A 72,089-nucleotide genomic window follows, 5' to 3' on the forward strand; every position below is an offset into this window, starting at 1 on the left:
CAGATAAAATTCTCTGTACCGATTAACAAACTCTGCCCAGGTCATTTGATTCATCGTAGGTTGAATTATACGTCGAAACCAATCTTTTGCTGGTCCTTTCATTGACATTTCAACTAACAAGATTGACTGTCTCTCGTCAGCCTGTAAACGTCTAGCATTACGCTCAACTTCCTCAAGAAAATCCAATGCATCGCCTGAACCATCAAATTCTGTTGGTTTGAGCCGCATATAAGCCAAAACACTGTCTCTATCGACATTTGCACCAACACGCTGTTGTTGTTGCAATAGTTGCTCCCTATGCATAGCCTGATTCTCCACTTGGTTAGCCTGCATAGCTGCAACTCCAGCTAAGAACTGATTAAAGTCGAAGCCTGGCGCGTTAGGTTGTTGTGGTATCCCAGGAGCCTGAACTGGTTCCTGTTCCTCCACAGCTTGACCTCTAGCTCTACCTCTAGGTCTACCACGCCCACGGCCTCTACCTGCTACGTTGGCCGGTTCATGTTGCCCTATATGCACAGACGACTCATCATGAGCCTCTTCAGGTGCATCTCGTATCATCGCAGCTCGACCACGAGTTTGCCTTTGGTCAGCCATCCTAACCAAATCAAACCACACTGCAATCAAATGAAGAACAACAAATACAAATCCAACATGAACACATATAACCATCTCAATGGTCACACCTCACGTGCTCATGCGTATCACAATATATAACTCATATCCAACACATTCTAAATTCACAACCTAAGGAAAAGCTGAATATTTCACAATTAAATGATGACATATCAAGGACATGACTCAAATCCTATTGCTGCAGTAGTTCCTTAGACTCTACTATTCGAGTATCGGCAATGTTACTGTAGACATTCCAGTTCTACAACATTGCTCTGATACCAACTTTGTCACGACCCGATTTCCGCTTAGAAACTCGTGTCGAGACCGGCGCTAGGGAATGGGAATGGTTGTTCCGAAACCCGTAGCAAGCCTAGGAAAAAAAGTAAAAACTTTTCGCGTTTTGAAAACATAAAAGGTTTCAATTTCTTTTCGCAAGTATTTGAAAACCTTCAATTAAACGTGTAATCAAAACCATGCCATCGCATTTTTGGACTCAGGGTAATACATGTATACTGCACACACCTTGACACAACCCTGCCCAAAAACAATGCCAGCGGTGCAAACCAGTTATCATGTCAAGTACTGGTTTAAGCATGCCACTTAATTAATCACAAGCTTTTATTAAAACCAGGTTTCTTATAAACAACTGGCAAAAGCCCTTTTTATAAAAACATGCCTTTGTCCCAAAATGATACTCACAGTAGTTTCATATCAGAGTTTAAGCATTTACAATTGAACTACTGTTCGGAGCTAGAACTACTCTGCAGCTCTAGAGTGACCTTTATTTAGTTACAACTTCCAGAGAAAGAATTGGAAGTCTTGTCACGTCAAAATATCATTTACCTGTGAAAAGGGAAATCAACGGGGGTCAAATATGAGTGAATTCACATAGTTACTCAAGCATATTAATAAAAGCAGAAATCGCATGTAAACACACTTTGTGCAGCCAAATAACCGATCCAAATGAAACCCTAAGAGAAACCCCATTTGGTTAACTGTGATTAATGTCACAGTTCGTGCTCTCTTGTTTAACACAGGATGAAATGTGAACTCACATTGTCACAATCATCTTATCTCTGTGTAAGGTTTGCTGGGCCGTAAATTAAATTACTGGCTCCCCAGGATAACCTGTTAGGTCTTGGCCGCTTTGCAAGCATCTGGCCAAAGAACCCAACTAGTATGCAATGCAATGTTTTATTAATACCGGTGATCACACAGTTCTATTGTTGCCCAATAGATAGCACGTTCCAGTGGATCTATATATTGGTTTCAAATCGACTCTATGCAATGCAATTTCAAACACATTTTTAGTTATAAATGTTTTGGCATCAATATTCAAAAGTAAATATGCGAACTCACAAAACCGTTATCCACAAAACAGTTCTCGTTCACCCTCTACTCTCCTGGTCCAGTAGCTTGCTTGCTCGTTGGATCTAGTTAGAAAACAATTGTTAAATACAATTGAAACAAGAATTCTAACTTAAAGAGTAGACTTTCTATTGACATTACTAACATGTAACATATCTATTCTATACTCATATTCGATATCAACTCATAGTCCTCTTAACTATTAACCACTTTGATTAATAGAGGACCCAATTAAAACATCTCTATGTTTTAATTAATCGAACTCCCTTAATTGTCCTAGTTCTTTTAATCCTTTAAACGTCCAGGTTTAAGGTTTAAAGTCCATTTAAATCATCCATAGTTCGACGATTACTTCCGTCGAAAGTTAGGGCAAAAAGCCCCAAAACACTCCCCCCTTCGAGCCATGGCAGCACGATCGTGCAACCCTGTGCACGGTCGTGCTGCCTGGTGCACGTTCGTGCACCTTGGGTGCACGTTCGTGCACCCAGGCTAGTGCACGATCGTGCACTTGGTGCACGGTCGTGCACCATGGCTGGTGCACGTTCGTGCACTATAAGTGCACGTTCGTGCACCAGTCGTGCACAGCCCCGGGAAACTCGATTTCCCGGGCTTTCCGACGTGCTAAAACGCCACTTTTCGATCCTAAACACATATACAAACACCAATCTATCCATTTCCGCTATCGGAACGTAAAATCATTACGTATACGTTCGATTCGGTACGGTAACCGTTATATATTCGAATATAATCCATTTTCTATATAACCAAATTCAAAATAACGGTTATAACTTCGATTATTAATGGATTACCGAAGAAATTTGAGTTAGAAACGAGAAATTGGATCGAAACCGTCGAACCTACCGTCGCGTGCCGTCGTCGCCGTTCTCTGAAGCTTAAAACCTAATATTTTAGGTTTCTGCAGCTAATGAAACATTCATTCAAATGAATGTTATATATATAGTTTGGCTAAAAGCCAAACTAGTCCCTAGGTATTCACGCGTTACTTTAACCCAAATTCTTAAATACTCGTCTGTAACTAAAACGGACAACGAACTCCAAATTTTATGAAATTTTAACCACGAATTCCATAATTCGTAATTAGAATAAAAACATAATTCTTATTCTCACGGGACTTATATTTTATTTTTAATAAATCATTAAAGATTTATTAGGGCTAAATTAGACCCACTTAATAAAATTTCTATCTCCAAATTCTATAAAATTTTAGGGGTAACTTTCTAAAAATATTTCGTGAATATTGACTCCAAAAATATTCACACGGAACTTATAAATTATCCTATTTTAATTTATAAGCATTTCTTAATTCCCGTTAGTTAAAATATAAATATCCAATTTTTATATTTTAACTTCTATAACTATTTTATATTTCCGGAGATACTATAAATTAAATTTATCCTTAAATTTAATTTACGTTCTCCCGGTCCTATAAATTATTCCTTAAATTTAATTTACGTTCTCCCGGTCCTATAAATTATTCCTTAAATGGAATAATTTAATCCTTTAATTTTACGGGGTATTACATTCTCCCCACCTTATTAAAATTCGTCCTCGAATTTCAATAAGAACTACGTACCTTGTAAAAACAGGTAAGGATATCGCCGACGCATATCCGCCTCCGTCTCCCACGTACACTCCTCTACAGAATGATTTCTCCACATCACTTTCACCATAGGAATCTCCTTAGTACGAAGTTTCCGTAGTTGAGTATCTACTATCTCAACAGGCTGCTCTTCATAAGAAAGTTCTTCATTAACCTCTACAGTTTGTGGTTGAATCACATGAGAAGGATCTGCGATATATTTTCGCAGCATCGATATGTGAAACACCGGATGAACTTGTGACATATCTGGCGGTAAATCTAATTTATATGCTACCGCTCCGATGCGCTCTATAATCTCATAAGGTCCCACATACCTTGGAGATAACTTGCCTCTCTTTCCAAAACGAATAACACCCTTCATTGGTGATACTTTCAGAAAGACATAGTCACCAACTTGAAATTCTATCTCTTTTCTCTTTGAATCTGCATAACTTTTCTGGCGACTAAAAGCAGTTTCCAATCGCTGCTTAATTAATGGTACCTTTTCTGAGGTAATTTGGATAATCTCTGCTCCTGTCAATTTTCTTTCTCCTACTTTGCAGCGTTTGTAAACGTTTGGCTTAAATCGCTAAAAAGGGGAAACGTTTGGATTTTGTTTCGTAACGTTTGTAAACGTTTGGCTTAAATTGCTAAAAATATGAAACGCTAGGATTTGTTTTGTAACGTTTGTAATGGTTTGGCTTAAATTGCTAAAGTTGGGAAACATTTGGATTTGTTTCATAACCTTTGTAAACGTTTGGCTTATATCGCTAAAAAGGTGAAACATTTGGATTTGTTTCGTAACGTTTGTATATGTTTGGCTTAAATCGCTAAAAAGGTGAAACATTTGAATTTATTTCGTAAGGTTTATAAACGTTTGACTTCAATTTTTAAAAAGGGAAAACGTTTGGATTTGTTTCGTAACGAATGTAAACGTTTGGCATAAATCGCTCAAAAGGTGAAATGTTTGGATTTATTTTGATTATTTGTAACCGTCCGACTTATATCGCTGAAAAGGTGAAAGTTTTTGATTTATTTCGCACGTTTGTATACGTTCGGCTCAAATTGCTAAAAAGATGAAACACTTGGATTTGTTTCGTACCTTTTTTAAACGTTTGGCTTAAATTGCTAAAAAGGTGAAACGCTTGGTTTTGTTTTGTAACATTTGTAAAGGTTTGACTTAAATCACTAAAAATGTGAACCTTTTGGATTGGTTTCGTAACGTTTTAAACGTTTTGTTTTGTTTCGTAACGTTTGTAAACGTTTGGCTTAAATCGCTAAAAAGGTGAAACGTTTGAATTTGTTTTGTAACGTTTGTAAACATTTGGCTTAAATTGCTAAAAAGGTGAAACATTTGGATTTGTTTCATAACCTTTGTAAACGTTTGACTTAAGTCGCTAAAAAGGGGAAACGTTTGTATTTTTTCCTTAACGTTTGTAAACGTCTTGCTTAAATTGCTAAAAAGGTGAAACGGTTGGATTTGTTTCATGACATTTTAAATGTTTGGCTTAAAGTTCGAAAAAGTTAAAACATTGGATTTGTTTCGTAACGTTTGTAAACGTTTGGCTTACATGGCTAAAAAGGTGAACGTTTGGATTTGTTTCGTAACGTTTGTTAACGTTTGGCTTCAGTTGCTAAAAAGGTGAAACGCTTGGATTTGTTTCGTAAAGTTTGTAAACGTTTGGCTTAAATTGCTAAAAAGTTGAAATGCTTGGATTTGTTTCGTTACGTTTGTAAACGTTTGGCTTAAATTGCTAAAAAGGTGAAACACTTGGTTTTTGTTTCGTAACGTTTGTAAATGTTTGGATTAAATTGCTAAAATTGTGAAACGTTTGGATGTGTTTTGCAGCGTTTGTAAACGTTTGGCTTCATTCGCTAAAACGGTGAAACGTTTAGATTTGTTTCATAACGTTAATAAACCTTTGTCATACATCGCTAATACGGCGAAACGTTTGGATTTGTTTCGTAACGTTTGAAACGTTTGGCTTAAATTACTAAAAAGGGGAAATGTTTGGATTTGTTATGCAACGTTTGGAAACGTTCGGCTTAAATTGCTAAAAAGGTGAAACATTTGGTTTTGTTTCGTAACGTTTGTAAATGTTTGGCTTAAATCGCTAAAAAGGGGAAACGTTTGGATTTTGTTTCGTAACGTTTGTAAACGTTTGGCTTAAATTGCTAAAAATATGAAACGCTAGGATTTGTTTTGTAACGTTTGTAATGGTTTGGCTTAAATTGCTAAAGTTGGGAAACATTTGGATTTGTTTCATAACCTTTGTAAACGTTTGGCTTATATCGCTAAAAAGGTGAAACATTTGGATTTGTTTCGTAACGTTTGTATATGTTTGGCTTAAATCGCTAAAAAGGTGAAACATTTGAATTTATTTCGTAAGGTTTATAAACGTTTGACTTCAATTTTTAAAAAGGGAAAACGTTTGGATTTGTTTCGTAACGAATGTAAACGTTTGGCATAAATCGCTCAAAAGGTGAAATGTTTGGATTTATTTTGATTATTTGTAACCGTCCGACTTATATCGCTGAAAAGGTGAAAGTTTTTGATTTATTTCGCACGTTTGTATACGTTCGGCTCAAATTGCTAAAAAGATGAAACACTTGGATTTGTTTCGTAACTTTTTTAAACGTTTGGCTTAAATTGCTAAAAAGGTGAAACGCTTGGTTTTGTTTTGTAACATTTGTAAAAGTTTGACTTAAATCACTAAAAATGTGAACCTTTTGGATTGGTTTCGTAACGTTTTAAACGTTTTGTTTTGTTTCGTAACGTTTGTAAACGTTTGGCTTAAATCGCTAAAAAGGTGAAACGTTTGAATTTGTTTTGTAACGTTTGTAAACATTTGGCTTAAATTGCTAAAAAGGTGAAACATTTGGATTTGTTTCATAACCTTTGTAAACGTTTGACTTAAGTCGCTAAAAAGGGGAAACGTTTGTATTTTTTCCTTAGCGTTTGTAAACGTCTTGCTTAAATTGCTAAAAAGGTGAAACGGTTGGATTTGTTTCATGACATTTTAAATGTTTGGCTTAAAGTTCGAAAAAGTTAAAACATTGGATTTGTTTCGTAACGTTTGTAAACGTTTGGCTTACATGGCTAAAAAGGTGAACGTTTGGATTTGTTTCGTAACGTTTGTTAACGTTTGGCTTAAGTTGCTAAAAAGGTGAAACGCTTGGATTTGTTTCGTAAAGTTTGTAAACGTTTGGCTTAAATTGCTAAAAAGTTGAAATGCTTGGATTTGTTTCGTTACGTTTGTAAACGTTTCGCTTAAATTACTGAAAAGGTGAAACACTTGGTTTTTGTTTCGTAACGTTTGTAAATGTTTGGATTAAATTGCTAAAATTGTGAAACGTTTGGATGTGTTTTGCAGCGTTTGTAAACGTTTGGCTTCATTCGCTAAAACGGTGAAACGTTTAGATTTGTTTCATAACGTTAATAAACCTTTGTCATACATCGCTAATACGGCGAAACGTTTGGATTTGTTTCGTAACGTTTGAAACGTTTGGCCTAAATTACTAAAAAGGGGAAATGTTTGGATTTGTTATGCAACGTTTGGAAAGGTTCGGCTTAAATTGCTAAAAAGGTGAAACATTTGGTTTTGTTTCGTAACGTTTGTAAACGTTTGGCTTAAATCGCTAAAAAGGGGAAACGTTTGGATTTTGTTTCGTAACGTTTGTAAACGTTTGGCTTAAATTGCTAAAAATATGAAACGCTAGGATTTGTTTTGTAACGTTTGTAATGGTTTGGCTTAAATTGCTAAAGTTGGGAAACATTTGTATTTGTTTCATAACCTTTGTAAACGTTTGGCTTATATCGCTAAAAAGGTGAAACGTTTGGATTTGTTTCGTAACGTTTGTATATGTTTGGCTTAAATCGCTAAAAAGGTGAAACGTTTGAATTTATTTCGTAACGTTTATAGACGTTTGACTTCAATTTCTAAAAAGGGAAAACGTTTGGATTTGTTTCGTAACGAATGTAAACGTTTGGCATAAATCGCTCAAAAGGTGAAATGTTTGGATTTATTTCGTATTATTTGTAAACGTCCGACTTATATCGCTGAAAAGGTGAAATGTTTTGATTTATTTCGTACGTTTGTGTACGTTCGGCTCAAATTACTAAAAAGATGAAACACTTGGATTTGTTTCGTAACTTTTGTAAACGTTTGGCTTAAATTGCTAAAAAGGTGAAACGCTTGGTTTTGTTTTGTAACATTTGTAAAGGTTTGACTTAAATCACTAAAAATGTGAACCTTTTGGATTGGTTTCGTAACGTTTTAAACGTTTGGTTTTGTTTCGTAACGTTTGTAAACGTTTGGCTTAAATCGCTAAAAAGGTGAAACGTTTGAATTTGTTTTGTAACGTTTGTAAACATTTGGATTTGTTTCATAACCTTTGTAAACGTTTGACTTAAGTCGCTAAAAAGGGGAAACGTTTGTATTTTTTCCGTAACGTTTGTAAACGTCTTGCTTAAATTGCTAAAAAGGTTAAACGGTTTGATTTGTTTCATGACATTTTAAATGTTTGGCTTAAAGTTCGAAAAAGTTAAAACATTGGATTTGTTTCGTAACGTTTGTAAACGTTTGGCTTACATGGCTAAAAAGGTGAACGTTTGGATTTGTTTCGTAACGTTTGTTAACGTTTGGCTTAAGTTGCTAAAAAGGTGAAACGCTTGGATTTGTTTCGTAAAGTTTGTAAACGTTTGGCTTAAATTGCTAAAAAGGTGAAATGCTTGGATTTGTTTCGTTACGTTTGTAAACGTTTGGCTTAAATTGCTAAAAAGCTGAAACACTTGGTTTTTGTTTCGTAACGTTTGTAAATGTTTGGATTAAATTGCTAAAATTGTGAAACGTTTGGATGTGTTTTGCAGCGTTTGTAAACGTTTGGCTTCATTCGCTAAAACGGTGAAACGTTTAGATTTGTTTCATAACGTTAATAAACCTTTGTCATACATCGCTAATACGGCGAAACGTTTGGATTTGTTTCGTAACGTTTGAAACGTTTGGCTTAAATTACTAAAAAGGGGAAATGTTTGGATTTGTTATGCAACGTTTGGAAACGTTCTGCTTAAATTGCTAAAAAGGTGAAACATTTGGTTTTGTTTCGTAATGTTTGTAAACGTTTGGCTTAAATCGCTAAAAAGGGGAAACGTTTGGATTTTGTTTCGTAACGTTTGTAAACGTTTGGCTTAAATTGCTAAAAATATGAAACGCTAGGATTTGTTTTGTAACGTTTGTAATGGTTTGGCTTAAATTGCTAAAGTTGGGAAACATTTGGATTTGTTTCATAACCTTTGTAAACGTTTGGCTTATATCGCTAAAAAGGTGAAACGTTTGGATTTGTTTCGTAACGTTTGTATATGTTTGGCTTAAATCGCTAAAAAGGTGAAACGTTTGAATTTATTTCGTTACGTTTATAAACGTTTGACTTCAATTTCTAAAAAGGGAAAACGTTTGGATTTGTTTCGTAACGAATGTAAACGTTTGGCATAAATCGCTAAAAAGGTGAAATGTTTGGATTTATTTCGTATTATTTGTAAACGTCCGACTTATATCGCTGAAAAGGTGAAATGTTTTGATTTATTTCGTACGTTTGTGTACGTTCGGCTCAAATTGCTAAAAAGATGAAACACTTGGATTTGTTTCGTAACTTTTGTAAACGTTTGGCTTAAATTGCTAAAAAGGTGAAACGCTTGGTTTTGTTTTGTAACATTTGTAAAGGTTTGACTTAAATCACTAAAAATGTGAACCTTTTGGATTGGTTTCGTAACGTTTTAAACGTTTGGTTTTGTTTCGTAACGTTTGTAAACGTTTGGCTTAAATCGCTAAAAAGGTGAAACGTTTGAATTTGTTTTGTAACGTTTGTAAACATTTGGCTTAAATTGCTAAAAAGGTGAAACATTTGGATTTGTTTCATAACCTTTGTAAACGTTTGACTTAAGTCGCTAAAAAGGGGAAACGTTTGTATTATTTCTGTAACGTTTGTAAACGTCTTGCTTAAATTGCTAAAAAGGTGAAACGGTTGGATTTGTTTCATGACATTTAAAATGTTTGGCTTAAAGTTCGAAAAAGTTAAAACATTGGATTTGTTTCGTAACGTCTGTAAACGTTTGGCTTACATGGCTAAAAAGGTGAACGTTTGGATTTGTTTCGTAACGTTTGTTAACGTTTGGCTTAAGTTGCTAAAAAGGTGAAACGCTTGGATTTGTTTCGTAAAGTTTGTAAACGTTTGGCTTAAATTGCTAAAAAGTTGAAATGCTTGGATTAGTTTCGTTACGTTTGTAAATGTTTTGCTTAAATTGCTAAAAAGGTGAAACACTTAGTTTTTGTTTCGTAACATTTGTAAATGTTTGGATTAAATTGCTAAAATTGTGAAACATTTGGATGTGTTTTGCAGCGTTTGTAAACGTTTGGCTTCATTCGCTAAAACGGTGAAACGTTTAGATTTGTTTCATAACGTTAATAAACCTTTGTCATACATCGCTAATACGGCGAAACGTTTGGATTTGTTTCGTAACGTTTGAAACGTTTGGCTTAAATTACTAAAAAGGGGAAATGTTTGGATTTGTTATGCAACGTTTGGAAACGTTCGGCTTAAATTGCTAAAAAGGTGAAACATTTGGTTTTGTTTCGTAACGTTTGTAAACGTTTGGCTTAAATCGCTAAAAAGGGGAAACGTTTGGATTTTGTTTCGTAACGTTTGTAAACGTTTGGCTTAAATTGCTAAAAATATGAAACGCTAGGATTTGTTTTGTAACGTTTGTAATGGTTTGGCTTAAATTGCTAAAGTTGGGAAACATTTGGATTTGTTTCATAACCTTTGTAAACGTTTGGCTTATATCGCTAAAAAGGTGAAATGTTTGGATTTGTTTCGTAACGTTTGTATATGTTTGGCTTAAATCGCTAAAAAGGTGAAACGTTTGAATTTATTTTGTTACGTTTATAAACGTTTGACTTCAATTTCTAAAAAGGGAAAACGTTTGGATTTGTTTCGTAACGAATGTAAACGTTTGGCATAAATCGCTCAAAAGGTGAAATGTTTGGATTTATTTCGTATTATTTGTAAACGTCCGACTTATATCGCTGAAAAGGTGAAATGTTTTGATTTATTTCGTACGTTTGTGTACGTTCGGCTCAAATTGCTAAAAAGATGAAACACTTGGATTTGTTTCGTAACTTTTGTAAACGTTTGGCTTAAATTGCTAAAAAGGTGAAACGCTTGGTTTTGTTTTGTAACATTTGTAAAGGTTTAACTTAAATCACTAAAAATGTGAACCTTTTGGATTGGTTTCGTAACGTTTTAAACGTTTGGTTTTGTTTCGTAACGTTTGTAAACGTTTGGCTTAAATCGCTAAAAAGGTGAAACGTTTGAATTTGTTTTGTAACGTTTGTAAACATTTGGCTTAAATTGCTAAAAAGGTGAAACATTTGGATTTGTTTCATAACCTTTGTAAACGTTTGACTTATGTCGCTAAAAAGGGGAAACGTTTGTATTTTTTCCGTAACGTTTGTAAACGTCTTGCTTAAATTGCTTAAAAGGTTAAACGGTTTGATTTGTTTCATGACATTTTAAATGTTTGGCTTAAAGTTCGAAAAAGTTAAAACATTGGATTTGTTTCGTAACGTTTGTAAACGTTTGGCTTACATGGCTAAAAAGGTGAACGTTTGGATTTGTTTCGTAACGTTTGCTAACGTTTGGCTTAAGTTGCTAAAAAGGTGAAATGCTTGGATTTGTTTCGTAAAGTTTGTAAACGTTTGGCTTAAATTGCTAAAAAGTTGAAATGCTTGGATTTGTTTCGTTACGTTTGTAAACGTTTGGCTTAAATTGCTAAAAAGGTGAAACACTTGGTTTTTGTTTCGTAACGTTTGTAAATGTTTGGATTAAATTGCTAAAATTGTGAAACGTTTGGATGTGTTTTGCAGCGTTTGTAAACGTTTGGCTTCATTCGCTAAAACGGTGAAACGTTTAGATTTGTTTCATAACGTTAATAAACCTTTGTCATACATCGCTAATACGGCGAAACGTTCGGATTTGTTTCGTAACGTTTGAAACGTTTGGCTTAAATTACTAAAAAGGGGAAATGTTTGGATTTGTTATGCAACGTTTGGAAACGTTCGGCTTAAATTGCTAAAAAGGTGAAACATTTGGTTTTGTTTCGTAACGTTTGTAAACGTTTGGCTTAAATCGCTAAAAAGGGGAAACGTTTGGATTTTGTTTCGTAACGTTTGTAAACGTTTGGCTTAAATTGCCAAAAATATGGAACGCTAGGATTTGTTTTGTAACGTTTGTAATGGTTTGGCTTAAATTGCTAAAGTTGGGAAACATTTGGATTTGTTTCATAACCTTTGTAAACGTTTGGCTTATATCGCTAAAAAGGTGAAACGTTTGGATTTGTTTCGTAACGTTTGTATATGTTTGGCTTAAATCGCTAAAAAGGTGAAACGTTTGAATTTATTTCGTAACGTTTATAGACGTTTGACTTCAATTTCTAAAAAGGGAAAACGTTTGGATTTGTTTCGTAACGAATGTGAACGTTTGGCATAAATCGCTCAAAAGGTGAAATGTTTGGATTTATTTCGTATTATTTGTAACCGTCCGACTTATATCGCTGAAAAGGTGAAATGTTTTGATTTATTTCGTACGTTTGTGTACGTTCGGCTCAAATTGCTAAAAAGATGAAACACTTGGATTTGTTTCGTAACTTTTGTAAACGTTTGGCTTAAATTGCTAAAAAGGTGAAACGCTTGGTTTTGTTTTGTAACATTTGTAAAGGTTTGACTTAAATCACTAAAAATGTGAACCTTTTGGATTGGTTTCGTAACGTTTTAAACGTTTGGTTTTGTTTCGTAACGTTTGTAAACGTTTGGCTTAAATCGCTAAAAAGGTGAAACGTTTGAATTTGTTTTGTAACGTTTGTAAACATTTGGCTTAAATTACTAAAAAGGTGAAACATTTGGATTTGTTTCATAACCTTTGTAAACGTTTGACTTAAGTCGCTAAAAAGGGGAAACGTTTGTATTTTTTCCGTAACGTTTGTAAACGTCTTGCTTAAATTGCTAAAAAGGTGAAACGGTTGGATTTGTTTCATGACATTTTAAATGTTTGGCTTAAAGTTCGAAAAAGTTAAAAAATTGGATTTGTTTCGTAACGTTTGTAAACGTTTGGCTTACATGGCTAAAAAGGTGAACGTTTGGATTTATTTCGTAACGTTTGTTAACGTTTGGCTTAAGTTGCTAAAATAGTGAAACGCTTGGATTTGTTTCGTAAAGTTTGTAAACGTAGGCTTAAATTGCTAAAAAGTTGAAATGCTTGGATTTGTTTCGTTACGTTTGTAAACGTTTGGCTTAAATTGCTAAAAAGGTTAAACACTTGGTTTTTGTTTCGTAACGTTTGTAAATGTTTGGATTAAATTGCTAAAATTGTGAAACGTTTGGATGTGTTTTGCAGCGTTTGTAAACGTTTGGCTTCATTCGCTAAAACGGTGAAACGTTTAGATTTGTTTCATAACGTTAATAAACCTTTGTCATACATCGCTAATACGGCGAAACGTTTGGATTTGTTTCGTAACGTTTGAAACGTTTGGCTTAAATTACTAAAAAGGGGAAATGTTTGGATTTGTTATGCAACGTTTGGAAACGTTCGGCTTCAATTGCTAAAAAGGTGAAACATTTGGTTTTGTTTCGTAACGTTTGTAAACGTTTGGCTTAAATCGCTAAAAAGGGGAAACGTTTGGATTTTGTTTCGTAGCGTTTGTAAACGTTTGGATTAAATTGCTAAAAATATGAAACGCTAGGATTTGTTTTGTAACGTTTGTAATGGTTTGGCTTAAATTGCTAAAGTTGGGAAATATTTGGATTTGTATCATAACCTTTGTAAACGTTTGGCTTATATCGCTAAGAAGGTGAAACGTTTGGATTTGTTTCGTAACGTTTGTGTATGTTTGGCTTAAATCGCTAAAAAGGTGAAAAGTTTGAATTTATTTCGTAACGTTTATAAACGTTTGACTTCAATTTCTAAAAAGGGAAAACGTTTGGATTTGTTTCGTAACGAATGTAAACATTTGGCATAAATCGCTCAAAAGGTGAAATGTTTGGATTTATTTCGTATTATTTGTAACCGTCCGACTTATATCGCTGAAAAGGTGAAATGTTTTGATTTATTTTGTACGTTTGAATACGTTCGGCTCAAATTGCTAAAAAGATGAAACACTTGGATTTGTTTCGTAACTTTTGTAAACGTTTGGCTTAAATTGCTAAAAAGGTGAAACGCTTGGTTTTGTTTTGTAACATTTGTAAAGGTTTGACTTAAATCACTAAAAATGTGAACCTTTTGGATTGGTTTCGTAACGTTTTAAACGTTTGGTTTTGTTTCGTAACGTTTGTAAATGTTTGGCTTAAATCGCTAAAAAGGTGAAACGTTTGAATTTGTTTTGTAACGTTTGTAAACATTTGGCTTAAATTGCTAAAAAGGTGAAACATTTGGATTTGTTTCATAACCTTTGTAAACGTTTGACTTAAGTCGCTAAAAAGGGGAAACGTTTGTATTTTTTCCGTAAAGTTTGTAAACGTCTTGCTTAAATTGCTAAAAAGGTGAAACAGTTGGATTTGTTTCATGACATTTTAAATGTTTGGCTTAAAGTTCGAAAAAGTTAAAACATTGGATTTGTTTCGTAACGTTTGTAAACGTTTGGCTTACATGGCTAGAAAGGTGAACGTTTGGATTTGTTTCGTAACGTTTGTTAACGTTTGGCTTAAGTTGCTAAAAAGGTGAAACGCTTGGATTTGTTTCGTAAAGTTTGTAAACGTTTGGTTTAAATTTCTAAAAAGTTGAAATGCTTGGATTTGTTTCGTTACGTTTGTAAATGTTTGGCTTAAATTGCTAAAAAGGTGAAACACTTGGTTTTTGTTTCGTAACGTTTGTAAATGTTTGGATTAAATTGCTAAAATTGTGAAACGTTTGGATGTGTTTTGCAGCGTTTGTAAACGTTTGGCTTCATTCGCTAAAATGGTGAAACGTTTAGATTTGTTTCATAACGTTAATAAACCTTTGTCATACATCGCTAATACGGCGAAATGTTTGGATTTGTTTCGTAACGTTTGAAACGTTTGGCTTAAATTACTAAAAAGGGGAAATGTTTGGATTTGTTATGCAACGTTTGGAAACGTTCGGCTTAAATTGCTAAAAAGGTGAAACATTTGGTTTTGTTTCGTAACGTTTGTAAACGTTTGGCTTAAATCGCTAAAAAGGGGAAACGTTTGGATTTTGTTTCGTAACGTTTGTAAACGTTTGGCTTAAATTGCCAAAAATATGGAACGCTAGGATTTGTTTTGTAACGTTTGTAATGGTTTGGCTTAAATTGCTAAAGTTGGGAAACATTTGGATTTGTTTCATAACCTTTGTAAACGTTTGGCTTATATCGCTAAAAAGGTGAAACGTTTGGATTTGTTTTGTAATGTTTGTATATGTTTGGCTTAAATCGCTAAAAAGGTGAAACGTTTGAATTTATTTCGTAACGTTTATAGACGTTTGACTTCAATTTCTAAAAAGGGAAAACGTTTGGATTTGTTTCGTAACGAATGTAAACGTTTGGCATAAATCGCTCAAAAGGTGAAATGTTTGGATTTAATTCGTATTATTTGTAACCGTCCGACTTATATCGCTGAAAAGGTGAAATGTTTTGATTTATTTCGTACGTCTGTATACGTTCTGCTCAAATTGCTAAAAAGATGAAACACTTGGATTTGTTTCGTAACTTTTGTAAACGTTTGGCTTAAATTGCTAAAAAGGTGAAACGCTTGGTTTTGTTTTGTAACATTTGTAAAGGTTTGACTTAAATCACTAAAAATGTGAACCTTTTGGATTGGTTTCGTAACGTTTTAAACGTTTGGCTAAAATCGCTAAAAGGGTGAAACGTTTGAATTTGTTTTGTAACGTTTGTAAACATTTGGCTTAAATTGCTAAAAAGGTGAAACATTTGGATTTGTTTCATAACCTTTGTAAACGTTTGACTTAAGTCGCTAAAAAGGGGAAACATTTGTATTTTTTCCGTAACGTTTGTAAACGTCTTGCTTAAATTGCTAAAAAGGTGAAACGGTTGGATTTGTTTCATGACATTTTAAATGTTTGGCTTAAAGTTCGAAAAAGTTAAAACATTGGATTTGTTTCATAACGTTTGTAAACGTTTGGCTTACATGGCTAAAAAGGTGAACGTTTGGATTTGTTTCGTAACGTTTGTTAACGTTTGGCTTAAGTTGCTAAAAAGGTGAAACGCTTGGATTTGTTTCGTAAAGTTTGTAAACGTTTGGCTTAAATTGCTAAAAAGTTGAAATGCTTGGATTGGTTTCGTTACGTTTGTAAACGTTTGGCTTAAATTGCTAAAAAGGTGAAACACTTGGTTTTTGTTTCGTAACGTTTGTAAATGTTTGAATTAAATTGCTAAAATTGTGAAACGTTTGGATGTGTTTTGCAGCGTTTGTAAACGTTTGGCTTCATTCGCAAAAACGGTGAAACGTTTAGATTTGTTTCATAACGTTAATAAACCTTTGTCATACATCACTAATACGGCGAAACGTTTGGATTTGTTTCGTAACGTTTGAAACGTTTGGCTTAAATTACTAAAAAGGGGAAATGTTTGGATTTGTTATGCAACGTTTGGAAACGTTCGGCTTAAATTGCTAAAAAGGTGAAACATTTGGTTTTGTTTCGTAACGTTTGTAAACGTTTGGCTTAAATCGCTAAAAAGGGGAAATTGTTTGGATTTTGCTTCGTAACGTTTGTAAACGTTTGGCTTAAATTGGTAAAAAGGTGAAACACTTGGATTTTTTTTCGTTACGTTTTTGAACGTTTGGCTTAAATTGCAAAAAATATGAAACGCTTGGATTTGTTTTGTAATGTTTGTAAACGTTTGGCTTAAATTGCTAAAAAGATGAAACGCTTGGTTTTATTTCGTAACGTTTGTTAAGGTTCGGTTTAAATCGGTAAAAATGTGAAACGTTTGGATTTATTTTATAACGTTTTAAACGTTTGGTTTTGTTTCGTAACGTTTGTCAACGTTTGGCTTTAATTGTTAAAAAGGCGAAACGTTTGGAATTGTTTCGTAACGTTTGTAAACGTTTGGTTTAAATCGCTAAAAAGGTGAAACGTTTAGATTTGTTTCGCAACGTTTGCAAATATTTGGCTTAAATCGCTAAAAAGGTTCAACATTTGGATTTGTTTGTAAACGTTTGATTTAAATCGCTATAAAGGTGAAACGTTTGGATTTGTTTCGTAACGTTTGTAAACGTTTGGCTTATATTGCTAAGAAGGTGAAACATTTGGATTTGTTTCGTAACGTTTGTAAACCATTGGCTTAAATTGCTAAAAATGTGAAACGCTGGGATTTGTTTTGTAACGGTTGTAAAGGTTTGGCTTAATGTAATACCCCAAAATATTTTAAGGTAATTAAGTCGTGCCACGTGTCGTGATTTCTGATAAATTAAATTAAGGAGAATTTAATTTAATTATATCGGGAATTTTGAATAGATTTTAATAAGTCAATTAGCGGGATTTGAGGAAATAACTTTGAAAATTAATATAAAATAAATTGTAAATCCCGTAATGGAATTTATTTCGCCAAAGTCCGCGAAATAGTTTATAGTATATGTGGTAAAAGTCTCGAGTCAATCGGAGATCGTTTAAAATTTGGACGCGGATAGGTTATGGACTAAATTGAAGCTTTTGAAAAATTTCAAGGACCAAAGTGTACTTTAGCCAGGTTATATAAGATAACCTTTAGGATGAAGGAATCATCCAGATTCATTTTCCTTCATCTCTTTCTTTCTTTCCTTCGCTCAAATCATACAGTTCCGTCGCTCGATTCCGTTTCTCGTTCGTTTCCGACGTTCTATAACTCCAAACGATCGTATTTCGACGGGTAATCACGGTAAGCTAGACGTTTTACCGTTTCGTTGATTATATTTTGAGTTATATCGATTCAAAGTTTTAGGCCACGAAACGAATATATCGTTTTAATCGATATTAAAATTGGATTATTGTGTTTTGGAGTTGGATTATGCGTTTAGGATGTGTTTGGAGCATTTTGGATCGAAAGCACGTCGGAAAAGCCGAAAAATTGGTTTTCGGGGCGAGGTGTGCGGCACGCCCGCATATGCGGGGTGTGCGCCCGCAGCCCCCGTGGGTCGGCGACTCGCCCGCACCGTAAACTCGCCGATCGACCTAGTTTTGAGAAAAATTCGTTATACGCGCATATCGAGACATGAGATTAATTAATACTCGATTAATTATCGATTATATTAAGACGTTAACCTAACGAGGTTAAACGAGAATTGAATTAGAAGTGATATTTTATCCATAAACGAGTTTGATACCGTTTATCGGGATAATCACGTGAGAAGCACGACGGTTAATGATAATTCAGTGTGTCGAGTCTCTAGTCTAGAGTCAATCTTAGAATAGGATTCTAATACAAGTCAAATGTTTTAAAAATTGTTTTAGATCCGACGAGGCAAGAAGTAGCTGGACCAGTAGTTCGGGAAGCTTGACGTTCTAAAGCCCCGACGTATTTTTGGATAAGCGTTTTCTGTGAGTTTATACGATTTGCTTTTAAAGTATTTATTTAAAAAAATATTTTATATTGCTTTATGTTTGATTTGCATGATTGCGATGCGAATTCTTTTTATGAATTGCATATGCTTGATTTGAAACAAGTATTGATCCGATGGAACGTGCTATCTATTGGGCGACAATAGGACTGTGTGATCACCAGTTTTGATGTGACTCAACTGGGAGCTGATGATGATTATGAAATTTACGATTGGGTATATGATTTTGATACGAGTGAGCACTCGGCTAAGGTGTAGTCTGGAGTCCCCGTATCTAGTGGCTGGGCCACCAGCGAGTTGGACTCGCAATTTGATATTAATGATTGGGTTGCTTGATTGATGATTAGTATGTTTGAGGATTAAGGTTTCAATCGGATCCTTTACTTGGCTGCATACGATTGAGTATCGTTTTATGTTTTATTTGAATACTTATTAGTAAATGTATGAACTCACTCAGTATATCCCAATATACTGACCCCCTCACAGATTTCCTTTCAGGATAAAGACGCTTTGAAGCAACGGACTTCTATCCAACTTCCAGAAGTCTGTATTTTTGAGTATGTAAAGAAACAGTACTTTACTCTTAGAGCTGCAGTAGATAAGTATTTTGCAAGTCAGCTTGTAATGTATAGTTTTCTGTAAATATAACTTTAACGTTTTAAAGTTTTAAACGTTTTACGCTTGCTGCGTTATTTATATTGTGACTGCCAGAGGATATGTATGCCTGGCATGTGTGCTTCTGCATGACACGTGTTTATGTATGTCATGCATGACGTTTATGTTTCAAGAAAAATTATTTTACGTTTTTAGGCTTGCTACGGGTTTCGGAGCAACCACTCCCATTCCCTAGCGCCGGTCTCGGCCCTGAGATTGGGTCGTGACAATGTTGGTATCAGAGCATGGTCCAGTTACCATTGCTTATGTCAGAAGAGTGATTGATTTTCCTAGGAATCTACTGCAGCACATAGGACTCGAGTCTTGTCTTTGTTAAGTATTCATTTGATTTTTAAAACTTTCAGCTTTCCCTCTAGGATGTGAGTCTGTCATACGTGTGTGTTCGCATGTGATGAGATGCGCGTTTAATACGATATGCGTTTGCGATGATATGCGATTATGTGGTTAAGTAACGCTGTTTGTCTTGGTCAGGATGTCTGACCAAAGACAAGAAGTAGAGCGAGCTGCCGCTGCAGCACGAAATGTTATAGAAGGGGCGCATGACGTCCATCCAGAAGCTCAAGATGAGTCTTCTGTTCAGGGTGGAGGTGGTGGCCAAGAGGCCCAGGCGCAGGCACCTGGAGTGCAAGCGCAAGCCCAGCAACCTAATGTTGTGGGTTTTGATCTGAATCAGTTTCTTACTGGAATTGCGGCTATGCAAGCCAATCAGGAAGAGGTGCAGAATATGCATCGTGAACAACTTCAACAACAACAGCTACGCAATGTTGCTTTCACTAATCGAGATATTGTCTTGGCTTATATGCGCCTTAAGCCAACTAAGTTGACGGCTCAGGCGATGCTCTCGATTTCCTCGAAGAAGTAGAACGTAATGCTCGTCGCCTGCAAGCTAATGAGAGACAGACCATTATTATGGTGGAAATGTCAATGAAAGGACCCGCGAAAGATTGGTTTCAGCAGCACATTCAGCCAACCATGGACACTATGACCTGGGCTGTATTTGCAAACCACTTTAGAGAATATTTCTTACCATATGCGGTGACGGAGAGTTATCGTAGTCAGTGGTTGACCTTGAGTAGAGGCAATCGGTCTGTGCAAGAGTTTGTGACGGAGTTTACCAGAGTGAGTAGGTTTTCACCAGACCTGATTACAGACCCAGTTAGAGTGAACTCGAGGTTTGTAGAGGGTCTAGGAGCTGAATTTGTGAGTCTGACGTCTGATATCGGAAGAACCCTAGTGCAACTGATCGACAGCGCTAGGCAAATGGAAGTTTCTCTGATCCGTTTTGGGAAGATTCCCGATCCTTCCAATGTTGCTCCTGTGAGGAGTGATGTGTTCCGCAGCGTACAGAGCGCACCTACCCAATCATATGCTAGGAGTTATTCTCGACCCCCATCACGTCAGCAGAGAAATAAGAAAGCTCGATATGGAACTAGAGTCAGTACTTCAGGCACCGAATTTAGTGCCAGATCGATAAGTGACATGGGAGGCGGAGTTCCTTTATGTCTGAATTGTAATAGGAGGCGCTACGGCGCGTGCTACATTGCTAGTGGAGCATGTTTTAACTGTGGTCAACGGGGCCATTCTGCTAGAGATTGTCCGAGGCAGATGCCCCAGGGTTCGATGACTACTATGATGCAGCCTTCTTACCAGCAGCAGAGGACTGCGCAGTAGACAGCGTCAGGGTACGATCAGACAGGGAGTACCTTCACTGGCCAGAGAGGCCGTGGTTATGGAAATCGTGGAGGAAGAAATGGCGGAGGACGCGGTACTGGCCAGATTTCACAGGCTGGCGGGAGTCAGGCTAGGGTCTTTGCACTGAATCCTCAGGAGGCTCAGGCTTCCAATGCTGTGGTGCAAGGTACCTTTCCTATCGCTACTCAAGACGCATTAATTTTATTTGATCCGGGCGCTACGCATTCATTTGTTTCGCCTAGCTTCGCTAGTAAGTTAGGAGTACAACCGACGTATCTTAGGAATCCTTTGTCGGTAGCTACCCCAGTCGGCGAGAGTGTAGAAGTTAGTATCGTTTATCCGTCTTGTCCTGTGAGAGTTCAAGGACAAGATTTGTTAGTTGATTTGATTCTACTCAAGGTATTAGTTTTTGACGTCATACTAGGAATGGATTGGCTAGCTTAGCACTATGCCAATGTGGATTGCCGGAAGAAGACGGTAACGTTTAACACGCCTGGAATTGAAGCGGTTTCAATTCAGGGTGATAAGATGGAATCTCCTACGAGTATTATTTCGGCTATTAAAGCTTGTTGCATGTTAAGGAAGGGATGTCAAGGATTCTTAGCGATAGTACGAGACGTGGAGAAGAAAAGTGTGAACTTAAGTGACGTACCAGTTGTATCAGAGTATCCAGACGTTTTTCCAGAGGAATTACCTGGATTACCCCCAGATCACGAGATTGAGTTTTGTATTGAATTGGCTCCTGGCACGAAGCCAATATCAATACCTCCTTATCGAATGGTGCCAGCAGAGCTCAAAGAACTTAAGGATCAGCTAGAAGAGTTGTTTGATCGTGGTTTCACTAGACCGAGTGTATCCCCATGGGGTGCACCAGTGTTGTTCGTGAAAAAGAAGGATGGATTGCTTCGACTATGTATCGATTATCGACAGCTGAACAAGGTGACGATAAGAATAAGTATCTGTTACCTAGAATCGACGATTTATTTGATCAGTTACAAGGAGCGAAGTATTTCTCTAAGATCGATCTGAGATCAGGTTATCATCAACTAAAGATTCGCGATGATGATGTTCAGAAGACTGCTTTTCGAACTCGATACGGTCATTATGAATTTCTCGTTATGTCATTCGGATTGACGAACGCGCCAGCAGCCTTCATGGACTTAATGAATAGGATATTCAAACCGTACTTGGATCAGTTCGTGATCGTGTTCATTGACGATATTCAGATCTATTCACGTATAGAAGAAGAGCACGCTCAGCATTTGCGGATAGTACTACAGACGCTAAGAGAGCACCAGCTTTACGCGAAATTCTCAAAATGTGAATTTTGGCTAACGGAAGTGGCTTTCTTAAGTCATGTAGTGTCACAAAGTGGCATTAAAGTTGACCCAAATAAGATTGAAGCTGTGATAGAATGGAAGCGGCCTGAATCAGTTACGGAAGTTAGAAGTTTCCTTGGTTTAGCAGGATACTACAGACGATTTGTACAGGATTTTTCAAAGATCGTCGTACCTTTGACGAAGTTAACTCAGAAAAACGCGAAATTCAACTGGACGGACCAGTGCGAACTCAGTTTTCTGAAACTGAAAGAGTGTTTGACGACGGCACCAGTGTTAGCATTACCAGAAGGAACAGAAGGATTTCACAGTTTAATGTGATGCATCAAGAGTTGGATTAGGATGCGTCCTTATGCAACACGGTAGAGTGATTGCGTATGCTTCACGACAGCATAAGAAGCACGAAACGAACTACCCGACGCATGATCTAGAGCTAGCAGCGGTGATTTTCGCGCTAAAGATCTGGAGACATTATTTATACGGCGCTACATGCGAGATTTTTACAGATCATAAAAGCTTGAAGTACATTTTCGATCAACGGGAATTGAACCTCAGACAGAGGAGATGGATGGAGCTATTAAAAGATTACGACTGCACGATACAATACCATCCAGGCAAGGCCAACGTAGTGGCAGATGCATTAAGCAGGAAGTCGGCAGGAAGTCTCGCGCATATTACAACGACGTGGCGGAGACCATTAATTAACGAAATTTATACGATGTTTAGCCAAGGGGTTGAGTTCGAGATTTTATCTCTCGGAAACCTAATGGCTCAGCTAACGATACGATCAACGTTGATAGACCAAATTAAAGAATTGCAAGCGCACGACCCTCAATTAAAGCATTTAATTGAAGAAGTTCAATAAGGAAAGAGTCAAGATTTTAGTATCGTCAACGGAATGTTGAAATACGGCAATCGAATGTGCGTTCCAGATGTGGAAGACTTAAGACAGAAGATCATGGAAGAGACTCATGGAATGATTTATAGCGTTCATCCAGGTTCCACGAAGATGTATCATGACATCAAGACGACGTATTGGTGGAGCGGAGTGAAGAAGGACATTGCAGAGTTCGTGGCGAAATGTCCGACTTGTCAGCAAGTCAAGTTGGAGCATCAACGACCTTACAGATTTCTTCAACCGTTACCCATTCCGGAGTGGAAGTGGGAGCAAATCACGATGGATTTTGTAGTTGGGTTACCCAAGACGCAGAAAGATTTTGACTCCATTTGGGTAATCGTGGATCGTTTGACGAAGTCAGCGCACTTCATACCTATTAAGACGACGTATTCGGCAGCAAAGTTAGCTTAAAAGTATATCGACAAGATCGTGAGCCTACACGGAGTTCCCGTGTCAATCGTTTCAGATAGAGGTTCCGTTTTTACCTCTCATTTCAGGAAGAGCTTACAAGACGCGTTAGGAACGTGATTGAATTTCAGTACTGCGTTTCATCCTCAGACGGACGGTCAGTCTGAGCGGACGATTCAAACGTTAGAAGATATGCTTCGGTTATGTGTACTAGACTTTGGAGGTAGTTGGGATACGTACCTACCATTAGTCGAATTCGCCTACAACAACAGCTATCACTCGAGCATTGAGATGGGTCCATACGAAGCGTTATACGGACGTAAATGTCGATCCCCTATCTGTTGGGATGAAGTCGGCGAACGGAAGCTCACTGGAGCAGAGATCATCCAGATTACGTCAGAAAAAGTACCGTTGATAAAGCAACGTTTGAATACTGCTTCCAGTCGACAGAACAGTTACGCGGACCCCAAGAGAAAGGATATCAAATTTCAGATCGGAGACTACGTGTTTCTCAAAGTATCACCAATGAAGGGAGTGATTCGTTTCGAAAAGAAGGGCAAGTTGGCTCCGAGATACGTCGGACCATATCAGATCATAGAACGTATAGGCTCAGTTGCCTACAAGCTGGATTTACCACCGGAAATGTCGCAAGTTCATCCTGTCTTTCATATTTCCATGCTACGGAAATATGTACCAGACCCTTCTCGAATAATCCAACCACAAGCGGTGGATGTCAGCGAGGAACTGACATACGAAGAGCGGCCAGTGCAGATTGTCGATACACAGATACGACAATTGCAAACGAAGAGAATTCCAATGGTGAAAGTTCTATGGAAGAGTCAATCCGTAGAAGAGTGCACGTGGGAGACAGAAGAGGATATGAGGCGGAAGTATCCTTACCTTTTCACTCAAGGTACGTGGCTAAGTTTTAAATTCGAGGACGAATTTATTTTAAGGGGGGGTGAATGTAATACCCCAAAATATTTTAAGGTAATTAAGTCGTGCCATGTGTCGTGATTTCCGATAAATTAAATTAAGGAGAATTTAATTTAATTATATCGGGAATTTTGAATAGATTTTAATAAGTCAATTAGCGGGATTTGAGGAAATAACTTTGAAAATTAATATAAAATAAATTATAAATCCCGTAATGGAATTTATTTCGCCAAAGTCCGCGAAATAGTTTATAGTATGTGTGGTAAAAGTCTCGAGTCAATCGGAGATCGTTTAGAATTTGGACGCGGATAGGTTATGGACTAAATTGAAGCTTTTGAAAAGTTTTAAGGACCAAAGTGTACTTTAGCCAGGTTATATAAGATAACCTTTAGGATGAAGGAATCATCCAGATTCATTTTCCTTCATCTCTTTCTTTCTTTCCTTCGCTCAAATCATACGGTTCCGTCGCTCGATTCCGTTTCTCGTCCGTTTCCGACGTTCTATAACTCCAAACGATCGTATTTCGACGGGTAATCACGGTAAGCTTGACGTTTTACCGTTTCGTTGATTATATTTTGAGTTATATCGATTCAAAGTTTTAGGCCACGAAACGAATATATCGTTTTAATCGATATTAAAATTGGATTATTGTGTTTTGGAGTTAGATTATGCGTTTAGGATGTTTTTGGAGCGTTTTGGATCGAAAGCACGTCGGAAAAGCCGAAAAATTGGTTTTCGGGGCGAGGTGTGCGGCACGCCCGCATAGCGAGGCGTGCGCCCGCATAGCGAGGCGTGCGCCCGCATAGGCGGGCGACGCGCCTGCATATGCGGGGTGTGCGCCCGCAGCCCCCGTGGGTCGGCGACTCGCCCGCACCGTAAACTCGCCGATCGACCTAGTTTTGAGAAAAACTCGTTATACGCGCATATCGAGACATGAGATTAATTAATACTCGATTAATTATCGATTATATTAAGACGTTAACCTAACAAGGTTAAACGAGAATTGAATTAGAAGTGATTTTTGATCCATAAACGAGTTTGATACCGTTTATCGGGATAATCACGTGAGAAGCACGACGGTTAATGATAGTTCAGTGTGTCGAGTCTCGAGTCTAGAGTCAATCTTAGAATAGGATTCTAATACAAGTCAAATGTTTTAGATCCGGCGAGGCAAGAAGCAGCTGGACCAGTAGTTTGGGAAGCTTGATGTTCTAAAGCCCCGACGTATTTTTGGATAAGCGTTTTATGTGAGTTTATACGATTTGCTTTTAAAGTATTTATTTAAGCAAATATTTTATATTGCTTTATGTTTGATTTGCATGATTGCGATGCGAATTCTTTTTATGAATTGCATATGCTTGATTTGAAACCAGTATTGATCCGATGGAACGTGCTACCCATTGGGCGACAATAGGACTGTGTGATCACCAGTTTTGATGTGACTCAGCTGGGAGCTGATGATGATAATGAAATTTACGATTGGGTATATGATTTTGATACGAGTGAGCACTCGGCTACGGTGTGGTCTGGAGTCCCCGTATCTAGTGGCTGGGCCACCAGCGAGTTGGACTCGCAATTTGATATTAATGATTGGGTTGCTTGATTGATGATTAGTATGTTTGAGGATTAAGGTTTCAATCGGATCCTGTACTTGGCTGCATACGATTGAGTATCGTTTTATGTTTTATTTGAATACTTATTAGTAAATGTATGAACTCACTCAGTATATCCCAATATACTGACCCCCTCACAGATTTCCTTTCAGGATAAAGACGCTTTGAAGCAATGGACTTCAATCCTACTTCCAGAAGTCTGTATTTTTAAGTATGTAAAGAAACAGTACTTTACTCTTAGAGCTGCAGTAGATAAGTATTTTGCAAGCTAGCTTGTAATGTATAGTTTTCTGTAAATATAACTTTAACGTTTTAAAGTTTTAAACGTTTTACGCTTGCTGCGTTATTTATATTGTGACTGCCAGAGGATATGTATGCCTGGCATGTGTGCTTCTGCATGACACGTGTTTATGTATGTCATGCATGACGTTTATGTTTCGAGAAAAATTAGTATACGTTTTTAGGCTTGCTACGGGTTTCGGAGGAACCACTCCCATTCCCTAGCGCCGGTCTCGGCCCTGAGATTGGGTCGTGACACTTAAATTGCTAAAATGGTGAAACATTTGGATTTGTTTCATAACCTTTGTAAACGTTTGGCTTAAATCGCTAAAAAGGTGAGACGTTTGGATTTTTTTCATAATGTTTGTGAACGTTTGGCTTAAATCGCCAAGAAAGTGAAACATTTGGATTTGTATCGTAACGTTTGTAAACGTTTGGCTTAAATTGCAACAAATATGAAACTATAGTATTTGTTTTGTAACGTTTGTAAAGGTTTGGCTTAAATTGCTAAAGTTGGGAAACATTTGGATTTGTTTCATAACCTTTACAAACGTTTGGCTTATATCGCTAAAAAGGTGAAACTCTTGGAATTGTTTCAAAACGTTTGTAAACGTTTGACTTAAATTGCAAAAAAGATGAAACGCTTGGATTTGTTTTGTAATGTTTGTAAACGTTCGGCTTAAATTTGTAAAAAGATGAAACGCTTGGTTTTATTTCGTAACGTTTGTAAAGGTTTGGTTTAAATCGCTAAAAATATGAAACGTTTGGATTTGTTTTATAACGTTTTAAACGTTTGGTTTTGTTTCGTAACGTTTGTAAACGTTTGGCTCAAATCGCTAAAAAAGTGAAACGTGTGGATTTGTTTCGTAACGTTTGTAAACGTTTGGCTTAAATTGCTAAAATGGCGAAACGTTTGGATTTGTTTCGTAATCTTTGTAAACGTTTGGCTTAAATCGCTAGAAAAGGTGAAACGTTTGTATTTGTTTCGTAATGTTAATAAACGTTGGGCTTAAATCGCTAAAAAGGGGAAACGTTTGGATTTGTTTCGTAACGTTTGTAAACGTTTGTTTTAAATCGCTAAAGAGGTGAAACATTTTGATTTGTTTCGTCACGTTTGTAAACGTCTGGCCTAAACGTTGAAAAGGGGAAATGCTTGGATTTGTTTCGTAATGTTTGTAAACGTTTGGCTTATATTGCTAAAAAGGTGAAACGCTTGGATTTGTTTTGTAAACGTTTGTCTTAAATTGCTAAGATGGTGTAACATTTGGATTTGTTTCATAACCTTTGTAAACTTTTGGCTTAAATCGTTAAAAATGTGAAACATTTGGATTTGTTTCGTAACATTTTAAACGTTTGATTTTGTTTTGTAACATTTGTAAACCTTTGGCTTAAATTGCTTAAAAGGAATAACGTTTGGATTTTTTTCGTAGCGTTTGTAAACGTTTGGCTTAAATCGCTAAAAAGGTAAAACGTTTAGATTTGTTTCGTAACGTTTGTAAACGTTTCGCTTAAATCGCTAAAAAGGAGAAACGTTTGGATTTGTTTTGTATCGTTTGTAAACGTTTGGCTTAAATCGCTAAAAAGGTGAAACGTTTGGATTTGTTTCGTAACCTTTGTAAACGTTTGGCTTAAATTTCTAAAAGGTGAAACGCTTTGATTTGTTTCGTAACGTTTGTATACGTTTGGCTTAAATTGCTAAAAAGGAGCAACACTTGGATTTGTTTCGTAACGTTTTTAAACGTTTGGATTATATTGCTAAAAGGTGAAACGTTTGGATTTGTTTCGTAGAATTTATAAATGTTTGGTTTAAATCGCTAAAATGGGGAAATGTTTGGATTTGTTTCGTACCGTTTGTTAACGTTTGGCGTAAATCGCTAAAAAAGTGAAACGTTTGGATTTGTTTCACAATGTTTGTAAACGTTTGGCTTAAATTGCTTAAAAGGTGGAAACGCTTGGATTTGTTTCGTAACATTTGTTAATGTTTGTCTTAAATTGCTAAAAAGGTGAAACGCTTGGTTTTGTTTCGCAACGTTTGCAAACGTTTGGCTTAAATTGCTAAAAATGTGAAACGTATGGATTTGTTTCGTAATGTTTGTAAACGTTTGGCTTCAATCGCTAAAAAGGGGAAACGTTTGGATTTTTTTTGTAACGTTTGTAAACATTTGGCTTAAACCGCTAAAAAGGTGAAACGTTTGGATTTTTTTCTTAACGTTTTAAACGTTTGGCTTATATCGCCAAAATGGGGAAACGTTTGAATTTGTTTCGTAACGTTTGTAAACGTTTGGCTAAAATTGATAAAAAGGATAAACGTTTGGTTTGCTTTCATAACGTTTGTTAACGTTCGGCATAAATCGCTAAGAAGGTGAAACATTTGTATTTGTTTCGTAACGTTTGTAAACATTCGACTTAAATTTCTAAAAAGGTGAAACGTTTTGATTTGTTTTGTAACGTTGGAAAATGTTAGGCTTAAATTGCTAAGAAAGTGAAACGTTTGGTTTTGTTTCGATACGTTTGTAAACGTTTGGTTTTAATCGCTAAAAAGGTGAAACGTTTTGATTTGTTTTGTAAAACTTGTAAACATTTGGCTTAAATTGCTAAAAAGGCGAAACATTTGGATTTGTTTCGTAACGTTTGTAAACGCTTGACTTAAATCGCTAAAAATGTGAAACGTTTATATTTTATTCGTAACTTTTGTAAATGTTTGGCTTAAATCGCTAAAAAGGTTCAACATTTGGATTTGTTTTGTAACGTTTGTAAACGTTTGGCTTAAATCGGTAAAAAGGTAAAACATTTAGATTTGTTTCGTAACATTTGTGAAAGTTTGGTTTAAATCGCTAAAAAGGTGAAACATTTGGATTTGTTTCGTAACGTGTTTAAACGTTTGGCATAAATTGCTAAAAAGGTGAAACACTTGGATTTTTTCCGGAACATTTGTATACATTCGGCCTAAATTGCTAAAAAGATGAAACGCTTAGATTTGTTTCGTAACGTTTGCAAATGTTTGTCTTAAATTGCTGAAACGGTGAAAATCTTGGTTTTATTTCTTAGCATTTGTAAGGTTTGGCTTAAATCACTAAAAATGTGAAACGTTTGGATTTGTTTCGTAACGTTTTATACGGTTGATTTTGTTTCGTAACGTTTGTAAATGTTTGGCTTAAATTTTTGAAAAGGTGAAACGTTTGGATTTGTTTTGTAACGTTTGTAAACATTTGGCTTTAATTGCTAAAAAAGCGAAACGTTTGGATTTGTTTCGTAACGTTTGTAAACGTTTGGTTTAAATTGCTAAAAAGGTGAAACATTTAGATTTGTTTCGTAACGTTTGGAAATGTTTGGCTTAAATCGCTAAAAAGGTTCAACATTTGGATTTGTTTTATAACGTTTGTAATCATTTGGCTTAAATCGCTAAAAAGTTTCAACATTTGGATTTGTTTTATAACGTTTGTAAACGTTTGGCTTAAATCACTAAAAAGGTGAAACGTTTGGATTTGTTTCGTAACGTTTGTAAACGTTTGGCATAAATCGCTAAGAAAGTGAATCCTTTGGATTTGTTTCGTAATGTTTGTAAACGTTTGGCTTAAATTGCTAAAAATGTGAAACGCTAGGATTTGTTTTGTAACGTTTGTAAAGGTTTGGCTTAAATTGCTACAATTGTGAAACATTTGGATATGTTTTATAACCTTTGTAAACTTTTGACTTAAATCGCTAAAAAGGTGAAATGTTTGGATTTGTTTCGTAACGTTTGTAAATGTTTGGCTTAAATCGCTAAAAAGGTGAAACGTTTGAATTTATTTCGTAACGTTTATAAACGTTTGGCTTCAATTTCTAAAAAGGGGAAACGTTTGGATTTGTTTAGTAACAAATGTAAACGTTTGGCATAAATCACTAAAAAGGTGAAATGTTTGGATTTATTTCATAACGTTTTAAACGTTTGGCTTAAATTGCTAAAATGGGGAAACATTTGGATTTATTTCGTAAACGTTTGGCATAAATAGCTAAAAAGGTGAAATATTTGGTTTTGTTTCGTATTATTTGTACCCGTCCGGCTTAAATCGCTAAAAAGGTGAATTTTTTTGATTTATTTCGTACTTTTGTATACGTTCGGCTCAAATTGCTAAAAAGATGAAACGCTTGGATTTGTTTCGTAACATATGTAAACGTTTGGCTTAAATTTCTAAAGAGGTTAAACGCTTGGTTTTGTTTCGTAACATTTGTAAAGGTTTGGCTTAAATCACTAAACATGTGGAACTTTTGGATTGGTTTCGAAAAGTTTTAAACGTTTGGTTTTGTTTCGTAACGTTTGCAAACGTTTGGCTTAAATCGCTAAAAAGATGAAACGTTTGAATTTGTTTTGTAACATTGTAAACATTTGGCTTAAATTGCTAAAAAGGTGAAACATTTGGATTTGTTTCATAACCTTTGTAAATGTTTGACTTAAGTAAAAAGAGGAAACGTTTGTATTTTTTTCGTAACGCTTGTAAACGTTTGGCTTAAATTGCTAAAAAGGTTAAACGGTTGGATTTGTTTCATGACGTTTGTAAATGTTTGCCTTAAAGTTCTAAAAAGTTAAAACATTGGATTTCTTTCATAACGTTTGTAAACGTTTGGCTTACATGGCTAAAAAGGTGAAACGTTTGGATTTGTTTCGTAAAGTTTGTAAAAGTTTGGCTTAAATTGCTAAAAAGGTGAAACGCTTGGATTTGTTTCGTAACGTTTGTAAACGTTTGGCTTAAATTGCTAAAAAGGTGAAATGCTTGGATTTGTTTCGTTACGTTTGTAAACGTTTGGCTTAAATTTCTAAAAAGGTGAAACACTTGGTTTTTATTTCGTAATGTTTGTAAACGTTTGGTTTAAATTGCTAAAATTGTGAAACTTTTGGATGTGTTTTGTAACGTTTGTAAACGTTGGGCTTCATTCGCCAAAACGATGAAACGTTTAGATTTGTTTCATATCGTTAATAAACGTTTGGCATAAATTGCTTAAAAGGAGAAACGTTTGGATTTGTTTCGTAACGTTTTAAACGTTTGGCTTAAATTACTAAGGGGAAATGTTTGGATTTGTTTTGCAACGTTTGGAAACGTTCGGCTTAAATCGTTAAAAAGGTGAAACATTTGGTTTTGTTTCGTAACATTTGTAAACGTTCGACTTAAATCGTTAAAAAGGGGAAATGTTTGGATTTTGCTTCGTAACGTTTGTAAACATTTGGCTTAAATTGGTAAAAAGGTGAAACACTTGGATATTTTTTCGTTACGTTTTTAAACGTTTGTCTTAAATTCCAAAAAATATGAAACGCTTGGATTTGTTTCAAAATGTTTGTAAACGTTTGGCTTAAATTGCTAAAAAGATTAAACGCTTGGATTTGTTTTGTAATGTTTATAAACGTTTGGCTCAAATTGCTAAAAAGATGAAACGCTTGGTTTTATTTCGTAACGTTTGTAAAGGTTTGGTTTAAATCGCTAAAAATATGAATCGTTTGGATTTGTTTTATAACGTTTTAAACGTTTGGTTTTGTTTCGTAACGTTTGTAAACGTTTGGCTTAAATCGCTAAAAAGGTAAAACGTGTGGATTTGTTTCGTAACGTTTTAAACGTTTGGCTTAAATCGCTAAAAGGGTAAAACGTGTGAATTTGTTTCGTAACGTTTGTAAACGTTTGGCTTAAATTGCTAAAAAGGCGAAATATTTGGATTTATTTCGTAATGTTTGTAAACGTTTGGCTTAAATCGCTAAAAAAGGTGAAACGTTTGTATTTGTTTCGTAACGTTTATAAACGTTGGGCTTAAATCGCTAAAAAGGGGAAACATTTGGATTTGTTTCATAACGTTTGTAAACGTTTGGTATAAATTGCTAAAGAGGTGAAACGTTTTGATTTGTTTCGTCACGTTTGTAAACGTTTGGCCTAAACGCTAAAAAGGTGAAACGCTTGGATTTGTTTCGAAATGTTTGTAAACGTTTCGCTTAAATTGCTAAAAAGGTGAAACGCTTGGATTTGTTTTGTAATGTTTGTAAACATTTATTTTATATTGCTAAAAAGGTGAAACATTTGGATTTGTTTCATAACCTTTGTAAACGTTTGGCTTAAATCGCTAAAAATGTGAAACATTTGGATTTGTTTCGTAACGTTTTAAATGTTTGATTTTGTTTTGTAACGCTTGTAAACGTTTGGCTTAAATTTCTTAAAAGGTGAAACGTTTGGATTTGTTTCGTAGCGTTTGTAAACGTTTGGCTTAAATCGCTAAAAAGGAGAAACATGTGTATTAGTTTCGTATCGTTTGTAAACGTTTGGCTTAAATCGCTAAAAAGGTGAAACATTTGTATTTGTTTCGTAACCTTTTAAACGTTTGGCTTAAATTTTTAAAAGGCGAAACGCTTTGATTTGTTTCGGAACATTTGTATACGTTTGGCTCAAATTGCTAAAAAGAAGAACCACTTGGATTTGTTTCATAACGTTTGTAAACGTTTGGATTATATTGCTAAAAGGGGAAACGTTTGGATTTGTTTCATAGCATTTATAAACGTTTGGCATAAATCGCTAAAATGGTGAAACGTTTGGATTTGTTTCGTACCGTTTGTAAACGTTTGGCTTAAATCGCTAAAAAGGTGAATGGTTTGGATTTGTTTGACAATGTTTGTAAACGTTTGGCTTAAATTGCTAAAAAGGTGAAATATTTGGATTTGTTTCATAACCTTTGTAAACGTTTGGCTTAAATTGCTAAAAATGTGAAACATTTGGATTTGTTTCGTAACGTTTTAAACGTTTGGTTTTGTTTTGCAACATTTGTAAACGTTTGGCTTAAATTGCTTCAAAGGTGAAACGTTTGGATTTCTTTTGTAGCGTTTGTAAACGTTTGGCTTAAATCGCTAAAAAGGTGAAACGTTTAGATTTTTTTCCTAACGTTTGTAATGTTTCGCTTATATCGTTAAAAAGGAGAAACGTTTGGATTTGTTTCGTATCGTTTATAAACGTTTGGCTTAAATCGCTAAAAAGGTGAAACGTTTGGATTTGTTTCGTAACCTTTATAAACGTTTGGCTTAAATTTCTAAAAGGTGAAACGGTTTGATTTGTTTCCTAACGTTTGTATATGTTTGGCTTAAATTGCTAAAAAGGAGAAACACTTGGATTTGTTTCGTTACGTTTGTAAACGTTTGAATTATATTGCTAAAAGGGGAAACGTTTGGATTTGTTTCTTAGCAATTATAAACGTTTGGCTTAAATCGCTAAAAGGGGAAACGTTTGGATTTGTTTCGTAGCAATTATAAACATTTGGCTTAAATCGCTAAAATGGTGAAACGTTTGGATTTGTTTCGTACCGTTTGTAAACGTTTGGCGTAAATCGCTAAAATGATGAAACGTTTGGATTTGTTTCAAAATGTTTATAAACGTTTGGCTTAAATTGCTTAAAAGGTGGAAACGCTTGGATTTTTTTCGCAACGTTTGTTAACGTTTGTCATAAATTGGTAAAAAGGTGAAACGCTTGGTTTTGTTTCGTAACATTTGTATACGTTTGGCTTAAATTGCTAAAAATGTGAAACATTTGGATTTGTTTCGTAACGTTTGTAAACGTTTGGCTTCAATCGCTAAAAAGGGGAAACATTTGAATTTGTTTTGTAATGTTTGTAAACGTTTGGCTTAAACCGCTAAAAAGGTGAAATGTTTGGATTTGTTTCGTAACGTTTTAAACGTTTGGCTTATTCGCCAAAATGGGGAAACGCTTTAATTTGTTTCGTAACGTTTGTAAATGTTTGGCTTAAATTACTAAAAAGGATAAACGCTTGGCTTGGTTTCGTAACGTTTGTTAACGTTCGAAATAAATCGCAAAGAAGGTGAAACGTTTGGATTTGTTTCGTAACGTTTGTAAATGTTCGGCAAACATTTCTAAAAAGGTGAAACGCTTGGATTTGTTTCGTAACGTTTGTAAATGTTGGCTTAAATTGCTAAGAAAGTAAAACGTTTTGATTTGTTTTGTAACGTTAGAAAACGTTAGGCTTAAATTGCTAAGAAGGTTGGTTTTGTTTCGTATCGTTTGTAAACGTTTGGCTTAAATCGCTAAAAAGGTGAAACGTTTGGATTTGTTTTGTAACCTTTTTAAACGTTTGGCTTAAATTTCTAAAAGGTGAAACGCTTTGATTTGTTTTGTAACGTTTGTATACGTTTGGCTTAAATTGCTAAAAAGGAGAAACACTTGGATTTGTTTCGTAACGTTTGTAAACGTTTGGATTATATTGCTAAAAGGTGAAACATTTGGATTTGTTTCGTAGCATTTATAAATGTTTGGCTTAAATCGCTAAAATGGTGAAACGTTTGGATTTGTTTGGTACCGTTTGTAAACATTTGGCGTAAATCGCTAAAAAGATGAAATGTTTGGATTTGTTTCACAATGTTTGTAAACATTTGGCTTAAATTGCTTAAAAGTTGGAAACGCTTGAATTTGATTCGTAACGTTTTTTAACGTTTGTCTTTAATTGCTAAAAAGGTGAAACGGTTGGTTTTGTTTCGTAACGTTTGTAAACGTTTGGCTTAAATTGCTAAAAATGTGAAACGTTTGGATTTGTTTCGTAACGTTTGTAAACGTTTGGCTTCAATCGCTAAAAAGGGGAAACGTTTTAATTTTTTTTGTAGAATTTGTAAACGTTTGGCTTAAACCGCTAAAAAGGTGAAACGTTTGGATTTGTTTCGTAACGTTTTAAACGTTTAGCTTATATCGCCAAAATGGGGAAACGTTTTAATTTGTTTCGTAACGTTTGTAAACGTTTGGCTAAAATTGCTAAAAAGGATGAACGTTTGGTTTAGTTTCGTAACTTTTGTTAACGTTCGGCATAAATCGCTAAGAAGGTGAAACGTTTGGATTTGTTTCGTAACGTTTGTAAATGTTCGGCAAACATTTCAAAAAAGGTGAAACGCTTCGATTTGTTTCGTAACTTTTGTAAATGTTGGCTTAATTTGCTAAGAAGGTGAAACGTTTTGATTTGTTTTGTACTATTAGAAAACGTTAGGCTTAAATTGCTAAGAAGGTGAAACGTTTGGTTTTGTTTCGTTACGTTTGTAAACGTTTGGTTTTAATCGCTAAAAAGGTGAAACGTTTTGATTTGTTTTGTAACGTTTGTAAACATTTGGCTTAAATTGCTAAAAAGGCGAAACGTTTGGATTTGTTTCGTAACGTTTGTAAACGCTTGGTTTAAATCGCTAAAAAGGTGAAACATTTAGATTTTTTTCGTCATGTTTGTAAATGTTTGGCTTAAATCGCTAAAAAGGTGAGACATTTGGATTTGCTTCGTAATATTTGTAAAAGTTTGGCATAAATCGCTAAAAACGTGAAATGTTTGGTTTTGTTTCGTATTGTTTGTAAACGTTCGCCTTAAATCGCTTAAAAGGTGAAACCCTTGGTTTTGTTTCGTAAAGTTTGTATACGTTCGGCTTAATTTCCTAAAAAGGTGATACACTAGGTTTGTTTCGTAACTTTTGTATACGTTTGGCTTAAATTACTAAAATGGTGAAACGCTTGGATTTGTTTCGAAAGGTTTGTATACGTTTGGCTTAAATTACTAAAAAGGTGAAACGCTTGGATTTGTTTCGTAAGGTTTGTATACGTTCGGCTTAAATTCCTAAAAAGGTGAAACGCTTGGATTTGTTTCGTAATGTTTGAAAACGTTTGGCTTAAATTACTAATAAGGTGAAACGCTTGGATTTGTTTTGTAACGTTTGTAAACATTTGGCTTAAATTGCTAAAAAGGTGAAATGCTTGGATTTGTTTCGTTACATTTGTAAATGTTTGGTTTAAATTGCTAAAAAGGTGAAACGCTTGGTTTTTGTTTCGTAACGTTTGTAAACGTTTGGCTTAAATTGCTAAAATTGGGAAACGTTTGGATTTGTTTCGTAACGTTTGTAAACGTTTGGCTTCAATCGCTAAAAAGGTGAAACGTATAGATTTGTTTCGTAATGTTTATAAATGTTTGGCATAAATCGCTAAAAAGACGAAACGTTTGGATTTGTTTCATAATATTTGTAAATGTTTGGCTTAAATCGGTAAAAAGGTAAAATGTTTGGATTTGTTTCGTAACGTTTGTAAACGTTTGGCTTAAATAGCTAAAAAGGTGAAACACTTGAATTTGTTTCGTACATTTGTATACGTTCGGCTGAAATTTCTAAAAGGGTGAAACGCTTGGATTTGTTTCGTAACGTTTGCAAACGTTTGGCCTAAATTACTAAAAATGTGAAACGCTTGGATTTGTTTCAGAACGTGTGTAAACGTTCGGCTTAAATTGCTAAAAAGATGAAACACTTGGATTTGTTTTGTAACGATTGTAAAGGTTTGGCTTAAATTGCTAAAAATATGAAACGTTTGGATTTGTTTTGTAACGTTTTAAACGTTTGGTTTTGTTTCGTAACTTTAGAAAACGTTTGGCTTAAATCGCTAAATATGTGAAACGTGTGGATATGTTTCGTAACGTTTGTAAATGTTTGGTTTAAATTGCTAAAAAGGCAAAACGTTTGGATTTGTTTCGTAATGTTTGAAAACGTTTGGCTTAAATCGCTAAAAAAGGTGAAACGTTTGGCTTTGTTTCGTAACGTTTCTAAACATTGGGCTTAAATCGCTAAAAAGGGTAAACGGTTGGATTTGTTTCGTATCGTTTGTAAATGTTTTGCTTAAATCGCTAAAAAGGTGCAACGTTTAGATTTATTTCGTAACGTTTCTAAACGTTTGGCTTACATCGATAAAAAGGTGAAACGCTTTAATTTGTTTCGTAACATTTGTAAACGTTGGGTTTAAATTGCTAAAAAGGCGAAACGTTTGGATTTGTTTCGTAATGTTTGAAAACGTTTGGCTTAAATCGCTAGAAAAGGTGAAACGTTTGGATTTGTTTCGTAACGTTTCTAAACGTTGGGCTTAAATCACTAAAAAGGGGAAACGGTTGGATTTGTTTCGTATCGTTTGTAAACGTTTTGGTTAAATCGCTAAAGAGGTGAGACGTTTGGATTTGTTTCGTAACGTTTCTAAACATTTGGCTTAAATCAATAAAAAGGTGAAACGCTTTAATTTGTTTCGTAATGTTTGTAAACATTTGGCCTAAATTGTTAAAAAGGTGAAACGCTTGGATTTGTTTTGTAACGTTTGTAAACATTTGGCTTAAATTGCTAAAAAGGTGAAGAATTTGGATTTGTTTCGTAACATTTGTAAAGGTTTGGCTTAAATATCTACAAATGTGAAACGTTTGGATTGGTTTCGTAACGTATTAAACGTTTGGATTAGTTTCATAACGTTTCTAAACGTTGGGCTTAAATCACTAAAAAGGGGAAACAGTTGGATTTGTTTCGTATCGTTTGTAAATGTTTTGCTTAAATTGCTAAAATGGTAAGACGTTTGGATTTGTTTCGTAACATTTCTAAATGTTTGGCTTAAATCAATAAAAAGGTGAAACGGTTTAATTTGTTTCGTAACGTTTGTAAACGTTTGGCCTAAATTGCTAAAAAGGTGAAACGCTTGGATTTGTTTTGTAATGTTTGTAAACATTTGGCTTAAATTGCTAAAAAGGTGAAACATTTGGATTTTTTTTCGTAACATTTGTAAAGGTTTGGCTTAAATAGCTACAAATGTGAAAAGTTTTGATTGGTTTCGTAACGTATTAAACGTTTGGATTTGTTTAGTAACTTTTGTAAACGTTTGGCTTAAATCGCTAAAAAGGTGAAACGTTTCTATTTGTTTTGTAACATTTGTAAACATTTGGCTTAAATTGCTAAAAATGTGAAACGTTTGGATTTTTTTCGTAACGTTTGTAAACTTTTGGCTTAAATCGCTAAAAAGGTGAAACGTTTAGATTTGTTTCGTAACGTTTGCAAATGTTTGGCTTAAAACGCTAAAAAGGTTCAACGTTTGGATTTGTTTTGTAACGTTTGTAAACTTATGGCTTAAATCGCTAAAAAGGTGAAACGTTTATATTTGTTTCATAACGTTTGTAAACGTTTGGCTTAAATCGCTAAAAAGGTGAAACCTTTGGATTTGTTTCGTAACATTTGTATACGTTTGGCTTCAATTGTTAAAAAGATGAAATGCTTGGATTTGTTTTGTAACGTTTGTAAACGTTTGGCTTAAATTGCAAAAAAGGTGAACCATTTGCATTTGTTTCATAACCTTTGTAAACGTTTTGGCTTAAATCGCTAAAAAGATGAAATGTTTAGATTTGTTTTGTAACGTTTCTAAACGATTGGCTTAAATCGCTAAAAAGGTGAAACGTTTGAATTTATTTCGTAACGTTTATAAACGTTTGGCTTCAATTGCTAAAAAGGTGAAATGCTTGGTTTTGTTTTGTAACATTTGTGAAGGTTTGGCTTCAATCACTAAAAATGTGAAACGTTTGAATTTGTTTCGTAACGTTTTAAACGTTTGGTTTTGTTTTGTAACATTTGTAAATGTTTTGGCTTAAATCGCTAAAAAGGGGAAACGTTTGGATTTGTTTCGTAACGTTTGTAAACATTTGGCTTAAATTGCTAAAAAGACGAAACGTTTGGATTTGTTTCGTAACGTTTGCAAACGTTTGGCTTAAATCAATAAAAAGGTGAAACATTTAGATTTTTTTCGTAACGTTTGTAATTTTTTGGCTTAAATCGCTAAAAAGGTTCAATGTTGGGATTTGTTTAGTAATGTTGTAAACGTTTGTCATAAATCGCCAAAAAGGTGAAACGTTTGGATTGGTTTCGTAATATTTGTAAACGTTTGGCTTAAATCGCTAAAAAGGTGAACCATTTAGATTTGTTTCTTAACGTTTGTAAACGTTTGGCTTAAATTACTAAGGTGAAACGCTTGGATTTGTTTTGTAACGTTTGTAAACGTTTGGCTTAAATTGCTAAAAAGGTAAAACATTTGGATTTATTTCCTAACCTTTGTAAACGTTTTGCTTAAATCGCTAAAAAGGTGAAACATTTGGATTTGTTTCGTAACGTTTATAAACGTTAGGCTTCAATCGCTAAAAAGGTGAGACATTTAGATTTGTTTCGTAACTTTTGTAAACGTTTGGCATAAATCGCTAAAAAGGTGAAATGTTTGGATTTATTTCGTATTGTGTTTAATGTTTGGCTTAAATCTCTAAAATGGGGGAACATTTTGATTTGTTTCATAACGTTTGTAAACGTTTGGCACAAATCCCTAAAAAGGTGAAAAGTTTGGTTTTGTTTCGTATTGTTTGTAAACGTTCGGCTTAAATCGCTAAAAAGGTGAAACTTTTGGATTTGTTTCGTAACGTTTGTATACGTTCGGCTCAAATTTTTAAAACGGTGAAATGCTTGGATTTGTTTCATAAGATTGTAAATGTTTGGCTTAAATTACTAAAAAGGTCAAATGCTTGGATTTCTTTCGGAACGTTTGTAAACATTTGGCTTAAATTGTTAAAAAGATGAAACGCTTGGATTTGTTTCGTAACGTTTGTAAACGTTTGGCTTAAATTGCTTAAAAGGTGAAACGCTTGATTTTGTTTCGTAACATTTGTAAAGGTTTGGCTTAAATAACTTAAAAAGTGAAACGTTTGGATTAGTTTCGTAACGTTTTAAACATTTGTTTTTATTTCGTAACGTTTGTAAACGTTTGGCTTAAATCGCTAAAAAGGGGAAACTTTTGGATTTGTTTCGTAACATTTGAAACGTTTGGCTTAAATTGCTAAAAAGGCAAAACGTTTGGATTTGTTTCGTAACGTTTGTAAACTATTCGCTTAAATCGCTAGAAAGGTGAAACGTTTGGATTGGTTTCGTAACGTTTGTAAATGTTTAGCTTAAATCGCTAAAAAGGTTCAATGTTTGGATTTGTTTTGTAATGTTTGGCTTAAATCACTAAAAGGGGGAAACATTTGGATTTGTTTCGTAATGTTTGTAAACGTTTGGCTTAAATTGCTAAAGAGCTCAAACATTTGGATTAGTTTCATAACGTTTCTAAATGTTTGGCTTAAATTGCTAAAAAGGTGAAACGCTTGGATTTGTTTCGTAACGTTTGTAAATGTTTGGATTAAAATTTTAAAAAGTTGAAACGCTTGGATTTGTTTCGTAAAGTTTGTAAACGTGTGGCTTACATGTCTAAAAAGGTCAAACGTTTGGATTTGTTTCCTAGAGTTTCCAAACGTTGGGCTTAAATCGCTATGAAGGTGAAACGTTTGGATCTGTTTCGTACCGTTTGTAAATGTTTGGCTTACATCGCTAAAAAGGTGAAATGTTTGGATTTGTTTCGTAATGTTTGCAAACGTTTGGCTTAAATTACTAATAAGGTGAAACGCTTGGATTTGTTTCGTAACGTTTGTAAACATTTGGCTTAAATTGCTAAAAAGGTGAAATGCTTGGATTTGTTTCGTTACATTTGTAAATGTTTGGTTTAAATTGCTAAAAAGGTGAAACGCTTGGTTTTTGTTTCGTAACGTTTGTAAACGTTTGGCTTAAATTGCTAAAATTGGGAAACGTTTGGATTTGTTTCGTAACGTTTGTAAACGTTTGGCTTCAATCGCTAAAAAGGTGAAACGTATAGATTTGTTTCGTAACGTTTATAAATGTTTGGCATAAATCGCTAAAAAGGAGAAACGTTTGGATTTGTTTCATAATGTTTGTAAATGTTTGGCTTAAATCGGTAAAAAGGTAAAATGTGTGGATTTGTTTCGTAACGTTTGTAAACGTTTGGCTTAAATAGCTAAAAAGGTGAAACACTTGAATTTGTTTCGTACATTTGTATACGTTCGGCTGAAATTTCTAAAAGGGTGAAACGCTTGGATTTGTTTCGTAACATTTGCAAACGTTTGGCCTAAATTACTAAAAATGTGAAACGCTTGGATTTGTTTCAGAACGTGTGTAAACGTTCGGCTTAAATTGCTAAAAAGATGAAACACTTGGATTTGTTTTGTAACGATTGTAAAGGTTTGGTTTAAATTGCTAAAAATGTGAAACGTTTGGATTTGTTTTGTAACGTTTTAAACGTTTGGTTTTGTTTCGTAACTTTAGAAAACGTTTGGCTTAAATCGCTAAATATGTGAAACAGGTGGATATGTTTCGTAACGTTTGTAAATGTTTGGTTTAAATTGCTAAAAAGGTGAAACGCTTGGATATGTTTCGTAACGTTTGTATACGTTTGGCATAAGTCGCTAAAATGGTGAAACGCTTGGATTTTTTTCGTAACGATTGTAAACGTTTGGCCTATATTACTAAAAAGGGGAAACGCTTGGATTTGTTTCGGAACGTTTGTTAACATCCGGCTTATAATTCTAAAAAGATGAAACGCTTGGATTTGTTTCGTAACGTTGGTAAACATTTGGCTTAAATTGCTAAAAAGGTTAAACGCTTGGTTTTGTTTCGTAACATTTGTAAACATTTGACTTAAATTGCTAAAAATGCGAAACGTTTGGATTGGTTTCGTAACGTATTAAACGTTTGGTTTTGTTTAGCAACGTTTGTAAATGTTTGGCTTAAATCGCTAAAAAAGGTGAAACGTTTGGATTTGTTTAGTAACGTTTGTAAACATTTGACTTAAATTGCTAAAAATGCGAAACGTTTGGTGTTTTTTCGTATCGTTTGTAAACTTTTGGCTTAAATCGCTAAAAAGGTGAAACGTTTAGATTTGTTTCATAACGTTTGTAAATGTTTGGCTTAAAACGCTAAAAATGTTCAACGTTTGGATTTGTTTTGTAACGTTTGTAAACGTATGGCTTAAATCGCTAAAAAGGTGAAACGTTTATATTTGTTTCGTAACGTTTGGAAACGTTTGGCTTAAATCGCTAAAAAGGTGAAACCTTTGGATTTGTTTCGTAACGTTTGTATACGTTTGGCTTCAATTGCTAAAAAGGAGAGACGCTTGGATATGTTTTGTAACGTTTGTAAACGTTTGGCTTAAATTCCTAAAAAGGTGAAACATTTGGATTTGTTTCATAACCTTTGTAAACGTTTGGCTTAAATCGCTAAAAAGCTGAAACATTTAGATTTGTTTTGTAACGTTTGTAAGTGTTTGGCTTAAATCGCTAAAAAGGTGAAACGTTTGAATTTATTTCGTAACGTTTATAAACTTTTGGCTTCAATTGCTAAAAATAGGAAACGCTTGGATTTGTTTCGTAACGTTTGTAAACGTTAGGCATAAATCGCTAAAAAGATGAAATGTTTGGATATATTTCGAAACGTTTTAAACGTTTGGCTTAAATTGTTAAAAAGATGAAACGCTTGGATTTGTTTCGTAACGTTGGTAAACGTTTGGCTTAAATCGCTAAAAAGGTGAAACCCTTGGTTTTGTTTCGCAACATTTGTAAAGGTTTCGCTTAAATCACTAAGAATGTTAAACGGTTCGATTGGTTTCAAAACGTATTAAACGTTTGGTTTCGTTTACTAACGTTTGTAAACGTTCGGCTTAAATCGCTAAAAAGGTGAAACGTTTGGATTTGTTTTGTAACGTTTGTAAACATTTGGCTTAAATTGCTAATAATGCGAAACATTTGGATTTTTTTCGTAACGTTTGTAAACGTTTGGCTTAAATCGCTAAAAAGGTGAAACATGTGGATATGTTTTGAAATGTTTATAAACATTGGGCTTAAATCGCTAAAATAGGTGAATCGTTTGGATTTGTTTCGTAACGTTTGTAAATGTTTGGCTTAAAACGCTAAAAAGGTTCAACGTTTGGATTTATTTTGTAACGTTTGTAAACATATGGCTTAAATCGCTAAAAAGAAGAAACGTTTATATTTGTTTCGTAACGTTTGTAAACGTATGGCTTATATCGCTAAAAAGGTGAAACATTTATATTTGTTTCGTAACGTTTGTAAACGTTTGGCTTAAATCGCTAAAAAGGTGAAACCTTTGGATTTGTTTCGTAACGTTTGTATACGTTTGGCTTCAATTGCTAAAAAGGTGAAACGCTTGGATTTGTTTTATAATGTTTGTAAACGTTTTGCTTATGTTGCTAAAAAGGTGAACCATTTGGATTTGTTTCATAACCTTTGTAAACGCTTGGCTTAAATCGCTAAAAAGATGAAACGTTTAGATTTGTTTTGTAACGTTTGTAAACGTTTGGCTTAAATCGTTAAAAAGGTGAAACATTTGAATTTATTTCGTAACATTTATAAACGTTTGGCTTCAATTTCTAAAAAGGCGAAACGTTTGGATTTGTTTCGTAACGTTTGTAAACGTTTGGCATAAATCACTAAAAAGGTTAAATGTTTGGATTTATTTCGTAACGTTTTAAACATTTGGCTTAAATCGCTAAAATGAGGAAATATTTGGATATGTTTTGTAACGTTTGTAAACGTTTGGCATAAATAGCTAAAAAGGTGAAATGTTTGGTTTTGTTTCGTATTGTTTGTAAACGTTTGGATTAAATCGCTAAAAAAGGGAAACGTTTGGATTTGTTTCGTACGTTTGTATACGTCCGGCTCAAATTTCTAAAAAAGTGAAACACTTGGATTTGTTTCATAACGTTTGTAAACGTTTGGCTTTAATTCCTAAAAAGGTGAAACGCTTGGATTTGTTTCGGAATGTTTGTAATCATTCGGCTTAAATTGCTAAAAAGATGAAACGCTTAGATTTGTTTCGTAACGTTTGTAAACGTTTGGCTTAAATTGCTAAAAGTTGAAACATTTGGATTTGTTTCATAACCTTTGTAAACGTTTGGCTTAAATCGCTAAAAAAATGAAACGTTTAGATTTGTTTTGTAACGTTTGTAAACGTTTGGCTTAAATCGCTAAAAAGGGGAAACGTTTGAATTTACTTTGTTACGTTTATAAACGTTTGGCTTCAATTGATAAAAAGGTCAAACGTTTGGATTTGTTTCAGAATGTTTTTAATCATTCGGCTTAAATTGCAAAAAAGATGAAACGCTTGGATTTGTTTCGTAACGTTTTAAAACGTTTGGATTAAATTGCTAAAAGGTGAAACATTTGGATTTGTTTTATAACCTTAGTAAACGTTTGGCTTAAATCGCTAAAAAGGTGAAACATTTGAATTTATTTCGTAACGTTTATAAACGTTTAGCTTAAATTTCTAAAAAGGGGAAACGTTTGGATTTGTTTTGTAACGTTTGTAAACGTTCGGCTTAAATCGCTAAAAATGTGAAACGTGTGGATATGTTTCGTAACGTTTGGTTTAAATTGCTAAAAAGGCGAAACATTTGGATTTGTTTCGTAATGTTTGTAAACGTTTGGCTTAAATCGCTAAAAAAGGTGAAACGTTTGGACTTGTTTCGTAACGTTTCTAAACGTTTGGCTTAAATTGAAAAAAAGGTGAAACGCTTTTATTTGTTTCGTATTGTTTGTAAACGTTTTTCTTAAATCACTAAAAAGTTGAAACGTTTGGATTTGTTTCGTAACGTTTCTAAACGTTTGGCTTAAATTGATAAAAAGGTGAAACGCTTCAATTTGTTTCGTAACGTTTGTAAACGTTTGGCTTAAATAGCTAAAAAGGTGAAACACTTGAATTTGTTTCGTACATTTGTATACGTTCGGCTGAAATTTCTAAAAGGGTGAAACGCTTGGATTTGTTTCGTAACGTTTGCAAACGTTTGGCTTAAATCGGTAAAAAGGTAAAATGTTTGGATTTGTTTCGTAACTTTTGTAAACGTTTGGCTTAAATAGCTAAAAAGGTGAAACACTTGAATTTGTTTCGTACATTTGTATACGTTCGGCTGAAATTTCTAAAAGGGTGAAACGCTTGGATTTGTTTCGTAACGTTTGCAAACGTTTGGCCTAAATTACTAAAAATGTGAAACGCTTGGATTTGTTTCAGAACGTGTGTAAACGTTCGGCTTAAATTGCTAAAAAGATGAAACACTTGGATATGTTTTGTAACGATTGTAAAGGTTTGGCTTAAATTGCTAAAAATGTGAAACGTTTGGATTTGTTTTGTAACGTTTTAAACGTTTGGTTTTGTTTCGTAACTTTAGAAAACGTTTGGCTTAAATCGCTAAATATGTGAAACGTGTGGATATGTTTCGTAACGTTTGTAAATGTTTGGTTTAAATTGCTAAAAAGGCAAAACGTTTGGATTTGTTTCGTAATGTTTGAAAACGTTTGGCTTAAATCGCTAAAAAAGGTGAAACGTTTGGCTTTGTTTCGTAACGTTTCTAAACATTGGGCTTAAATCGCTAAAAAGGGTAAACGGTTGGATTTGTTTCGTATCGTTTGTAAATGTTTTGCTTAAATCGCTAAAAAGGTGCAACGTTTAGATTTATTTCGTAACGTTTCTAAACGTTTGGCTTACATCGATAAAAAGGTGAAACGCTTTAATTTGTTTCGTAACGTTTGTAAACGTTGGGTTTAAATTGCTAAAAAGGCGAAACGTTTGGATTTGTTTCGTAATGTTTGAAAACGTTTGGCTTAAATCGCTAAAAAAGGTGAAACGTTTGGATTTGTTTCGTAACGTTTCTAAACGTTGGGCTTAAATCACTAAAAAGGGGAAACGCTTTAATTTGTTTCGTAATGTTTGTAAACATTTGGCCTAAATTGTTAAAAAGGTGAAACGCTTGGATTTGTTTTGTAACGTTTGTAAACATTTGGCTTAAATTGCTAAAAAGGTGAAACATTTGGATTTGTTTTGTAACTTTTGTAAACGTTTGGCTTAAATCCTAAAAAGGGGAAATGTTTGGATTTTATTCGTAACGTTTCTAAAAGTTTGGCTTCAATCGCTAAAAAGGTGAAACGTTTGAATTTGTTTCGTAACGTTCTAAACGTTTGGCCTCAATTGCTAAAAAGGTGAAACGTTTTGATTTGTTTCGTAACGTTTGTAAACGTTTGGCATAAATCGCTAAAAAGGTGAAATGTTTGGATTTATTTCGTAACGTTTTAAACGTTTGTCTTAAATCGCTAAATGGGGAAACATTTGGATTTATTTCGTAACGTTTGTAAACGTTTGGCATAAATCGCTAAAAAGGTGAAATGTTTGGTTTTGTTTCGTATTGTTTGTATACGTCCGGCGTAAATCCCTAAAAAGGTGAAACGTTTGGATTTGTTTCGTACATTTGTATACGTTCGGCTCAAATTTCTTAAAAGGTGAAACACTTGGATTTGTTTCGTAACGATTGTAAACGTTTGGCCTATATTATTAAAATGGGGAAACGCTTGGATTTGTTTTGTAACGTTTGTAAACATTCGGCTTAAATTGCTAAAAAGATGAAACACTTGGATTTGTTTCGTAACGTTGGTAAACGTTTGGCTTAAATTGCTAAAAAGGTGAAACGCTTGCTTTTGTTTCGTAATATTTGTAAAGGTTTGGCTTAAATCACTAAAAATATAAAATATTTGGATTGGTTTCATAACGTATTAAACGTTTGGTTTTGTTTATTAACGTTTGTAAATGTTTGGCTTAAAAAGCTAAAAAGGTGAAACGTTTGGATTTGTTTTGTAACGTTTGTAAACATTTGGCATTAATTGCTAAAAATGCGAAACGTTTCGATTTTTTCGTATCGTTTGTAAACTTTTGGCTTAAATCGCTATAAAGGTGAAACGTTTAGATTTGTTTCGTAACGTTTGTAAATGTTTGGCTTTAATCGCTAAAAAGGGGAAACGTTTAGATTTTATTCGTAGTGTTTCTAAACGTTTGGCTTCAATCGCTAAAAAGGTGAAACGTTTGAATTTGTTTCGTAACGTTTCTAAACGTTTTGCTTCAATTGCTAAAAGGTGAAACATTTTGATTTGTTTCGTAACGTTTGTAAACATTTGGCATAAATCGCTAAAAAGGTGAAATGTTTGGATTTATTTCATAACGTTTTAAACGTTTGGCTTAAATCGCTAAAATGGAGAAACGATTGGATATGTTTCGTAACGTTTGTAAACATTTGGCATAAATCGCTAAAAAGGTGAAATGTTTGGTTTTGTTTCGTATTGTTTGTAAACGTTTGGCTTAAATCGCTAAAAAAGGGAAACGTTTGGATTTGTTTCGTACGTTTGTATACGTCCGGCTCAAATTTCTAAAAAGGTGAAACACTTGGATTTGTTTCGTAACGTTTGTAAACTTTTGGCTTAAATTACTAAAAAGGTGAAACGCTTGGATTTGTTTCGGAATGTTTCTAATCATTCGGCTTAAATGGATAAAAATATGAAACGCTTGGATTTATTTCGTAACGTTTGTAAACGTTTGGCTTAAATTGCTGAAAGGTGAAACGCTTGATTTTGTTTCGTAACATCTGTAAAGATTTGGCTTAAATCACTAAAAATGTGAAACGTTTGGGTTTGTTTCGTAACGTTTCAAATGTTTGGTTTTGTTTCGTAACGTTTATAAACGTTTGGTTTAATTCGCTAAAACGGCGAAACGTTTGAATTTGTTTCGTAACGTTTGTAAACATTTGGCTTAAATCGCTAAAAAGTTGAAACGTTTAGAATTGTTTAGGCCTTTGATCTTATACATAGCAGTTATGGACAATTCCGTAGGCGCTTTGCTAGAACTTTTGTAAATGTTTTGCTTAAATCTCTAAAAAGGATCAACGTTCTGATTTGTTTTGTAACGTTTGTAAACGTTTGGCTTAAATTGCTAAAAAGGTAAAACGTTTGGATTCGTTTCGTAAAGTTAGTAAACGTTTGGCTTAAATTTCAAAAAAGGTTCAAATGCTTGGATTTGTTTCGTAACGTTTGTAAACGTTTGGCATAATTGCTAAAACGGTGAAACATTTGATAACTTTTGTAAACGTTTGGCTTAAATCGCTAAAAAGGTGAAACATTTGGATTTGTTTTGTAACGTTTGTAAATGTTAGACTTAAATCGCTTAAAAGGTTAAACGTTTGGATATGTTTTAAAACGATTGTAAGAGTTTGGCTTAAATTGCTAAAAAGGTGAAACGTTTGGATGTGTTTCGTAACGTTTGTAAACATTTTGCTTAAATCGCTAAAAAGTTGAAATGTTTGGATCTGTTTCATAATGTTTGTAAACGTTTGGCTTAAATCGCTAAAAAGGTGAAACGTTTGGATTTGTTTCCTAACGTTTGTAAACGTTTGGCTTAAATTGCTAAAATGGTGAAATGCTTGGATTTGTTTCCTACGTTTGTATACGTTCAGCTGACATTTCTGAAAAGGTGAAACGCTTGGATTTGTTTCATAACGTTTGTAAACGTTTGGCTTAAATTACTAAAAAGGTGAAACGCTTGGATTTGTTTCGGAACGTGTGTAAACATTCGGCTTAAATTTCATAAAAGATGAAACGCTTGGATTTGTTTCGAAACGTTTGTAAGCGTTTGGCTTAAATTGCTAAAAAGGTGAAACGCTTGGTTTTGTTTCATAACATTTGTAAAGTTTTGGCTTAAATCACTAAAAATGTGAAACGTTTGGATTTGTTTCGTAACGTTTTATACCTTTGGTTTTGTTTCGTAACGTTTGCAAACGTTTGGCTTAAATTGCTAAAAAGGTGAAAAGTTTGGGTTTGTTTTCTAACGTTTGCAAACATTTGCCTTAAATTGCTAAAAAGGCGAAACGTTTGGATTTGTTCCGTAACATTTGGCTTAAATCGCTAAAAAAGTGAAACGTTTAGAATTGTCTCGGAACGTTTGTAAATGTTTGGCTTAAATCGCTAAAAAAGTTCAACGTTTGGATTTGTTTTGTAACGTTTGTAAATGTTTGGCTTAAATCGCTAAAAACGGGAAACGTTTGGATTTGTTTCGTAACGTTTGTAAACGTTTGGCTTAAATCGCTAAAAAGGCGAAACATTTGGATTTGTTTCGTAATGTTTGCAAACGTTTGGCTTAAAATGCTAAAAAAGTTAAACGCTTGGATTTGATTTTTTAACGTTTGTAAACGTTTGGCTTAAATTGCTAAAAAGCTGAAACATTTGGATTTGTTTCATAACCTTTGTAAACGTTTGACTTAAATCGCATAAAAGGGGAAACGTTTGGATTTGTTTCGTAACGTTTGTAAACGTTTGGCTTAAATCGCTAAAATGGGGAAACGTTTGAATTTATTTCGTAACATTTATAAACGTTTGACTTCAATTGCTGAAAAGGTGAAACGTTTGAATTTGTTTCGTAACGTTTGTAAACGTTTGGCTTAAATCGCTAAAAAGGTGAAATGTTTGGTTTTGTTTCGTATTGTTTGTAAACGTTCGGCTTAAATCGCTAAAAAGGTGAAATGTTTGGATTTGTTTTGTTCGTTTGTAACAGTTTGGCATAAATCGCTAAAAAGGTGAAATGTTTGGTTTTGTTTCATAATGTTTGTAAAGGTTTGGCTTAAATTACTAAAAAGGTGAAACGCTTGGATTTATTTCGGAACGTTTGTAAATATTCGAGTTAAATTGCTAAAAAGATGAAACGCTTTGATTTGCTTCATAACGTTTAGCTTAAATTGCTAAAAAGGTGAAACGCTTGGTCTTGATTCTTATCATTTGTAAAGGTTTGGCTTAAATCACTAAAAATATGAAACGCTTGGATTTGTTTCGTAACGTTTGTAAACGTTTGGCTTAAATTGCTGAAAGGTGAAACACTTGATTTTGTTTCGTAACATCTGTAAAGGTTTGGCTTAAATCACTAAAAATGTGAAACGTTTGGATTTGTTTCGTAACGTTTCAAATGTTTGGTTTTGTTTCGTAACGTTTATAAACGTTTGGCTTAAATCGCTAAAACGGCGAAACGTTTGAATTTGTTTCGTAACGTTTGTAAACATTTGGCTTAAATCGCTAAAAAGTTGAAACGTTTAGATTTGTTTAGGCCTTTGATATTATACATAGCAGTTATGGACAATTCCGTAGGCGCTTTGCTCGAACTTTTGTAAATGTTTTGCTTAAATCTCTAAAAAGGATCAACGTTCTGATTTGTTTTGTAACGTTTGTAAACGTTTGGCTTAAATCGCTAAAAAGGTAAAACAATTGGATTCGTTTTGTAAAGTTTGTAAACGTTTGGCTTAAATTGCAAAAAAGGTTCAATGCTTGGATTTGTTTCGTAACGTTTGTAAACGTTTGGCATAATTGCTAAAACGGTGAAACATTTGATAACTTTTGTAAACGTTTGGCTTAAATCGCTAAAAAGGTGAAACATTTGGATTTGTTTTGTAACGTTTGTAAATGTTAGACTTAAATCGCTTAAAAGGTTAAATGTTTGGATATGTTTTAAAACGATTGTAAAAGTTTGTCTTAAATCGCTAAAAAGGTGAAACGTTTGGATGTGTTTCGTAACGTTTGTAAACGTTTTGCTTAAATCGCTAAAAAGATGAAACGTTTGGATCTGTTTCATAATTGTAATACCCCGTAAGTGATTTAATTTTTTTGTTATTAGTTTTCAGATTTTTTTTGGAGTCGTTTACAAATTCGTGGATTTAATAAATTTTTGTTGTTTTTTTTTTTTTAAGGAACCGTTTAACTCTTATATTTTTCACTCATAAATCTCTCAACCCTAGCCGCTTAAGATCCTAAACTTACACTAAAATAATCATACGTCTCTCTTCCTCTCTATCGCTTCCGAACCTAGTAAATTTTCAGTCTCTTCGTTCTTGTTGATTCGTTCATTATCCTTTCGCCATTTCATAACTCGTTACGTTGGTTTGTTCTATCATCGTGTTAGATCGTTTCTCATGTCTAATCTGAACCGGATTACTTCTGAACCATATCGAGCTTTATTGTGTTCTAACGGTACGTCAATTCTCTGCGTTGTTACGTTATTGTTACTTCTGTTTTGTAACTTGTTACGTTCATCTATATAGCATCGTTCTGTGGTTGTCTCTTTCATCACAACAGATCCCATCCTTCTCAAAAAAAATCTTTGGCATGTAATCTTAATTTTGGTACGTTCGAATCTCTTGAGTTACGGTAGATCGATTCATTCTTTTATTGTGCGATGGCTGCCGATCTCCCTATGTTTCTGTGTTCATCTGTTTGTATTATGAGATCATTACTTGAGTCATTGTGGGCGGCTATTCTTGTACTTGTTCATGCCGTTCTCAGTTTATTGATCGATAATTTATGGAGATTGATTTGTGCTTTGAAGTCAGAATATTGATTAAGTTACTGTCAATACATTAATGGGTTAAATGTTCATACTTTGTTTGCTTTAATTATTTTCTTATATAATTAGAGTTATATGATATTGACTATAAGTTATATGTTTATGTAATGTTAACTGAGTGTGTAATTGTTGTTAGTTGGAATTGTTGTTTGTAAAATCAAAGGTTATTTGTAGCTAGTGTTAGTTATGTTACTTCTTTGATTTTTATCTTCTTATTTTTTTTTTCTGGGCTTAAGACAGATGATGTTTGGCGGGTTTTGTTAATGGTTCAAAAGTGGTTTTGCTAATAGAAAATGATTAATTTAAGTTTCATTGTTTTGTTAATTATGAGATTATGGAATTTTTTGGTTTCTGTTCGTTGTTTTTGATTGCAGGAGAGTTTGAGTCTGAATTTTAGGTGGCAATATTAGCTGTTCGAAATATGGCTTGGATTATTCATGTTTGATGGGTTCTATTGGTCCAATTGTTTTCTCATAATGTTATTAGTAAGTAAATTGAGATTTAGTATTCTTCTAGTTTCTAGAAATCTTGTGATGTTTCCATTTGATTTTTTTTCCTATTGATTTAAGTGGTTTCTTTTATGTTTGATTATCAAAGGATTGTTGGTTGGTTTTTCATGATTTGTTAATGTTATTAAATTGGTTAAATACCGATTTCAAAATCGGACTTTTAATTATCGTTTTAAATTTTGATAACATTATTTAAATTTTAAAATAATATTTTATATGATTTCAATTGAATTGTGTTTGTTTGTTTGTTTGTTTTTAATTGGGAAACAATATTTATATTATAATTATTTTTGTCGGATAATTACTCAGTTAATTATTATTTTTGAGAATTATGGGCTTGGTGTGCAAATTTGGCAAATTTACATATAACTTTAAATTACTATCTTTAACTTATTTCAGTTAAGTTTTGGCGGTAACTATTGGTTACTTGAGTTTTAAGTTATTGAGTTCCGTTTTAAATTTTGATTATTATTTTATCAGAGTTGTTTCTATAATTATAAACTATGGTTTATAAGTGGATATAAATATATTTATTTTATCAAAGTGATAAAATATTTGGGTCGGGTTAGACTTGGGTCACCCGACATGTGAGGTAGCTTGGTAGTTATTGGTAACTCGGCTAACCCAATATTTGAGGAAATGGATTTAAGTTATTATTTATTTATTAATTAAGTAATATTTTTCAGAACGTATTTTAAAGCGGAAATCCAATAGACTTGACTTATTTATTTATTGAGTATTGTGTTACTCGATGTGGTTCGTACTTTGGCTCAGGTCTTTATGTAATTAATTAACCATTATGTGCTGGTTGTGTTTGTGCTTAACTTGGTTTTGTGTTAGTCCTATGTGGTATCTAGTATTCTTAGAGTTAGGGGTTAAATGGATTTTAACTTATATATTGTTTTAGACCGTCGACTGCTCGTGTTTCGAAATCTACGCATGGTTATCTGTTTGCCAAGATTCACGTGGATAAGCAAGCAGTGAGTTTGTAGTGCTATTTACCGCTTTATTAGTACCGCAATATATTTTAATATTATAAATGCTTTCGAACTGTTTTTACGGATTATGGATCTGGATTGAAACGAGTTGCTCGATAGGCTTGTATCGAGACTGTGTGCACCTGTAAGTACTCTGGGATCGGCAGACTAATGTCTTGCTTACGCTGGTATTAGATGAGGATATGTTCCCGTCCACTCTGGGTTTATCAGTATGCTATATCATACTTACGCTGGGATCATTTCATTACTGTTTTCCATAATCATATTATATTAGTATAAACTGTTTTGATTTAAGGGTTTTAAACTTAATAAATGTAAATAGTATTGCGAACTCATCTCAGTATATCTGACCCCGTTGTTTTCCCAAATTTTCCAGGTTTATGATTTGAAAGCTGGTCCACTCCGATTCTTTTGATTCCTCGGAGGTTTTATGTTATTTAAACTACTTCTGTTTTCAAACTCTTAGACCGCAGTAGAACTAGTTAATATATTATATTGTTATTGCACTTTGGGATTGTCGATCTGTTCAATTATTTATTATTAGCATGTTTACTCTGGAATATTTTATTATTATATTTAAGGCATGCTGTTGAGCATTTCAGATATTTAAGTTATTTATATTAGAACTGAAATATAAATTGTTAGACTTAGGTAGGAGTCTCGGTTGCCCCCGATCAGTTTTCTGCAGGTTTAATGTTTATTTGTTTTTTTCAAGGCTTGCTACGGGTTTTGGTACGACCATACCCATACCCTAGCGCCGGTCACGATTCATGATATTGGGTCGTGACAAAGTTGGTATCAGAGCCAGGTTTCAAACCAAGGCCATTTGCTTGCTATGTGCTTACTCTGTTAAGTTTGTTATTGAATTATAGGTACTACTGCGGAATTAGGTTCATGTCTTGTCTTTGAAACGTCATCTTTTGATTTTCAAAACTTTCTGCCTACAACGATAGGATTGCGTCGAGTTAGTAAATGTTTGTGCTTTGATTGAATGCTTTTATCTTATTTTATTGATGTTATTTTCACTGGGGTGAATTTTGTTGTTTGATTTCTCGGGAAATCTTATTTTGGTAACTTGCTTTAATTCATGCTTGTGCATGATGTTATTTCCTTATCATTTTGATGATGCGTTTTACTGGATGATGATATTTTGGCTTTTATGCCTTCAATAAAAAAATTGACGTCGAACTAATTTGCGAATACTTCTCGTTTAGCCGAGAGCCTTAATTAAAAAAATATATAATATTTTGTCAGACTTGATATTGTTTTGGAATTAAATGATTTTTTAACTGAAAAATATTTTTCACGTTTTGTGGATTACGTTGATGGCCACATATTGTTTTAAATTTTCTTAAGAATTTTATTTTTACCTAACTGGTCTTGACGCAAAAAGTCAAATGAGTAGTTTCGACACGACACCCTAAAATACTATTTTCAGTATCTTAGCAGTAAAATGAAATTTTTGTATTTCAAAATTTTACATTTGACTAAGGATTGAAAAGGGTTGTTATTTTGAAATAAAATGAATTTCTCGAATTTTTTTTTAAAAAAAAAATTATTAAAAAATTACGTCTAGCTTGGTGTTTCTAAGAACATTTTTTTGAAATAATTATTATTTTTCAAGATGATACCGCTTTGACGATTTAAGATAACTTTTGTGATTTTATCCTTTTGTAGTTTCTCAACACTTTGGCGTTGTTGGTATTATGCTCGATTTACTAGGTTTTGACTGAAGTTTGTGTTTCTGAAAATGTTATTAAAATTGTTTTCTCACTTGGGTGATGAGTCTGATGTTGTCATTTGAGTGACGACGAACTTCCTATTTTGAAAGGATTGGAATTTGTTTAAAATGCGTTTTTTCTGGATTTGAAAATGTTTTGTATACATTTTTCAAATGGTAATTGTGGGTTTGACTTGGGTCACCCAAATTTAGAGTTGATCTTGGAAGTGGTAATCACTCGGCTAACTCGATGATTTTAAATTGCGGCGTTTGGGAACAATTATAACCATAGTTTTGTAAAGAGGTTTTCTAGAAAATGATTTTAAAACTGTGGGGCTCGACATGAACTTGAAGTATATTTTATAAATTTTATCTTTCGAAGTGGATTTTGATAAGTACTTTTTGACCAATATCTTTATTATTTTTATTTAAGTTGATGTGTTGAAAATGTTATTGTATGATTTAAATTTTCATCAGTTACGGGTTGTTTTGAGTTGTCACCATGTCGATAGGAATTCGTTGACCATATAAGATGTTGCATGCTTAATCTTTTGGAATTATATTGGTTAGCTACCCTAATGAGTAACTGTGTTACTACAAGATGCTTAAGTGCTTTTCGGATGTGTGATCCATTCTTAACCTATATTACTGTGTCATTGTTCTTGCCTCTCATGTTTGTTTAAGTTAATCCATATCAGTTTTGTCCCCGTTGACCTCATTGTGTGGAGTAGCACGTGAGGGTATTTCTCGCTAGTTTTTCTTTGACTTAACTTTGGCGTTGGTGTCGATATGCGATTCAAGCCTTTGTTTTGACCCTGCGATTAGTTTAGATGTTCTAATTGGTTTAGCCGGATCAAACATTTGATCCTGGAAATAGAAGTGATTAATTTTCTTATCCATAAATTTGAGGAGCGATTCTCAAGAGCTGTTCGTAGATTTGAATTTCAAATCTGTCTTGGTTAGAGGAAGGCGATTTGAGTTATATTACTCAGCACCGGTGGAATAATTCTACTCGTGAGTGTTTGCCACATGCGTGGGAATTTCAAGCGTTATGCGTTTTTTTTCGTCGGGCTCATTTGTGATAAATTGGTGTATCTAAATCCTTCGGCTTTTGGCATTCTGGAAAAGAATGTGGAGACTGTGTTCGAGGTTGATCAGTGTAGTAATACACTGACATCTTTTATTAGGTTGATCGGTGAAATACCAAAACTGATAGTGGAGTTGTGAAGGCGTTGTTGTTGTTTGATGCCTTTGGAAAATTTGAGGGGGAACTGTTGTTAGGTAAATTTTTAGCTTCGTTGTTGATTTTAGGATTATTTCGTTTTTGACAATGCAAATTGGTGGATTAGGATAATAGAGATGGGAAAATATGTCAAGATGGACGAGTGCACGTCTCACAGAGTGTAATGTCTAGAAAATGTTTTAAAAAAAAATTATTTCAAATATTAACTTGTTAAAAAAATTAAAATATTTTATCACGTAATTGTGCCCAGACATGTAATAAACATGCATTTGAAATGCCACGAATAGGAAACTGCATTGAGCATTGAGTATGATCACTAATTAAAAGAGAAATAAATAAATGATACATGCATTTAGAACATTCATCACGACATTAAATTATTAGGGTTGAATGCAACTCTTTTGGGATGAGAGCTGTCATCACCCTGACGCACAATTATGTAAAATAAATTTTATCAGAGGGACTTTTCAAAAAAAAAATGTTTTGTTATAAACTCGCGAGTTATATTGTGAAAATGGTATTTAAAAGGTTATTAAATTTCAAACGGTTTTGAAATTTTTATTTGGTCGGAGACTAGACAAATACTCTGTGATGACGGTGGTGATTTAGGAGAAATTGCATTGTAAGGATTTGTTTTATATTGTTGAAGTATCCGTATTTTATTAAGGAGAACTATGATTATAGGTCACACTTGAGGTAAGTGCGATAAAATATTGAGTTCGGATTGCATAGAATTGTGTCAACTTATGGTTTATGATTTGAGGATTGTTGGTTTAAGGAATTTGGTTATGCTCTACGTGTGTTTTTACACAAACTTAAAAGAAATTTTATTTTTTACGGATTCGATTTCTATTTTAAAGTTTTGGTACTAGTATGGAAATTATTTCGTAAACGAAGGGATTCTTATTTGCAAAATTTAGTTTTTGAGGAAGAGATGAAATTTTATCAGTTTTGATTAAAAGTGGATTTTTAATTTTTCTAAATGAACGATTTTATAAAATCGTGAATTTATTTTGAAAATAAGATTCAGAAGTTATTTCAATTGAGAGTGTTTGACTATTTTGGTGCGGTTATAAACTGGAAAATTTTCTCATAATTTATTTATTTTTGGTTTGAAAAATTAAATGTAACTTGTGATACTAAAGACTTTTAATTAGATACAGATAATTTTATTAAATGATATTTTGTGTTTAAAAAAAAAAAACAACCAGGATGGTGCGGAAAATCGTTTTCAACAAAAAAAAAAATTGTTTTGAGCATAACCAATGAATTGATTAAGTACGGTTTTTTATCTAAATGGTCTTTTGTGGGATTCGAGGTTGCAGTTGGATGATGGAAAATGTTTTGGATTTGCGAGTTAACTTAAAAATTTCGTGTTTATCAATTTGAAGAATTTTTGTCAGAAATCTAAGTTATTTATCCCCTGGAATAGTGTGATGTGTTTTTCTTGCGTCTTGGTTCGTGAAGTTGATAATATTATCGAGTAGATCTTAGTTGGTTGAACCAGAACGATTCTTATAGAGTTTAGTTTTCAGTTGTGATTTTTGTAAGAGTGTATTCAATCAGGATGACTTATTATTTTGCTTGGTTGCTTTGTTAAGCGGAAGTTAGTATAGCCAATTGTGGTTATTGCTTGAAGTTAGTGAGCAGTGCTCTAAAAAAATTGTCGTTCGCGAGAAATCTGTTGAGATTGCGGTTGTATCTTGAATAGGCTAAATTATGCAGTTTTTATTTCGTTTCTGTTTGGGTTTCTCACTCGGTCGTAAAGTGCTATGGAAATTCACAGTTTGAGGTGCGTAATTGTTTTCTGTTAAATCTATTTGTGAATCGTTAACTCTTAATTTTTGTGTTAGGAACGGTTTTCGGGCGCGCTGTTCGTGATTTTATTGTACTTCAGCTTTGTGGTAAATTCGAGGACGAATTTTTAATAAGTTGGGGAGAATGTAATACCCCGTAAGAGATTTAATTTTTTTGTTATTAGTTTTCAGATTTTTTTTGGAGTCGTTTACAAATTCGTGGATTTAATAAATTTTTGTTTTATGCTGGTTCGGGTTGGCCACATTTTTGATTAAATTTATTGGTTAGGTCATACAAGCCCATGCAAAATCTATTTCTTTTAAAATTATAATTCTTCCATGCTTTTGGTTGGCCCATGTTTAAATTGTGTAAAATTTTGATAGGCCTCAAGTGAGCTGCTTTGTTCTTCCTTATTTAATTGTTTAGGTTTGTTTTTTTAAGGAACCGTTTAACTCTTATATTTTTCACTCATAAATCTCTCAACCCTAGCCGCTTAAGATCCTAAACTTACACTAAAATAATCATACGTCTCTCTTCCTCTCTATCGCTTCTGAACCTAGTAAATTTTCAGTCTCTTCGTTCTTGTTGTTTCGTTCATTATCCTTTTGCCATTTCATAACTCGCTACGTTGGTTTGTTCTATCATCGTGTTAGATCGTTTCTCATGTCTAATCTGAACCGGATTACCTCTGAACCATATCGAGTTTTATTGTGTTCTAACGGTACGTCAATTCTCTGCGTTGTTACGTTATTGTTACTTCTGTTTTGTAACTTGTTACGTTCATCTATATAGCATCGTTTTGTGGTCGTCTCTTTCATCACAACAGATCCCATCCTTCTCAAAAAAAATCTTTGGCATGTAATCTTAATTTTGGTACGTTCGAATCTCTTGAGTTACGGTAGATCGATTCATTCTTTTATTGTGCGATGGCTGCCGATCTCCCTATGTTTCTGTGTTCATCTGTTTGTATTATGAGATCATTACTTGAGTCATTGTGGGCGGCTGTTCTTGTACTTGTTCATGCCGTTCTCAGTTTATTGATCGATAATTTATGGAGATTGATTTGTGCTTTGAAGTCAGAATATTGATTAAGTTACTGTCAATACATTAATGGGTTAAATGTTCATACTTTGTTTGCTTTAATTATTTTCTTATATAATTAGAGTTATATGATATTGACTATAAGTTATATGTTTATGTAATGTTAACTGAGTGTGTAATTGTTGTCAGTTGGAATTGTTGTTTGTAAAATCAAAGGTTATTTGTAGCTAGTGTTAGTTATGTTACTTCTTTGATTTTGATCTTCTTATTTTTTTTTTCTGGGCTTAAGACAGATGATGTTTGGCGGGTTTTGTTAATGGTTCAAAAGTGGTTTTGCTAATAGAAAATGATTAACTTAAGTTTCATTGTTTTGTTAATTATGAGATTATGGAATTTTTTGGTTTCTGTTCGTTGTTTTTGATTGCAGGAGAGTTTGAGTCTGAATTTTAGGTGGCAATATTAGCTGTTCGAAATATGGCTTGGATTATTCATGTTTGATGGGTTCTATTGGTCCAATTGTTTTCTCATAATGTTATTAGTAAGTAAATTGAGATTTAGTATTCTTCTGGTTTCTGGAAATCTTGTGATGTTTCCATTTGATTTTTTTTTCCTATTGATTTAAGTGGTTTCTTTTATGTTTGATTATCAAAGGATTGTTGGTTGGTTTTTCATGATTTGTTAATGTTATTAAATTGGTTAAATACCGATTTCAAAATCGGACTTTTAATTATCGCTTTAAATTTTGATAACATTATTTAAATTTTAAAATAATATTTTATATGATTTCAATTGAATTGTGTTTGTTTGTTTGTTTTTTTTTAATTGGGAAACAATATTTATATTATAATTATTTTTGTCGGATAATTACTCAGTTAATTATTATTTTTGAGAATTATGGGCTTGGTGTGCAAATTTGGCAAATTTACATATAACTTTAAATTACTATCTTTAACTTATTTCAGTTAAGTTTTGGCGGTAACTATTGGTTACTTGAGTTTTAAGTTATTGAGTTCCGTTTTAAATTTTGATTATTATTTTATCAGAGTTGTTTCTATAATTATAAACTATGGTTTATAAGTGGATATAAATATATTTATTTTATCAAAGTGATAAAATATTTGGGTCGGGTTAGACTTGGGTCACCCGACATGTGAGGTAGCTTGGTAGTTATTGGTAACTCGGCTAACCCAATATTTGAGGAAATGGATTTAAGTTATTATTTATTTATTAATTAAGTAATATTTTTCAGAACGTATTTTAAAGCGGAAATCCAATAGACTTGACTTATTTATTTATTGAGTATTGTGTTACTCGATGTGGTTCGTACTTTGGCTCAGGTCTTTATGTAATTAATTAACCATTATGTGCTGGTTGTGTTTGTGCTTAACTTGGTTTTGTGTTAGTCCTGTGTGGTATCTAGTATTCTTAGAGTTAGGGGTTAAATGGATTTTAACTTATATATTGTTTTAGACCGTCGACTGCTCGTGTTTCGAAATCTACGCATGGTTATCTGTTTGCCAAGATTCACGTGGATAAGCAAGCAGTGAGTTTGTAGTGCTATTTACCGCTTTATTAGTACCGCAATATATTTTAATATTATAAATGTGTCACGACCCAAATTATTGAGCCGAGACCGGCGCTAGGGAATGGGAGTGGTAGCTCAGAAACCCGTAGCAAGCCTAAAACCACTAATAATTTTTCGCAATTAAAAGTATAATATATGATATATATTAAAACATTTTCGGAAGAACTCTTTTTAAATAATACACTTATAGATATTAAAGTATTATATCAGAGTCTACAATATAAAATATCATTTGAAGTTAAAGCGTCTATCTAATACTAACAACTACTGACTACTGCAGCTCTAAGAACTCATACTTGTGCAAGTCCAATGACTTCTGGCACAGTGGAGCTGGTTTGTCTGATCCGACTCTGTCTACCTGCAAACATCAGAGTGAGGGGTCAGTATTTGGGAAAATACTGAGTGAGTTTGCAAGTTACTTATAGTATTATCAAAATATAGCGTCACACGCTTAATACATATATAATTTTATGATATAAGCAAACATTATTAATTTCAAAAGTGTGAGTCCAACTCACTAGATACGGGGACTTCCAGACTACACCGTAGCCGAGTTCTCACTCGTATCGAAATCATAAAGTGTGAGTCCAACTCACTGGTGGCCCAGCCACTGGTGGGCCCAGCCCACTAGATACGGGGACTTCCAGACTACACCGTAGCCGAGTTCACTCTCGTATCAAATTCATAATATATTATGCATAGACATATATTAATTCTTAATCATAAAGTCAAGTACTCTAGACTGACTCACCAATGATCATGTAGCCTATTGACACCCAATAGGTAGTTGGTCTCTTCGGACCGCACATTAGACACTTATTTCCAAAACAACGAATACAACAACATTCATATAATCAAATCTATCAAACAAAACAGCTTATACGAGCAAATCGTATAGATACGAGATATTTAATATCAATACTCATAATATAAGAAAATAACTTTTATAATAATACGCAAAAGTAAATTGCCACTCACAGTGACCGCTTTCCGGATAACAATAATATAAAGATCCCATGAACTTCATGCGTCGTTTGATCACACAGCTATTCCAGCTCATCGGCCTGGTAGCTCGTTGATACTTCAGTTACTTAGTCAAGTTACCTGTACGTTTAATCCATAAACGTAGGCTTAGTATCAAAACCCTAAATTATAATCTTAGGTTAATATAATCGTATTTCAAATACGATTCTTAACTTTGATAGTATTCTAATACTTACTCGAGACATTCGTCATATCTCTTATTCCTTAATTCTTAAACTTAGGTTCCTTATATCTCGGAACCTTAATCGAACTCATTATGTTCGATATCCAAATTTCTTGTTTTCGGGGTCCGTGATACACTTTTAATATCCGACTTACTTAAAGTCGGAAAACGGAGTCATAGCGGGGCGAAAATATTGTATAGGTGCTTCACGTAAACTATGCGCCCGCATAGTCTACTTGCGCGCCCGCGCAAGTTTGTTACGCGCCCGCGCAAGTTTGTTACGCTCCGGCGTAACATTGTTACGCGCCCGCGTAACATTGTTACGCGCCCGCGTAACATTGTTACGCGCCCGCGTAACATTGTTACGCGCCCGCGTAACATTGTTACGCGCCCGCGTAACTTTGTTACGCGCCCGCGTAACATTGTTACGCGCCCGCGTAACACTCGCCTCGGCCATTCCGACGTGCTTCCGGCGTGAAAACATTCCAAACACATCCGAAACGCTTAATCTAAGCTCAAAACACTATAATCCAATTCTAATATCGATTAAAACGATATAATCGTTTCGTGGCCTAAAACTTTGAATCGATATAACTTAAAATATATCCGTTTAAACGGTAAAACGACAAGCTTACCGCGATTCGCCTCTGGAATACGATCAATTCGAGCTATTAAACGTCGGAAACGGACGAGAAACGGAGATCGAGCGACGGAACGAGATCGTTCGCCATTTCCTCGCTTTCTCTCTTTTCTCTCTGGAACTATCTGTTCCTTTCTTTTCATTTCCTTATGCCTAAGGAAATGTTTATATGTTTTGGCAAATTTTCCCTTTTGATCCCTCACTTCTTTAACTTAAACCATTTCTCTTTTAAACTTTCTATTTTAACCAAATAGCTAAATTATCCTTTTAACTCACTTTCATACGTATTATTTATATTCCAATAAATAATACTAACCCAATATTATTATTTCCAACAATAATCTTCTAATTGCTATTCCCGAGGCTTAATTGGCTAATTTACACTTTAGCCCTTGAAACTTTTCAAAAGTTACAATTTAACCCAAAACGTATCCGCGTCCAAATTTTAAAAGGTCTCCGATTGACCCGAAACTTTTACCACATATACTATAAAACATTTCGCGGACCTTGGCGAAATAATTTCCATTTTAAGTCGTAGTGGCTAAATTACCACTTTAGTCCCTGTACCTTATTTCGAGCTTTTCTTGACATTTCTCCTTCTAATTCCAATTCTAACCTTAGAATTGAAATATAATATTAAGCTTCTCGAAATAATCTCTTTTTTTTTTTCAAAACCGTCTTGCTAATATTTTATACTTATCTTAATTTCTCGGAAATCCTTCCGATATCGCTACTCCGGCGATGCAACACTGGACACGTGGTCCAATTAAATACTTAAATATTTTGGGGTATTACATTCTTTCCCCCTTATAAAAATTCGTCCTCGAATTTTCATATACTTTTCTTACTTTAATCCCATCTACATCTAGAATTTTTATTCATAGTAGGAATACCGTGTTCGTCTTTTAATGCTGGTCAGCGCAAGGAATCGTCATTCCAATTTCTGTACTTCTTGCACTTTGATGTCAGTTATCACTGACAACCTCACTTTTGATTTCATCTCTTTGAATTTTTTAGTTCCTTACTGCAACCCAATGGCAGTTCGTCTTAACGACGTCTTATTACTAAAGACGATAATCTTTGTCATTCAACATCTCCCTTTTTATGACGACATTAGTCGTATTCATATGTATTTACGATTCGCCGTTTTTTTTAATTCTTTACTTTTGTAGTTTCTTCCATATGGCTGTCATCACGGTCTGGTTCTTATTTGTCATTATGTTGGGATTTTTATCCCATTATCCACTATTCTCTTTTTGTCTCGTCACTTTACTTCTCGTATGAAGATTCTTTCGTTATCGTCGTTAATCATGGTTATCCATGAGGTGAATCCTCAGGACATATCCTTATGAGGTCTTCAATTTTCTTGTAAAGCATGCTTAACCTTCTTCTTGCATCTTAATATCTCGTATACCTCTTTATTCGTTTGCATATCCATTGATCTATTTGCTTTTTCTTAAGCATGACGTACTATTCTTTGAAATTCCTCGTCTCTTCCTATCTCACGTCGATCTGTTTCATCAATCTGGTCTTCAACCAGATAGGATTGTCATATAAGTCGCTGAATTCTTATTTTAATAAGACAGCGTGTGACCACTGCCCATGCAAGCTTCCTTTGCTTCTAATCCTTAAGTGAAGATCTTAATCCCTTTTTAATCATATACTTACATCTGAAGGTCCTCTGATGACGTTGTTACTTACTCCGTCTTTGATCTTTTTATTCATCATTCTTTCTTGTTTTCCTTCTCAGCGCATCTTGTACATCGTGTACTACTTGCTTTTAATATCCACAACATCAATCATTAATTGAGAGTTGTGGCCTTCTTCATCTGAATTTCCCGACGTAGTGCGTTCTTAATTGTATATATATCATCTTATCGTATTTGTATTATCATCATGGCCGTCTGTAAAGCCGATCATATGCGGGTATTACCTCTATCGCATCTCGTATTCCTGATATTTCTTGTTTCGGCACTCTGAACGTCGATTACCAATTTAATAATGGGTCGCAATTCTTTTGCCTGAATTATCGACGTAGTGCATTCTCCATTACTTACATATCGTCCTATTGTACCCTTACTGACATCTTAACTGTCAGTGGACCTATTCATATGACTCTATCATCTCTATCCCCTTTTTATTTCTATGCGTTGACGACTACATAGAATTTAATTCATATAATCCTCTCGTCATCTTTCCACGTGACTTTCTCTTTTTTTTCATTTTTCAATAACTCTTATCATATACGTCATGTACCTTTGGCAATCTCTTGACCGTACGCAGGAAGTCGGTAGAATACTGTCCCACTGGTAGTATTCCTTGTGGAAATGAGCGCATTCGCCTTCTAATCCGATCCAGAGCCACTTATGTCCAACCGTTGGCTATCTCTGCATCCTTCCTCAGATTGCGACATTTCCGTACATTGGACCAGAAATACTCGCTCTGGTACTTCTCGACATCGAGCTCGTCTGATAACTTTTATTTTAATGACCAATAGCCTTCATTAGACATTCTTTATCTAATGATACTTTACTGTATCCTGATTTTTATTCTTTGCGTTGTTATACTTCTATATCGTTAGCCATCTTGTGGTTCTTGAATTCTCTTGATTCGATCCTTCATACAGTTTATTAATCCCGAAGTGTATCAAGTTTAACTCATTAAACTTTATTATCCTCTTAACTATCATTTTTAATGGATACTATACTTCTTTCTGTATACATCCTTAACAACTCGTTTTACGTTTGTCTATGAACCCGTAGATAACTTATACTTGGAGTTATCGAAGTAATGTCTTTAGATTTCTATAATAACTCTTCTTCCTCGAAGTCCTCTTTCTGAGGATCTTCTTCTAGGAATATATCAAACAAGTCTGATCGAGTCTAACACATCTTAATTTTTCAAGGATCATAATCAATCTTCTATATCTATCACATTATGCACTTTACTTTTCATTTGATCTAGTTTGAAGTTCAAGGTTTAACATTTCACAAACATCCATTACGTTTGTACCTTTCACAACTTACTATTCCACTTCATAATCTAAATTTTAAGGTGGAAGTTTCAACTCTCAATCCACCAATTGCAGTTCTTATTGTTTATCTCTCGATCTTTCTTATCATATACTTCCATTATTCATTTTCATTGTATCTCTTGATTTAAGTACCTTAATCTTTCCCGATTATCCTTAACCGGAACTAATAGTTGAGAGAATTTCCCCAAGTCGGGTCACAAACTTAGTTCATGTTATTTGGTCTTTCACCGCTCTAATTGCATGTCGGAACTAATCATAGGTTGAACCTTTCATCGACATCTTTATCGACATTACTGTTTGTCCGTCATCCGCTCGATGTGTACGAGCATCTTACTTTACTTTCCTAGTGGATTTAGCATACCGCTTAATCCGTCAAACTCTATTAGTCTTAACTTAAGCATACAAACATCAAATCTCTATAGGTGTTCCTTTCTTCACGTTGATACTATCTTTATATCCATCGTCCTATCATTGGCACACAAGTCCTTATATCAGTTGCTTTTACGGCCAACTGATTTATAATGACGTGGGGTTACTGCGGCACTCCCGATGCCTGTACATTCCCACTTTATCTTGTTAGGTTCCTATTGACCTTCATCGTATTTCTGGCCTTTGCAGGCCAATTAGACTAGGTTGCATTCGCTTATGTTACTTCAATCTTCTTCTCACACCTCATATACTTGCTGTGCAACAGCACGCGTTCGCCCAGTTCTTTGTTCATAGTATGGCGATTATAAAGAATATTAATGAATTCCTTAAATATATCATTTACTATTCATCACAAATACTCGCTGTCCACGTAAGTTGGACTCTAGGGACGTCTCCTTCCTTTAAGCCTTCTATGATTACGTCTCTTATTGGAAGTCTTCTGAGTGTTCTGACTCATCGTAGACTAGCCAATTGCCAAAACATATACTTGCGTTGTATATGTTAAACGCATATTACTATCGTAACTATAAGCATCTATGTTGACCGGATTCAAGAAAATCAGTGTCCCCTAGATTTTCTTGATTACGTAACGCATCTTAAGTCTTGCGAGTATTCCGCTCACATGGACTTAATCAAACATCATCAGGATCAAATCACATCATACATGTTCTATACATTATTAATCGAACACATATATCATTCTAACTGTGTCCTAGCCTTTTTAGTCAAGGCTAAGTTTATTAACTAGAGACACAAATCCTATGTTCTCACAATTATACTTATTCATTCGCCTCGTGGCCTTGATTGTAGCTTGCTCGCGAGCACTTCACTTCCGTCACAGAGTTCTGGTCTAGGTATACTCACACTAAAAACAAAACTCTTGAAAACTCTTTCAAATAAAACGACTCATTTGAAAATTTTCATTTAAATCTTAGCAAAATTGTGCACTAGGGTGATGACGTCTCTCATCCCCAAAGAGTTGCCACATCTCACCTCTTCGTTTGAACATAATGCATATGATGCATGTCCTATTAATGCATGTACTGATGTATGTAGTGATGCATTTATATCAATGTCGTGGCAATTATCAATGGCTATTACGGGTCTAGGCACAATTATGCTTTCAGAATCGTTAAACAAATAACTTTTAAAAGTTATAAACTTTACGTTTTGTAAGTTCTCTAGACCTTTAAACTCTGTACCTGGAAAGTTCTTCAACTTCTGAAACTTTCCATTCCTTTTTCTCACTCTTTCTAAAATTTCGATCGATCGAATTGTATAGCATCTATCACGTTATCTGATGCTAAGCACACATATATATGACATCAAATCACAATCATATCAATAGTATTCTATTTATAGGAGGCAATACCTCTCCTAAAAGCTTCATCTCAAAAAGCATATCATGTATGCCTGTCTCATCGAAACAACATATACGTATATACCTCGTATATACGTGTCACAAAAACAAATAAGCATTTCACAAATCAATCTGTCATACAGATCACAAAGTAAATCACACTAACAACTTGGATCAGACAAACCTCAACTCTAAAGCTGCAGTAGTTCCTAGGTTACTTAACTGACAAACACATCTTAGCAGAGGTAACTGGACCAACTGCTCTGATACCACAATTGTCACGACCCAAATTATTGAGCCGAGACCGGCGCTAGGGAATGGGAGTGGTAGCTCCGAAACCCGTAGCAAGCCTAAAACCACTAATAATTTTTCGCAATTAAAAGTATAATATATGATATATATTAAAACATTTTCGGAAGAACTCTTTTTAAATAATACACTTATAGATATTAAAGTATTATATCAGAGTCTACAATATAAAATATCATTTGAAGTTAAAGCGTCTATCTAATACTAACAACTACTGACTACTGCAGCTCTAAGAACTCATACTTGTGCAAGTCCAATGACTTCTGGCACAGTGGAGCTGGTTTGTCTGATCCGACTCTGTCTACCTGCAAACATCAGAGTGAGGGGTCAGTATTTGGGAAAATACTGAGTGAGTTTGCAAGTTACTTATAGTATTATCAAAATATAGCGTCACACGCTTAATACATATATAATTTTATGATATAAGCAAACATTATTAATTTCAAAAGTGTGAGTCCAACTCACTAGATACGGGGACTTCCAGACTACACCGTAGCCGAGTTCTCACTCGTATCGAAATCATAAAGTTTGAGTCCAACTCACTGGTGGCCCAGCCACTGGTGGGCCCAGCCCACTAGATACGGGGACTTCCAGACTACACCGTAGCCGAGTTCACTCTCGTATCAAATTCATAATATATTATGCATAGACATATATTAATTCTTAATCATAAAGTCAAGTACTCTAGACTGACTCACCAATGATCATGTAGCCTATTGACACCCAATAGGTAGTTGGTCTCTTCGGACCGCACATTAGACACTTATTTCCAAAACAACGAATACAACAACATTCATATAATCAAATCTATCAAACAAAACATCTTATACGAGCAAATCGTATAGATACGAGATATTTAATATCAATACTCATAATATAAGAAAATAACTTTTATAATAATACGCAAAAGTAAATTGCCACTCACAGTGACCGCTTTCCGGATAATAATAATATAAAGCTCCCATGAACTTCATGCGTCGTTTGATCACACAGCTATTCCAGCTCATCGGCCTGGTAGCTCGTTGATACTTCAGTTACTTAGTCAAGTTACCTGTACGTTTAATCCATAAACGTAGGCTTAGTATCAAAACCCTAAATTATAATCTTAGGTTAATATAATCGTATTTCAAATACGATTCTTAACTTTGATAGTATTCTAATACTTACTCGAGACATTCGTCATATCTCTTATTCCTTAATTCTTTAACTTAGGTTCCTTATATCTCGGAACCTTAATCGAACTCATTATGTTCGATATCCAAATTTCTTGTTTTCGGGGTCCGTGATACACTTTTAATATCCGACTTACTTAAAGTCGGAAAACGGAGTCATAGCGGGGCGAAAATATTGTATAGGTGCTTCACGTAAACTATGCGCCCGCATAGTCTACTTGCGCGCCCGCGCAAGTTTGTTACGCGCCCGCGCAAGTTTGTTACGCGCCCGCGTAACTTTGTTACGCGCCCGCGTAACATTGTTACGCGCCCGCGTAACTTTGTTACGCGCCCGCGTAACACTCGCCTCGGCCATTCCGACGTGCTTCCGGCGTGAAAACATTCCAAACACATCCGAAACGCTTAATCTAAGCTCAAAACACTATAATCCAATTCTAATATCGATTCAAACGATATAATCGTTTCGTGGCCTAAAACTTTGAATCGATATAACTTAAAATATATCCGTTTAAACGGTAAAACGACAAGCTTACCGCGATTCGCCTCTGGAATACGATCAATTCGAGCTATTAAACGTCGGAAACGGACGAGAAACGGAGATCGAGCGACGGAACGAGATCGTTCGCCATTTCCTCGCTTTCTCTCTTTTCTCTCTGGAACTATCTGTTCCTTTCTTTTCATTTCCTTATGCCTAAGGAAATGTTTATATGTTTTGGCAAATTTGCCCTTTTGATCCCTCACTTCTTTAACTTAAACCATTTCTCTTTTAAACTTTCTATTTTAACCAAATAGCTAAATTATCCTTTTAACTCACTTTCATACGTATTATTTATATTCCAATAAATAATACTAACCCAATATTATTATTTCCAACAATAATCTTCTAATTGCTATTCCCGAGGCTTAATTGGCTAATTTACACATTAGCCCTTGAAACTTTTCAAAAGTTACAATTTAGCCCAAAACGTATCCGCGTCCAAATTTTAAAAGGTCTCCGATTGACCCGAAACTTTTACCACTTATACTATAAAACATTTCGCGGACCTGGGCGAAATAATTTCCATTTTAAGTCGTAGTGGCTAAATTACCACTTTAGTCCCTGTACCTTATTTCGAGCTTTTCTTGACATTTCTCCTTCTAATTCCAATTCTAATCTTAGAATTGAAATATAATATTAAGCTTCTCGAAATAATCTCTTTTTTTTTTTCAAAACCGTCTTGCTAATATTTTATACTTATCTTAATTTCTCGGAAATCCTTCCGATATCGCTACTCCGGCGATGCAACACTGGACACGTGGTCCAATTAAATACTTATATATTTTGGGGTATTACAAAATGCTTTCGAACTGTTTTTACGGATTATGGATCTAGATTGAAACGAGTTGCTCGATAGGCTTGTATCGAGACTGTGTGCACCTGTAAGTACTCTGGGATCGGCAGACTAATGTCTTGCTTACGCTGGTATTAGATGAGGATATGTTCCCGTCCACTCTGGGTTTATAAGTATGCTATATCATACTTACGCTGGGATCATTTCATTACTGTTTTCCATAATCATATTATATTAGTATAAACTGTTTTGATTTAAGGGTTTTAAACTTAATAAATGTAAATAGTATTGCGAACTCATCTCAGTATATCTGACCCCGTTGTTTTCCCAAATTTTCCAGGTTTATGATTTGAAAGCTGGTCCACTCCGATTCTTTTGATTCCTCGGAGGTTTTATGTTATTTAAACTATTTATGTTTTCAAACTCTTAGACCGCAGTAGAACTAGTTAATATATTATATTGTTATTGCACTTTGGGATTGTCGATCTGTTCAATTATTTATTATTGGCATGTTTACTCTGGAATATTTTATTATTATATTTAAGGCATGCTGTTGAGCATTTCAGATATTTAAGGTATTTATATTAGAACTGAAATATAAATTGTTAGACTTAGGTAGGAGTCTCGGTTGCCCCCGAGCAGTTTTCTGCAGGTTTAATGTTTATTTGTTTTTTTCAAGGCTTGCTACGGGTTTTGGTACGACCATACCCATACCCTAGCGCCGGTCACGATTCATGAAATTGGATCGTGACAAAGTTTGTATCAGAGCCAGGTTTCAAACCAAGGCCATTTGCTTGCTATGTGCTTACTCTGTTAAGTTTGTTATTGAATTATAGGTACTACTGCGGAATTAGGTTCATGTCTTGTCTTTGAAACGTCATCTTTTGATTTTCAAAACTTTCTGCCTACAACGACAGGATTGCGTCGAGTTAGTAAATGTTTGTGCTTTGATTTAATGCTTTTATCTTATTTTATTGATGTTATTTTCACTGGGGTGAATTTTGTTGTTTGATTTCTCGGGAAATCTTATTTTGGTAACTTGCTTTAATTCATGCTTGTGCATGATGTTATTTCCTTATCATTTTGATGATGCGTTTTACTGGATGATGATATTTTGGCTTTTATGCCTTCAATAAAAAAATTGACGTTGAACTAATTTGCGAATACTTCTCGTTTAGCCGAGAGCCTTAATTAAAAAAATATATAATATTTTGTCAGACTTGATATTGTTTTGGAATTAAATGATTTTTTAACTGAAAAATCTTTTTCACGTTTTGTGGATTACGTTGATGGCCACATATTGTTTTAAATTTTCTTATGAATTTTATTTTTACATAACTGGTCTTGACGCAAAAAGTCAAATGAGTAGTTTCGACACGACACCCTAAAATATTATTTTCAGTATCTTAGCAGTAAAATGAAATTTTTGTATTTCAAAATTTTACATTTGACTAAGGATTGAAAAGGGTTGTTATTTTGAAATAAAATGAATTTCTCGAATTTTTTTTTAAAAAAAAATTATTAAAAAATTACGTCTAGCTTGGTGTTTCTAAGAACATTTGTTTTTGAAATAATTATTATTTTTCAAGATGATACCGCTTTGACGATTTAAGATAACTTTTGTGATTTTATCCTTTTGTAGTTTCTCAACACTTTGGCGTTGTTGGTATTATGCTCGATTTACTAGTTTTTGACTGAAGTTTGTGTTTCTGAAAATGTTATTAAAATTGTTTTCTCACTTGGGTGATGAGTCTGATGTTGTCATTTGAGTGACGACGAACTTCCTATTTTGAAAGGATTGGAATTTGTTTAAAATGCGTTTTTTCTGGATTTGAAAATGTTTTGTGTACATTTTTCAAATGGTAATTGTGGGTTTGACTTGGGTCACCCAAATTTAGAGTTGATCTTGGAAGTGGTAATCACTCGGCTAACTCGATGATTTTAAATTGAGGCGTTTGGGAACAATTATAACCATAGTTTTGTAAAGAGGTTTTCTAGAAAATGATTTTAAAACTGTGGGGCTCGACATGAACTTGAAGTATATTTTATAAATTTTATCTTTCGAAGTGGATTTTGATAAGTACTTTTTGACCAATATGTTTATTATTTTGATTTAAGTTGATGTGTTGAAAATGTTATTGTATGATTTAAATTTTCATCAGTTACGGGGTGTTTTGAGTTGTCACCATGTCGATAGGAATTCGTTGACCATATAAGATGTTGCATGCTTAATCTTTTGGAATTATATTGGTTAGCTACCCTAATGAGTAACTGTGTTACTACAAGATGCTTAAGTGCTTTTCGGATGTGTGATCCATTCTTAACCTATATTACTGTGTCATTATTCTTGCCTCTCATGTTTGTTTAAGTTAATCCATATCAGTTTTGTCCCCGTTGACCTCATTGTGTGGAGTAGCACGTGAGGGTATTTCTCGCTAGTTTTTCTTTGACTTAACTTTGGCGTTGGTGTCGATATGCGATTCAAGCCTTTGTTTTGACCCTGCGATTAGTTTAGATGTTCTAATTGGTTTAGCCGGATCAAACATTTGATCCTGGAAATAGAAGTGATTAATTTTCTTATCCATAAATTTGAGGAGCGATTCTCAAGAGCTGTTCGTAGATTTGAATTTCAAATCTGTCTTGGTTAGAGGAAGGCGATTTGAGTTATATTACTCAGCACCGGTGGAATAATTCTACTCGTGAGTGTTTGCCACATGCGTGGGAATTTCAAGCGTTATGCGTTTTTTTTCGTCGGGCTCGTTTGTGATAAATTAGTGTATCTAAATCCTTC

The 72,089-nt window shown here is 34.3% G+C and overlaps 1 protein-coding gene across 1 annotated transcript; it reads right to left on the reverse strand.

Moving 5' to 3' along the window:
* Positions 1-3,569: 3,569 nt before the first annotated feature.
* On the reverse strand, positions 3,570-50,662 carry LOC126678226 (uncharacterized). The gene is made up of 2 exons (XM_050373132.1): positions 50,508-50,662; positions 3,570-4,047 (listed from the first exon to the last, which is right to left on the reverse strand). The coding sequence occupies exons 1-2, from the start codon at positions 50,660-50,662 to the stop codon at positions 3,570-3,572; spliced, it is 633 nt and encodes a 210-aa protein (XP_050229089.1).
* Positions 50,663-72,089: the final 21,427 nt, after the last annotated feature.

This window comes from Mercurialis annua, linkage group LG4 (assembly GCF_937616625.2).
Source record: "Mercurialis annua linkage group LG4, ddMerAnnu1.2, whole genome shotgun sequence".
Classification (NCBI taxonomy): domain Eukaryota; kingdom Viridiplantae; phylum Streptophyta; class Magnoliopsida; order Malpighiales; family Euphorbiaceae; genus Mercurialis; species Mercurialis annua.

What these genes read in the sequence shown, in the direction of transcription:
- LOC126678226 (XM_050373132.1), bottom strand. Translation starts at nt 50,662, where the DNA reads ATGGGATCTGTTGTGATGAAAGAGACAACCACAGAACGATGCTATATA. An exon ending in TATGGTTCAGAAGTAATCCG is followed by an intron (nt 4,048 to 50,507) that starts GTTCAGATTAGA and finishes AACTGCTTTTAG; the next exon opens with TCGCCAGAAAAGTTATGCAG.